General features: G+C 41.6%; 2 protein-coding genes and 2 long non-coding RNA genes across 6 annotated transcripts in view; 2 read left to right on the top strand and 2 right to left on the bottom strand.

Annotated features, from left to right (window-relative positions):
* cox4i1 (cytochrome c oxidase subunit 4I1) overlaps nucleotides 1–1858 on the bottom strand; it is a 9717-nt gene extending 7859 nt beyond the window's left edge. The window contains exon 1 of the mRNA XM_068049118.1: nucleotides 1758–1858. The gene's annotated coding sequence lies outside the window, so the exon portion shown is untranslated. The remainder of the gene's footprint in view (nucleotides 1–1757) is intronic.
* Nucleotides 1859–12883: 11025 nt separating this feature from the next.
* Nucleotides 12884–29841, top strand: emc8 (ER membrane protein complex subunit 8). The gene is made up of 5 exons (XM_068049117.1): nucleotides 12884–13523; nucleotides 18976–19052; nucleotides 22590–22659; nucleotides 23084–23178; nucleotides 24824–29841. The coding sequence occupies exons 1-5, from the start codon at nucleotides 13320–13322 to the stop codon at nucleotides 24981–24983; spliced, it is 606 nt and encodes a 201-aa protein (XP_067905218.1). The 5' UTR covers nucleotides 12884–13319; the 3' UTR covers nucleotides 24984–29841.
* A 13780-nt stretch (nucleotides 29842–43621) lies between these two features.
* On the bottom strand, nucleotides 43622–45780 carry LOC137378746 (uncharacterized). 2 transcript variants are annotated; one of them, XR_010976650.1, is made up of 3 exons: nucleotides 45523–45780; nucleotides 44863–45045; nucleotides 43622–43832 (listed from the first exon to the last, which is right to left on the bottom strand). It is a non-coding gene; the product is annotated as an uncharacterized lncRNA (long non-coding RNA). The 2 variants fall into 2 exon arrangements; XR_010976651.1 differs by lacking the exon at nucleotides 45523–45780 and adding an exon at nucleotides 45330–45513.
* LOC137378745 (uncharacterized) lies at nucleotides 44846–71653 on the top strand. 2 transcript variants are annotated; one of them, XR_010976648.1, is made up of 3 exons: nucleotides 44846–45117; nucleotides 57841–57956; nucleotides 58506–71653. It is a non-coding gene; the product is annotated as an uncharacterized lncRNA (long non-coding RNA). The 2 variants fall into 2 exon arrangements; XR_010976649.1 differs by lacking the exon at nucleotides 44846–45117 and adding an exon at nucleotides 45672–45832.
* The last annotated feature ends 436 nt before the right edge of the window (nucleotides 71654–72089 follow it).

The following is a 72089-nucleotide window of genomic DNA, read 5'->3' as shown; positions in this document are numbered from 1 at the left end:
GTTCAACTCATGATACATCAAAATAGTTTAAAAATGCTTAAAACATCATGATTCCTAATCATGCAATACTGGAGTATGTTATATTTCAAAATAGCTTGATAAATTCTTTAAACCTTGCTGTGAAACCTTGATATCAGAACCCGGAGTTATTGCCCTGATAAACTCCACCTTATTCCTTAGCCAAAACAGTTATACTAAAAGTGAAACAAAAACAGTGTGCTGGAAATACTCAGCAGGTCAGGCAACATCAGATGTTCTGATGAAAGGTCACAGACCTGAAGCGTTAACTCTACTTCTCTCGACAGATGCTGTCTGATCTGCTGTGTATTTCTAGCACTTTGTTTTTATTTGAGATTTTCAGTATCTGCAGTATTTTGCCTGTATACTAAGAGTGAAACCAGATGAGCAAAACACTAACTTCTAAATATTTACACTTTCAAATATCTGTGCACTGAAATGCTGTTGACATCACACTAGCCTAAGGGATACCACTTTTTTTTTTAAAATAAGATGTACATAATGTACAGCATAATTAATTTCAGATGGGTAGTGTATCTGAAAATTAAACAAACATCTCATCATAAAAACCCAAGTTGGAGATAGGAAAAGGACACTTGGTTCAGTGTCTTCTTTCAAAGAAACCAATTTGCACAGTAAAATGTTCATCCTGTTTTAACCATGGAGGAAAAGAATGACAATGGAATTACAATCTCCACATAATTTAATTGTGTGTAGTTGCACTCCAGACAACATTCCCACTTTTCAGGTGCACTTCCATTTAAATTAAAGATTGGGCAGTTGTGCCAGTTTACAAACATTAATTTTAAACTCACAACCATTTTATACAATCCAAACATCAGATCAATAAATCAGTTATTTGTAGATAGCTTGGCATACTAGAATTCTGTGCACTCATATTTTTCACGGTGCAACTACCAAAGTAACTCAATTTTTTCTTCTAGTTTTCTAAAAAGTACTACAGCAGATTTACACAACCCGAATCAAAGGCATGCAGTGATGTTACGGAATCCCATCGCATTCCTTCTATTCACAATATTAAAAAATGCAATAAACTGCGTGCATTAAAAGCAGTGGAAATAAAGATTAAGATTGAAGAATGGGCCCCAAGGTTGAAGACAGCTGGCCTCTATAGGGACTGTATCTACATAAAAATTTATTACAGGACTAAGTGATGCCCTTCCCAGTGTTTAATTCCAGCGAATTAGGTGAACATGATGGTGCCGCTAAAACGGAAACATTACTTCCTGGTTTGGCAGGCCTTGCGAAATGGGCAAAGTCACCGAGCAGACCCAAAGGTGAGGAACCCAAGGCCTCAGGCAGGTAGGTGACCTTCCCCCGACCTCAACTCCTTCTCGCCCACAACTCAGCAGCTACAAACCCCCCGAGTTTCCCGTTCAGAGGCCGGGCCGCTGCAGCCCCTCCAATCCCAGTCACACCGCCAAGGTCAGGCCGTCCTGGGCGCGGCCTCTGGCGCAGGGGGAGCCGGCGGCGGAAGCAGGGAGGAGGGGAGAAGAGTCGGGTGATGGGGGACGGATGGGGACACCGAGTGTCGGAAAGGCGCCCGGACGGCACGGTCAGAGCGACCCCGACGGCGACACAGGCCTCGGAGAATCACCCCGGCTCAATGTGGCCGGAGACCACTCCCCTGCCACGGTACTGGGGGCGGCCAAGCAGGAGCATCACCCGGGGCCTCGCCAAGCGGCTCGAAACGCGGCCAAGGAACGAATATCACTCACTCGCTCGGCAACGCAACACCAACTACCGAACCGTTACCGACTGCAACCTGCAAGAGAGCGCGGAACTGACGCAACTCCGCCGGAACCCAGCGTCACATCCGGCCCCGCGCAAAGTACCCCGGGAAGTAGTGACTAAAGCAAAGCAGCAGGAGCAGCAAGTTCTCCCCATCAGACATTGTGTATATGAACTGAGTATAGAATATCATACAGGCTGTATATGAACTGAGTATAGAATATCATGCAGATTGTATATGAACTGAGTATAGAATATCATACAGGCTGTATATGAACTGAGTATAGAATATCATACAGGCTGTATATGAACTGAGTATAGAATATCATGCAGATTGTATATGAACTGAGTATAGAATATCATACAGGCTGTATATGAACTGAGTATAGAATATCATACAGGCTGTATATGAACTGAGTATAGAATATCATGCAGATTGTATATGAACTGAGTATAGAATATCATACAGGCTGTATATGAACTGAGTATAGAATATCATGCAGATTGTATATGAACTGAGTATAGAATATCATACAGGCTGTATATGAACTGAGTATAGAATATCAGACTGTATATGGACCGAGTATAGAATATCCAGGAAAAAAGACAGAAGCGCAAGGGCCAACTGTGAAACAGCCCCGACAACCAATTTTATCTGTAGCACCTGTGAAGAGTCTGTCACTCTAGAATTGGCATTTATAGCCACTCCAGGCGCTGCTTCACTAACCTCCAGGCACTTACCCATTATCTCGCGAGACAAGGAGGCCAAAGAAGAAGAATAGAATATCATACAGGCTGTATATGGTACTGAGCATAGAATATCATAGAGGCTGTATGTAGACTGAGTATAGAATATCATACAGACGATATGGACTGAATATAGAATATCATCATAGAGGCTATATATAGAGTTAATATAGAATATCATACAAGCTGTATATGGACTGAGAGTAGTATATCATCATACAGGCTGTATATGGACTGAGTACAGAATCATCCTACAGACTATGGATTGAGTGTAGCATATCATACAGACTGTATATGGACTGCGTGTAGAATATCATCATAAGGCTGCATATGGATTGAGGGTAGTATATCATCATACAAACGTTTATGGTCAGAGTGTAGAATATCATTATTCATATATAAGGAGCAAGAGTGTAACTAGAGAAAGGATTGGCCCACTCAAGGACGAAGGAGGAAAGTTATGCGTGGAGTCAGAAAATGGGTGAGATTCTAAACGAGTACTTTGCATCGGTATTCACCGAGGAGAGGGACATGACGGATGTTGAGGTTGGGGACAGATGTTTGATTACTCTAGGTCAAGTCGGCATAAGGATGGAGGAAGTGTTGGGTATTCTAAAAGGCATTAAGGTGGACAAGTCCCCAGGTCCGGATGGGATCTATCCCAGGTTACTGAGGGAAGCGAGAGAGGAAATAGCTGGGGCCTTAACAGATATCTTTGCAGCATCCTTAAACACGGGTGAGGTCCCGGAGGACTGGAGAATTGCTAATGTTGTCCCCTTGTTTAAGAAGGATAGCAGGGAAAATCCAGGTAATTATAGACCGGTGAGCCTGACGTCAGTGGTAGGGAAGCTGCTGGAGAAGATACTGAGGGATAGGATCTATTCCCATTTGGAAGAAAATGGGCTTATCAGTGATGGGCAACATGGTTTTGTGCAGGGAAGGTCATGTCTTGCCAACTTAATAGAATTCTTTGAGGAAGTGACAAAGTTGATTGATGAGGGAAGGGCTGTAGATGTCATATACATGGACTTCAGTAAGGCGTTTGATAAGGTTCCCCATGGTAGGCTGATGGAGAAAGTGAAGTCGCATGGGGTCCAGGGTGTACTAGCTAGATGGATAAAGAACTGGCTGGGCAACAGGAGACAGAGAGTAGTAGTGGAAGGGAGTTTCTCAAAATGGAGATGTGTGATCAGTGGTGTTCCACAGGGATCCGTGCTGGGACCACCGTTGTTTGTGATATACATAAATGATTTGGAGGAAAATATAGGTAGTCTGATCAGCAAGTTTGCAGACGACACTAAGATTGGTGGAGTAGCAGATAGTGAAGGGGACTGTCAGAGAATACAGCAGAATATAGATAGATTGGAGAGTTGGGCAGAGAGATGGCAGATGGAGTTCAATCAGAGCAAATGCGAGGTGATGCATTTTGGAAGATCCAATTCAAGAGTGAACTATACAGTAAGTGGAAAAGTCCTGGGGAAAATTGATGTACAGAGAGATTTGGGTGTTCAGGTCCATTGTTCCCTGAAGGTGGCAACGCAGGTCAATAGAGTGGTCAAGAAGGCATACGGCATGCTTTCCTTCATCGGACGGGGTATTGAGTACAAGAGTTGGCAGGTCATGTTACAGTTGTATAAGACTTTGGTTCGGCAACATTTGGAATAATGCGTGCAGTTCTGGTCGCCACATTACCAAAAGGATGTGGATGCTTTGGAGAGGGTGCAGAGGAGGTTCACCAGGATGTTGCCTGGTATGGAGGGCGCTAGCTATGAAGAGAGGTTGAGTAGATTAGGATTATTTTCATTAGAAAGACAGAGGTTGAGGGGGGACCTGATTGAGGTGTACAAAATCATGAGAGGTATAGACAGGGTGGATAGCAAGAAGCTTTTTCCCCAGAGTGGGGGATTCAATTACTGGGGGTCACGAGTTCAAAGTGAGAGGGGAAAAGTTTAGGGGGGATATGCGTGGAAAGTTCTTTACGCAGAGGGTGGTAGGTGCCTGGAACGCGTTGCCAGCGGAGGTGGTAGACGCGGGCACGATAGCGTCTTTTAAGATGTATCTAGACAGATACATGAATGGGCAGGAAGCAAAGAGATACAGACCCTTAGAAAATAGGCGACAGGTTTAGATAGAGGATCTGGATCGGCGCAGGCTTGGAGGGCCGAAGGGCCTGTTCCTGTGCTGTAATTTTCTTTGTTCTTTGTATGCAGGCTGTATATGGACTGGGTTGGCATCCTTTCATCTATGAAAGATGATGGACACGCAGCAAACAATCCATTTAAGTGGGTGTCTTTTCTTGGTGTACCTTTGTTGCTGGCTGGGAAAGCCAATCCTTGAGAGGCAGGTTCTGCCACATATGCTGCACGTGAAGCTGCCAAGTGACGCTGTGAGTTGTTGTTTTTGATGTTGGACCCAGCAACTGGTCATCGTGGTAGTGCACACCAGTCCACAGGATGTGTCGCCATTTCCCTCTTTCGCCAGCTAGTGACTCTCAAGTGTGATAGTCGCCATTTAGGGCCTTCATGACACACTTGCAAGCGTCCTTGAAGCGGAGCTTTGGGTGCCCTACTGGTCATCTGGTCCCGGCTGCCTCACCATACAGAAGGTCCTTGGGTATGCAACCATCTTCCATCCTGCGGACGTGTCCAACCCGCTGAAGCCACCTCTTTGATTAGTGCCAACACACTTGGGAGCTCTGCCCTTGAGAAGATTGCTATATTTGTGGTTTTGTCCTACCAGGATATACCCATAATGTACAGCATTATGAAGTGAAGATGGAAATTCTTGAGCTTCTATTCCTGGTAGCTATAAGTTGCCCGTGTTTCACTGCCATACAGCAAGGTGCTGAGAACACAGGCCTTATAAACCATCAGCTTGGTCCGAAGGATCAGCTTGGTGTTATCCGATGCGCGTTTCGCAAGTCGGCCATAGGTGGTAGCTGCTTTCCCTATGTGTGTATCGAGCTCTGCATCAAGGAACAGATTGTTTGTCACCGTGGATCCAAGGTAGCAGAATTTGCTAATCAGTTCCAGTGGGTGTTATTTGGTGTGATCAGGGGCGGAGTTGCAACTCCTTGTCCCACGACCATGGTTTTCTTGATGCTTATAGTCAAGGAGAACAAGTTACGTGGGAGAGACAGTCCATGAGTCTTTGTAGCTGTTTCAGTGTGAGCAACTAGCGCAGCATCATCAGTGTAGAGTTCTCCGCAGGACATTATGTGCTTTTGTCTTCGCTTTCAGCCTTGATAGAGCTTGCATCTGATCTAGTGTGCAAGTAGACTCCTTCCATATCTGCAGGGAGGGTGAAGGTCAGGAGCATGGAGAAGAAGATGCCAAACAGAGTTGGGGCGAGGACACAACACTTCTTCAGTCCATTCTTCACTCTGAAACTGTTGGAAATGGAGTCATCAAACTGTAGAGTTGTCATGGAAGGAGCAGATGAGACTGAGGAGCTTCAGTGGACAGCCAATTTTTCCCAAAGTATCATCGGGCTCTGCTCTGCTGACGATGTCGAATGCCATAGTGAGATCTACAAAAGTAAATTAAAGGGGTATACTCTGTTCCCTATACTTCTGTTGTCGCTGGCAAATAGAGAAGATCATATCCACAGTATCCTGGTACACTTGGTCTGCAAGTAAATGGAATCTTTTCAGTATGACCCTAGCAAAGGTCTTCCCCTTGATGCTAAGGAGTGAGATGCCCTGTAGTTGTTGCAGTCTCCTCTGTCACCTTTGTTTTTGTATAGTGTGATGATTTTGGCATCACACATCTCCTGTGGAACAGAGTCTACTTTCCAGCAGAGAAGAAGAAGGTCATAAAGGTGTGACAATACATGGGACTTTCCATGCTTGAGACATTCGGCTAGGATTCTGTCCTTGCCCTGTTCCCTTCTGTTCACTAGGTGGTCTATGGCCTTCTTGAGATCCAGTGATGAGGGTTCTTCATCTAACTCATCCATGACATCATAGAGGCTGTATATGAACTGAGTGCAGAATATGGACTAAGTATAGAATATCATCATCCAGGCTGTATATGGACAGAGGCTATAATATCATCATAGAAGCTGTATATGGATTGATTGTAGAATATCATCGTACAGACTGTAGATGGATTGAGCGAAGAATATTATATAGGCTGCATATGGACTGAGAGTATTATATTGTCACACAGGTTGTAGACGGACTGGTGTAGTATATTATCAAGCTATATATGGACTGAGTGTAGAATATCATCTTACATGCTGTACATGCACTCAGTTTAAAGTATCAGGCTGTATATGGACTGAGTGTAGTGTATCATACAGGCTGTATATGGGACTGATTGGTAAAATAATCAGAGGCAACATGAAAAACTTTTTTTTATGCAATGAATTTTATGCACTTCCTGAGAGTGTGGTGGAAGCAGATTCAGTAGTAGCCTCTGAAAGAGAATTGGATAAATACTTGAAGAAATAGTTACAGGGATGTGGGGAAAGAGCAGGAGAGTGGGACTAACTGGATTGCTGTTTGATAGAGCTGGTGCAGACTCAATGGGCCAAATAGGCCTCTTCTGTGTTGTACAATTCTATGAATCGATGATATTCTGTAACTCAGTGCCATATACCACCTGTATGAGTCAATATTCTATATCAATCCCATGTACAGCTTATATGAGTAGGTATTCTACCTGAGTCTGAGATACAGCTTGTACCAGAGATGTCAAGTATTGAAATTAATAAGATAGTCTCTCCAGGTGTAAGTGAAGCAGCAATTCTGCCAAAGCCAGAATGTGAAGAGGAGGCAGGCTATTGATGCTTTGCGCCATATTGTAAATATCATTGGGCTACACTGCATTAATTGGGCTGCTTAGATGGATATCTGTGCTTTACTATGTGCCTAGGTTAGTGAGAGCAAACCAATTACTAAAACTTCTGTAGGATGCCTATGGGTTACAATAGCTGGCTGAGTTCTCCAGACCATCTGTTTTTGTGAGGGATATCAGTTCTGGAATCCTTTATCTAGTTCCAAGGATTGTTTGCTACATTTCAGAAAATACTTGGCAGAAACTTAGAGAATCTGGCTGCAATGAGTCTGTAATTAAGCGGTGATAAAAAGCAGATGTTCTCCCAGGGAACTGTGTCTATTTCACAGCTTAACAGCTAAACAAAAGTTATGCTTAACATTGAAGCCTTGTAAATGGGAATAGTTCAATCAATTGGTTCCCAAGCCTGGATTCATTTTGTGATAATTACTTATTGAGTATTACTGAAAAAAGAGGCATGGTGACGAAGCTTTTCGTCTTGCACTCATCGACTGCATATCTCCTTTTTTCAGCAATACTCATGTTCTGTACTACCAAGCAACAACTTATTTTTTGTAGGATTTGCTCCACAGTCTGAACTCCACTTTGAAATAATTCTAAAAGATGCAGAGTTTCAGTTATGAATAAAAATAGAAAATGCTGAAAATATACAGAAGATTTGGTGAAAGATTGAGTTTTAAGAAAAGTCCGCCTGTTGGCAGAAGGTTCGAGAACCAGAGGGCACCAATTTAAGGTGATTAGCAAAAGAAGCAACACCAACAAGAGGAAAAATGTTTTACACAGCGAGTGGTTAGGATCTGGAATGCACTGCCTGAGAGTGTGTTGGAGGCAGATTAAATTGTGGCTTTCAAAAGAGAATTGGATAATTATCTGAAGAGGAAAAATTTGCAGGGCTACAGGGAAAAGGCGGGTAAGTGGGACTTGCAGAACTGGCAGACATGACGGGCCAAATGGCCTCCTTCTGTGCTGTAACCATTCTATGATTCTTGGAGATGGAAGTGAAGAGGCAGAGGGAATTTCAGAATGTGATGCCTAGCTGGCTGAAGGCACAGTTGCCAAAGGTGGTGGGGCGAAAGGAGGGGGCAACGCACAAGAGATCACAGTGGCGGGAGGGGTAGTTGTAGGGCTGGAGAAGGTTACAGAGATAGGGAGGGGTATGAAGGAAGTTAAGCTCAAAGACGAGAATTTTAAATTGCAGGTGTTGAGACTGGAAGCCAACGTAGGTCAAGCAATGTCTGAATTAAAAATTCTCATCCTTGTTTTCAAATCCCTCCATGGCCTCGCCCCTCCCTACTTTTGTAATCTCCTCCAGCCCCACAACCCTTCAAGATATCTGTGCTCATCTAATTCAGGTCTCTTGAGCATCCCGGATTTTAATTGCTCGACCAGTTGCCGTGCCTTCAGTTGCCTAGGCTCAAAGCTCTGGAGTTCCCTCATTACACTTCTGCGCCTCTCTACCCCACCTACTTCCTTTAAGGCACTCTTTAAAACCTACCTACATATTTTATAATGTTCCTGTGAAGCACTGGGATGTTTTATTACATTAAAGGTGCTATATAACTATAAATTGTTGTTGTAGGTTAGTGAGCACAGGGGTGATGGGTGAGCGGGACTTTATACAGGTTAGGATATGGGTAGCAGAGTTTTGGATGAGCAGATGGACAGAGGCAGGGGCAGAAACAGGTTATGTTGTGAGAATAGGCATCCTCCACCTCCAATATGTATGAGCTGCCCTGCTTGCCATAATGTTGGGAGCAGCATATAGGGAAGAAGTGACCTGTTCTAGAGCATTAGTTATCTAACCTGGGTAGGAAAAGGTGGGGATAAATAAATGCCAGTGAAAGGGGAGAGAATGGAATGCGATGGGAATGAACGGAAGAGACACAAGGCAAAGCTGGGAGTGGCATTTGGAATTAAAAGGGGAGAACCTGGGAACAGCATTTTTGATGGGGGTGGGGGAGAAGAAATGTTGGGCTGCCCTTTATGGTGGGAAGGAATGGGCATGCCAGCATTGAATAACGAAGAATAACTATGAGTTGGAGCTGGTGAAAAAGTGCCAGCACTAGATATTAAAGATATCAAGGGATATGGGGATAGTGCAGGAAAATGGCGTTGAGGTAGAAGATCAGCCATCATCTAGTTGAATGGTAGAGCAAGCTTGAAGGGCCGAATGGCCTACACCTGCTCCTATTTCCTATGAGCTCCGAGAAGTGGGTGATGGGTTACAAGTCAACAGAGTTGGTGGAGAAAAGTGGCAAATTGAGTTAATAGAGGAGAGGGAGAAAAGAGCCAGGATGAACTACAAGGGTTGGACGAGAAGAGAATATCTCTATGGGAGGGTGGAGAGATGGGGGAGACACAGATGTTAATCTGTTAATTGTGTATCAATGGTTTAATTATATGTAGGTGAAGGGTGTTTATTGGGATCTTAGTTGAGCCCTTGAGCAGACACTCACTGAGACTGGTGGAGGGTTTGAGTGAGGAGCTACATGTTTGTAATCCTTTTACTCTGCACAATAAATGTGAAACTAAGTAACGATAGGCTCCAGCATTATCCTTCCACAACCAGCCTAATACAGTTCAACAACAGAGGGTAGAATACCTTTGTGAACTGCAGTAGAGGGTGGATTTGGGAGAGTGACTATTCCAACACATTCCTAGCTGGCCGCTCACATTTGACCCTCTGTAAACTTGAGATAATCTAAAAATCTGCTGCCCATGTCCTAACTTGCACCAAGTCCTGTTCACCCAACCCCCCCCCCCCCACCCCACCCCGTGCTTGTTCACTTGTGTTAGCTCCTAGTTACACAACACTTTGACGTTAACATTTTCATCCTTATTTTGAAATTCCTTGTGGCTTCACCCCTCCCTCTCACTGTAATCTCCTCCAACCCCACAACTCTCTGAAATGTCTATGCACCTCCAAATCTGGTTCTTCAGCATCCCTGATTTTAATCACTCCACCATTGGTGGCTGTACCTTATGCTGCCTGGGCCCTAAGATCTGGAATTCCTTCCCTAAACCTCTCTATTCCTCCTATAAGACGCTCCTTAAAGCCTACCTATTTGACAAAGCTTTTAGTCATCTGCCGTAATAATTCCTTATGTGGCTTGGTGTCAAATTTTGTTCAGTAATGTTCCTGTGAAGTGCCTTGGGGCATTTTATCACATTAAAGGCGCTTTATAGATACAAGTTGTTGTTAACTATTGAGATAACTTTGCAGAAGTGATGGTCTGATTATTTCTCAACGTTAGATTATAAATGTATTAATTGTGAAGTATACATATGCTTAAAATGAACCAAAATACATTATTTTACAGTAACACTTCAAAATTTTCTAAGGGAGCATACCCCGAGGCTTCCCCCCACCCTTTGGAAATATACTATAAACCTTATGCCTTCAACATTTGGATTTCCCCTTCAGGATTTTGTATGCTTATTTACTTTATAAATAAAGAATTAACATAAGGAAAAACTGCAAATGTTGGTAATGTGAAATTTAAGAAAGGAAATGTTGGAAATACACAGCATGTCTCCCATCTTCCCAAAAAAAGAGAGAAAATACAAATTACAACATTTCAGGTGTGTACCTTTATCAGATTTTAATCAGCTTGAAAAATTAAAAAGGGAGAATGGATGACAACCAACAGATTCACAAATCACGGAGGGAAAATTAATGTGTTAAATAAGCAAAATAATGTTGAGTAAAGTTACAGATTTAGCTACATCTTTTCGTATCAGGACTATTTTTTTTTGTAGTGGAGGTGAGTTTGGGGGTGATAGGGAAGAGTACAAGTGTTTTTGAAATTGTTGGTCAGCTTTTGCTATATTTCCAGGTTCCTGCATGCATGTACCTTGTATGAGGTCAATGAATGTTTTTAACATTCCAATTTGGCACAACCCTGCGAATTCAGCTTCATAGAGTTCATATCATTTAATGTAGATTGATCCGCACCCTACTACTCCCCCCTGGTCATGTCCCCTATAAACCTTGTTATAAACATCCATGGCAGGATCCCCAAAGACACATTGTACAGCGAGCTCGCCACTGGTATCAGACCCACCGGCCGTCCATGTCTCCGTTATAAAGACGTCTGCAAACGCGACATGAAATCGTGTGACATTGATCACAAGTCGTGGGAGTCAGTTGCCAGCATTCGCCAGAGCTGGCGGGCAGCCATAAAGACAGGGCTAAATTGTGGCGAGTCGAAGAGACTTAGTAGTTGGCAGGAAAAAAGACAGAGGCGCAAGGGGAGAGCCAACTGTGCAACAGCCCCAACAAACAAATTTCTCTGCAGCACCTGTGGAAGAGCCTGTCACTCCAGAATTGGCCTTTATAGCCACTCCATGCCCTGCTTCACAAACCACTGACCACCTCCAGGCGCGTATCCATTGTCTCTCGAGATAAGGAGGCCCAAAAGAAAAAAGAAAAGAAACATCCATACAACCTTTTTTTAAAAAAAAAGTTGCCTCTGCCTCAAATTTGCATGTTTGGTGGGCTCCATCCATAGGGTGACACTAATAACATTGGGACAGATTTTTCTCCCACACTAATGGCAAAGTGAATGGAACTCACCATTGTTGATGCACAAATGGTACAGCAATTTCAGGCGTGGAACAGATGTGCGATTAAACTCAAATATCCAAAAATTGCTAAGGCAGAAGTAAAATACTGCAGATGCTGGAAATCTGAAGTAAAAACAGAAAATGCTGGAAATACTCAGCAGGTCTGGCAGCATCTGTAGAGAAAGAAACAGAGTTAACGTGTCATTTCACTAAACTTTCATCAGTAGCCAATTTTATAATCGACCTGACAGGTTTACTCTGACTTTCTTATATTATTGGTGGTCTAATTTTTATTTTGGTGATCCTGGGGCAACCCAATTTCCCCTTACTGGGTCATCAAAATAGTTGCTTTTAGGGGCTCCCCGTTAATGGTGTATCAGAATAGATCCTCCACTCTATTATTCCATCAAAATAGGCCCTCCAAGCTTACTAGTCCAACAAGTAGACTCGCCATCAAAATGGGCCCTCCACTCTTATTGGTCCAACAATATAAGTCCTCCAAACTTATTCGTCCATCAAAATGCAGTTTTCAAGTTTATTGGTCTATCAAAATAGGCCCTCTCCACTTATCGGTCCATGAAACTCGGCCCTCCAATCTTGTTCGTCCATCAATATAAGCCTTCTAATCTTATTGGTTCATCAAAATAGGCCGTTACCTCCTATTGGTTTATCAAAATATACCTTCCAATCGCGTTCGTCTATCAAAATAGGCCTTCAAATCTTATTGGCTCATGAAAATATGCTTCCAATCTTATTGGTTCATCACAATATGCTCTCCAATCTTATTGGTTCCTTAAAATATGCCTTCCAATCATATTAGTTAATCAAAATAGGCCCTCCAATCATATTGGTTCGTCAAAATAGGCCTTTCAATCTTATTGGTTGATCAAAATAGGCCCTCCAATCTTAATGGTTCATTAAAATAAGCCCTCCAATCATATTGCTGTATTCAAATAGGCCCTCCCCCAATCCGAAAAAGCAGAGGAATGTAGATTGTGCATTTTGCAGCAGTTTACGACAGTACTTCGGTGACCGGCATTGCCGGTTAATGAGTGAAGGGGCCTGGTGAAGGGAAGTGAAGCCTCCTTAGTGCGGATTGTCGAGCGGAGCAGGCGTTGGCTGCGAATCATAGGTGGTCCTGGTGTTAAATTGACCCCAGCCCAGCGTCCCTGGAGAGGCCGGGATATCGGTGCCCCGAGTGTGCCGGAGCGGGGATGTGAGGCCACCGGAGAGCGGAGCCTGGGAGCAGACTGGGGAATGAGTGACAGCTAACGGTGGCAGAGAGAGGGGGGGAAGGTCAGGGCGGCGGGGAGACTCGGGAGACGGGCGGGCGAGGGCCGCTCGGCGGCTACTGCTCTTGGGCTGGGCCTGAAGGAAGGGATATTGTGGGATTCTACACGGCGAGCTTGTTGGCCATCTTGGTCTCTGCTGGCGGCCATGACTCTGTTTAGACTGACCACCCAGGCTTACTGTAAGATGCTGCTACATGCCGCCAAGTACCCGCACTGCGCCGTCAATGGCATCCTGGTGGCTGAGAAACACAAGAGGAAGGATGGCCAGCTCGTACTCTTCGTGGACTGTGTCCCGCTCTTCCACGGCACCCTGGCTCTGGCACCCATGCTAGAAGTGGCTTTGACTCTGGTAAGAGAGAAAAAACTAAAATCTATTGCCACCTACATCCAGTTTATCATCTGCAGTTCGAGCTCCAAAAGTGTGTTGGGGGGGGGGGGGGGGGGGGTGGGGGGTTGGGAGAAGGTGAACCTTTCATGTATAAACCAGGAGGTCTCCACCCAAAAGGGTAACCCATCTTTGACTTGCTCTAGATTTCTAACGCTTTTCATAAACCTGCAATTGACCCGAAATCATCTACGTGCCAGTGTTGCCACTAACATTTCAATCAAGTGAGTGTGATAGTTTCCAACAATTTGTCTTGCTGAACTCCAGAGTAATTCATTGTGCGTGAGACATGCTGTGGTGTTTGAGTGATGGGGATTGCATAAGGTACTATATAAATGCAGGTCTTAATTTTATATTCTGGTTCTAGATTCTTGGGTTGTGCTGAGTATTTTGAGTTCTTTGCTATCCTCTGCAACAGTAACCATGGTGTATTATCCCTTCTGGATTTTTTTTTTGCATAGTTTAATAGTTAACCATTCTACCCTCTTCACTGGCTCTTTATGCCCTAGCTGTTTGGAGCTGCTCTTGTGTGGACCAATTCTTTCTGCAGCAATGGCTTCTCTTTTATTTACAGGCTGCAGACATGGAGTTTGCTTCCTTTGCTGATGACACCCAGCTCTAATGTGTTCCTGATTCCATGGCCACTTAAATTCAGTCATTAAATGCAGCAAGACCGAGACTTGGCTTGGGCTGACAAGTGGCAAGTAACATTACCTGGCACTTGTGTGATGCAAATTACCATCTCCAACAAGAGAGAATCTAACCATCTCCCCTTGACATTCAATGGCATTATGGTTGCTGAATCCCTCACTATCAACATCCTGGGGGTTACCATTGACCAGAAACTGAATTGGAGTAGCCACATAAATACCGTGGTTACAAGAGCAGGTCAGAGGCTTGGAATCCTGTGGTGAGTAACTCACCACCTGCTCCCCAAAGCCTGTCCACCATCTACAAGGCACAAGTCAGGAGGAGTGTGATGGAATACTCTTCACTTGTCTGGATGGGCAGAACTCCAACAACACTCAAGAAGCTCGACACCATCCAGGACAAAGTAGCCTGCTTGATTGGACCCCATCCACAGATGTTCACTCTCTCCATCACCGGTGCATAGTGGCAGCAGTGTACACCATCTACAAGATGCACTGCAGCAATGTACCAAGGCTCCTGAGACAGCACCTTCCAAACCCGTGACCTCTACCAACTAGAAGGACAAGGGCAGCAGATGCATGGGAACACCACCGCCTGCAAGTTCCCCTCCAAGTCTCACACCATCCTGACTTGGAACTATATCGCCATTCCTTCACTGTCGCTGGGTAAAAATCCTGGAACTCCTTTCCTAACTGCACTGTGGGTGTACCTGCCTCACATGGACTGCAGCGGTTCAGGAAGGCAGCTCCCCACCACCTTCTCGAGGGCAATTGGGGCTGGGCAATAAGTGCTGGATGAGTCACAAGCTCTGTTAGGGGAACATCAAGATGACTAAAGTGATTGGCTCATGTTTTATGGTAACAATAAAGGTGTGGCCATCAAGACTCACTGTTTGAATTGAGCGGCAACTTCTGGCATTCGGACATGCGCAATTAAGCACAAGTCTGGAGGTTGTTGAGTTTCCCCCCTCCACAATCTTTGCACCAGTACCTTGCCATTCTTGGCATTCAAATACATGAAGGGCATGAAGTTGAGCTATGTACCCAATTAACATGTCAGCAAAAGTTAGGACTTGTCCATTCAAGGGCAAGTGAATTTTTCCTTTTAACAGCGTGATGTGTCTTAATTACTGCTGAGTAACCTCTGGCACTGGGAATTTACTTCTGAAAGTGTGGAGTCTCATTCCTCCAATTATCAGAGGTTTTTTTTTTTTCTTGCTGTCATATTTTCTTCCCCTCTCTTGGTTTTTGTACATGATTTGGCATTGAATTAAATATTCTGACTCTCTCTTCCTGGTTGAGACATTGCATGTCTCAGTAAGGTTTCTTCAATCTGATTTTGTTAAGGGGACACTGTTACTTGACCAGCTGTCAGATTCCTGTAGAGGGCACTGGGCTGTTTTGAATTTCTAATTGCTGCATGTCACAGTACAAAAGCACACATTATTTCTGGGTGGGTGTAATGAACAGCAAGTACTGTTCATTTGCCATTGACTACAAAATCCAGGTCTTTTTATGATGCCTACCATAAATGCCATGTCATGCTTTACTCAGACCATATGTCCCCTCCAGGTTTATTAACTTCTACAGGCACCATATTGCCCATCTCCAGTCTTGCTTCAGGCTCCCCATCCCACTACCAAAATATATATTGTCAATTGTCACATTTAGTATAACTCTGACTGGACTTTCTTCCTCCCCAAATTTGTTAACCAGGTTCTGTTGCTTTCATACTATCCCACAAAGTCCCCCCTCGCCTACCACTTGCTGATCTATATTGGCGCCCATTGCTCAATGTATTGTTCTCTTATATTTTCATAACCTTGCACCACCATATCTCTGCGTTGCTCTATAGCTATACATCTTCTCCCGCATCCTTTGGTTCCTCTGACTGTGTCCTGTGTGTCCCACTTCCATCCCTTCATCCTGCTTTGGAGCAGACCTTTGCTTTTGTCCAGCTCTTCATTCATACCTTATGCAACTTCCTCTTTAAACAATTTTGCTTTCCATTTCACTGTATTCAAAAATGTGAGTATTCAGATTTTTAACCTAGGCTTAGTCACCTCGCCATTCTGTCCTGTAGCTTTGTCAGTTCTCTATTTTGTAAAATGCTTTGGAACATTTTGCATGTTAAGTGTTATAAATACATTCTGTAAAATGTACTAAAATATCACTGCTAACAGTTGATTCTTATCCCATTTAAGCGGGACTGACGAAAGAACTTGCATTTATATAGCATCTTGCATATACAGGACATTCAAAAACACTTCACGGTTATGTAGGAAAAATCTGATCAAGGTAGTGGAGCTGGAAGATTAAATTTTTTCCCCATCTTCTGTAAGGGTCTTGATTACTCTTGTGATTTAATTGATAAATTATGTTGCCAACCGTGGTCTGCAACCAATAAAACTTGCTCTTATTAGTGGTAGGAGGAACTTGAATTTATAATTTTGTAATTTATAGATTAAGGGTCCCCTGCATCAGGAAAGTTGGGTGTTTTTCAAAACCTGGTAACCCCCCCTGCCCCCCCTGTGTCTTTCAGTAGAAGGCATCTGGATATAAAGTCTGTTAAATATTTCAAATCTTAGTGTTTCTCTGTAATTATATAGATTCCCTAATGATACCTGGGCTAAAAGGTCTTAGCTGGATATACTTGGGTTGACAGGCTAGATGGACTCGTTTTGAGTCTGCCTCTTCCTCGTTCCCCACACCCCCATTAGGAAAATCTGAAAATAAGTTTAAAATTTAGCCAACTAAAAGTGAATTAAAGTGCACACAGCAGTGAGAATGTTGTCTGCTATAAACTGACCATGGTCATTACAAGGAGAATCTGTACAGCAGTACTATTAAAAGAGCTTAAGTATACAAATTTAGAAATTTAAGGCCAATGACAAGGGGAAAATGAGCATGAGGTTACTGTCAGAACAGGCATGAAGATGTGGACATAACTGAAAAGTTAAGTTCTTTGGTTTTTAAAAGAAAAAAAGGACAGCATTGGAATAAAAGATAATCTGATGTTTGGTGTAATAAAATGAACAGAACCATTGAGCTAGTAGCTAGATATTTGAATGAGATCCAATTAAATTCTAGAAGATAGGATTCACCCAACAGCACTTAGTAGCTCTTCACTGCAACTTTCCCAATTCCGCTACATCCTTCCTGGAGTGGGTACCAGAACTGCACAGAATACCTGGGACTTAGTGAATGTTCTAGCCAGGATGACATCCTTTAGATTGCAATGAAAAGAATGTAAATCAAGTATTCAATTAATATTTTGACAACTGCCAGATAATGGCTTGATGAGATATTTATACTAAGACACATCTGATTTGTCAAGTCAGTAATTTCCCTGTTCAGCCTATATTTCTGACTTCAAGTATGTAAACGTTAGTTATCTGTATTAAACTGTATCTGCCAACCTCCCTGCACAATTTAAATTCTTCTGTAGCTGGTTCAATCTACCATATTAGCCCACCTTGCTATTTTACTGTCATCCACAAACTTCAAGGTGATACTGGTATCCCCTTATAGATAGTCATAGTTATACAGCACAGAAACAGGCCCTTTGGCCCATCGTGTCTGTGCCGGATCATTTAGAAAATTTTGGAATGTCCATCTCAGTTATATGGGACTTTACCCATCACATCCTTGACAGAATAATTCCTATTTACACAGACCATCTGCTTCCCATCATCCAACCGCATCCTCAGGTACCTATCTTCATTTAAATCTCCTCCCTATTGTCCAATCTCAGCCTCTGCAATAAATGACTTGTGCTTGATCACTTTAATCCTTGCCAGAACTCGCACTCTCTTCTCCCCATTCCCTGTTTCTTTCTTAACTCCTCTCCCACCCCAGTATGCTACCACTGACAATTTCCTGCTCAGGTTCCCTTAAACTCTCCTTTTGCTCAACTCCTGCATGTACACACATGGTTGCCTCTTTTACATTGCCATCACAAATTGTCTTGAGACCTTCAAGGTTTCTGTTATTGAGTTGACTCTCTGACCACTTTCTTGCCTGCATTCTTTTGCAAACTCCTTCTGCCTTGGAAGTAATGGGGAGGATGAGGTAACTATCCCCTCCCACAACACTGTCAGCTGTCTGCATAATTCTGACCTCTCCACCTCCCAAACTCTCTGATCTGCCATCCATAATACAAAAGCAGAAGTAGGTTATTCAGTCCCTTGAGCCTGTTTGCCATTCGGTTAGATCATGGCTGATCTGTATCTTAACTGCATCTACCTGCCTTGGTTCTGTAACTCTTGATATCCTTGTCTATTGCTGCCCTATCTCTGACCATTTTCTTTCCAACGTCCCAGTGTGCATAGTGGTCTCAACAGCACTACTGTCCCTCCTACCGTTTCACATTTAGTGTCCTTCCATCTGATTTCTGACTTGTTCATAGTACTAAGTTTGCAATATTATCCTGTGCAGCTGTGACACTCCCTTTCTGTCTCTTCTCAGCTAACTTGATTTTGTTTTTGACACTGTAGATCACCCCATCCTCTTTCAACATCCCTCCATTGCAACACTCTTGCCTGGTTTTACTTACAACTGTTTCAAGTAGAGAAGCATTGCCGCCTTGTATGCTCACTCTAGCTCATTCCTCACATTAAAAAAAATCTCCAGATTTCATTGAGTACCTAAGATTTGGCAAGTGTAACAGATGAAATAAAAACCAAATTTTTGCTCTTCTGTGTAACAGACAGTGCCATATAGACTTGTTTTCTAAATGTCATTATTTTTATTCATTTCTCTCTCAGGTTGACTCTTGGTGCAAAGAAAATAACTACGTAATAGCTGGATACTACCAAGCAAACGAGCGTATGAAGGACACCAGGTGTGTAAATATTTTGATGGTGTGGGATGGGTCATGTTTACTAACAAACTTGGAAGATGCCACTTTTTAAGCTTGAATTTTACCTAAAATGATCTGGGTTCCTTATTATTCCTTGCACCCATCATCTTCCTTGACTGGGGAAGGTATTAGATCAGCTCCTGTGAGTGAGATTCTTCAATCTGTGCATTTGAGGTGTACAAAAACAACATGCTTGGCTTCCTGTTTTGTGTGAGCAGCTGTACTCCTAAGGGGGAAATGAATCACGAGCTCAATCTTTTTTTTAAAAAAAAGCTGTTTCCCATGGGTGCAGCACCCAAAGATCCATGAACATACTACTGAAGTCACTGTTTTGCCATCCTATTATTTTGCAAATTGCATAAAACTACTTTTTTTTTAATGAGATTTACATGTGCTTGGGCCAGGGATGTGCAACAGTACACATTTCACACAACTTACTGGTAGTTGTAATGAGGATCATGTATAGTTCTACAGTTCTATACATTAGATTGAGTGGAAGCTGGAATCAGTGCTAGGACCTTGTGGGAAGCAGTGAAATGGAGAGGTTACAACAGTAACTGAGACCAGTTGGTATTTTCTCGATACGACCAGGTGAGAGAGGTCCAGGGTTCCCTTTCAGCCTTCACCTGATCTTACTGTAACAGGGTTTTATTTTTAAACAGTATTTCGCTCCCCCTCGGTGAATCCTTATTCACCACTTTCCAATGATAAGGTAAAGGAGCCAGCGCAAATAGGCTTTCTTAGGGTTGAAGAAAGGTGCAATTTTATTAAACTTAAAACTCTAATTCGGTTAACGTCTACAGATACATGCTGCACCCCACGCTAGCATGCATGCGTGATACGCACTTGCAAATAGAGACAGAAAAGAGCAGAAGAAAAATAAAGTGGAAAGGTCCGAGGCACTATCTGAAGAGTTTTCGTTATGGGTCTTAGCTCACTGTAGAGTCCTTGTTTGTAGGTGGATCTTGCTTCTCGTTGGGGCCCAGTATTCTTAAACCTTGTTCACTGTAAGAGACTTTTCTCTCTTGGGGTTCATGTGTCTTCAGTCAGTTTTTGGCGTTCTGTGAGAAAGAGATGGGAGCAGACAGGACAGGAAAGGAGGTCTGCTTCAGTCCAGGAGCATTCAGCTTTCTGCCAGTTCAAGCACTCTCTCTACAATTTAAAACTCCCCAAGTTGACCAGCAGGGTAGTCATGTGACTGGCATAACCACTTCTGGCTTTGTGGATTGAATTGGAGCAGGGAATAGCTCCTTTGTCTACAAGCACTGTCTGCTAATGTGAAAAAATGTCTTTCTAGTCAGGCGTCTGACATCTCCTTGTAACAGGCCTTCTCTTCCCAGCAACAATTTGAAATTTAATGTCCATGTGGTGAAATTAATGTGCCTCATTCTTGGCAGGTGGGGGCCTGGATGACAGTCTTAATAGGCAGTCCTCAAGCTGGCCTGCTGATGGGGACTTGAGATGGCTCCATAGGGTCCCAGATCTGCTGTTCATTCTGTAGTTCAATGCAGAGTCTTTACATTACTTGCTTTGACTGGCAGATGTCCAGCATGTGTTTACACCACATATTTGTTATGGGGAATCTCAGTTGAGATTATGCCACACTAAATAAAGAGCAAGATCTGAGTGGTAGAAGTTCCTTGTGTTGGTCAACTGAGTCCAGAGGTATGGTTATGCTGTTCATTGCTTTGCATCTTAAAAGGCTAAATACAGGACAGGACCAGAATGTGTGCTGGAGTGGGCTCTCATAACCACAGTTCAGTAAGCACTAAATTGACCTTCCAGGGTTTGCTCAGAGTTGGTGTCAAAGGCCTGAGACCAGCTGACTTTAACTATACCTGTGCTGGACATTTTTTTACTAGCAAAGAAATTGAGTAAATGCAAAAACAATCTAATGAAGTTCTGATAAATTCATTTTTGTTAATCTTTTTTTTTTCATTTTAGTACAAACATTTCAGCAGGATTCCCTGCACCAAACTGCTTTCAAAATATTTTCTATCATGTATTCCTGATTTAGCACAAGAATTATTTAAGGATTATTTTTCACCTGGAAGTCTTTGCATGTGAAATCACAATTGCAACTCTCCCAGGACTCAAGACTATAATTTTTCTCAATGTCAGACACTAGTAATTATTCTGCATGTCAGAGAAATGAGCCTGCATAGGAAGTGAGAACTACCTAAACAGATCCACACCTCATACCCCCCCCCCCCCCCCCCCCCACCCACTGCAGCTTGTACTAAATGTTTTGGTTATATTCCAAAAGAATGAAACCATGGCTCCATCTCCTTAAGGAGGTTATGCTTCAGCTATACAGGGCATTGGTGAGACTACATTTGGAGTACTGTGTACAGTATTGGTCTCATTAAATGAAGGATGTAAATGCATTGGAGGCGGTTCAGAGAAGGTTTTCTAGACTAATACCTGGAATGGGTGGGCTGTCTAATGAGGAAAGGTTGGACAGGCTAGGCTTGTATCAGCTGGAATTTAAGAGTAAGAGGCAACTTAATTGAAATATAAGATCCTGAGGGGTCTTGACAGGTTGGATGTGGAAAGGATGTTGCCCCTTGTGAGGGAATCTAGAACTAGGGGTCACTGTTTAAAAATAAGGGGTCGCCCATTTAAGACAGACGAGGATAAATTTTTTTGAGAGTAGTGAGTCTTTGGAATTCTCTTCCTCAAAAGGCAGTGGAAGCAGTCTTTGAATATTTTTAAGGCAAGAGATAGATAGATTCTTGATGAGCAAAGGGGTGGAAGGTTATCAAGGGTAGTGGAAATGTGGAGTAATCAGTTCTGCCATGAACTTATTGAATGGCGGAGCAGGCTCGTGGGGCCAAGTGGCCTGCTCCTCCTAATTCGTATGTTCGTACACTCAACAGCATTACTCCAAGTACTCTTTTATGACTTCATTATTCACTTAAGTATTTGAATCTTTCACCTGTGCTCAGGTACAAGGTTCAGTATCGTGTCTGTTCCTGTATAGATTTAACTTGTAATCCTAGTCCCTCATGTTCTTATCCTCCGTGCAGGCTGCCTATCAGTAGTGACACTGTTTATATTTCATTGTGGAGGAGAGGGAGGGAAAAGTTGCAATGGTTTTGAATCCCCAACTCCTAGATTTTTAGTTGTTTGTATTGATATGGGAAGATGGTCGGTGTCAGTGGCCTAGCAGTTTATTCCCTCATTCCCATCGATGCTGCTCAGATCCATTGCCTGCTGAGACGTCTCGTGAAGTAGGTTCCTAATGGGCAACAATCATGATCACTGGCCTGGTTACATCTTTGGCAATGTACTCTGGTTAAATCTGTGTGAGAGAAACCAGAATAACCACACTGGTACCATACCATTGAGTACTCAAGCCAAATTATTCCAAAATTCAATTGTGCACGAATCAGTGACCAGTGTTTCTTGCCCTAGCACTGATGCCTTACACCTTGCTGACCATGGTATTTATATTGAAGTTTGGAGTAATTGACAGGCTAACACTGTTTTGAGTTATGTTTTCCTTTTATTTTTCAGCCCAAACCAGGTTGCTGAAAAAGTTGCCTCTCGGATTGCAGAAAACTTCAGTGATGCTGCCCTAATCATGGTATGCTTTATTGTGCTAATTACAGTATCTCAGCGCCTAAATTGTCGAGCAAGAAGAGGCTGTTTGGCAAGTTGCATTTCAGGGCAATTGCTCAAATTTTTGACTTGGGAGACTTGTCAATTAGAAAATTCTCCAAATTTGGATTGGAATTCTGCTTTTAAACTTAATCATATTTAAAAGGGAACTTGTGGATTTCATTTCCACTGTAGTGTTGGCAGGCCTCAGTGGGTGAGATTAGGAATGCCCACTGGGCCAAGGTATTGGATGGCAACTGACACCTGTGGAACCGGAGTTCAGAAAGTCTGAGCACCTTCAGGATAGAGGAAAAAAGCTGGTAGTAGAGGAGGGAGAAACAAGATTCAGTTTCAGATGTGATTCTGCAGTGCTGTTTGTAATACTTTACCTCCAGTTCTAATTTTTTTAGGTGGACAATCTCAAATTTACTATGGAGTGTGAAGAACAATCGATTGTAGTATATGAGCACCATGAAAATAAATGGCGATGCAAAGACCCAAATACGTGAGTGCAGATGTTTTTCCCCAGTGAATCAAGACTGGAGAGTTGAACTGATTTTCCACAATTCAGTGTTCTATGTCACCTATTTAATTTGTCAACAATAGTTCAGTGGTAGCACTCTGCTCTGAATCAGTGTTGGTTCAAGTTCCACTCCAGAGCCTTGAGCAGAAAATCTGAGGGAGCGCTGTGCTGTCAGATAACGAGTAAAGCCCAGGTCCCAGCTGCCCTCTTGTAGATATGCAAGATCCCCGGCACAGTTTAAAGAGCACGGGAGTTCACTCAATGTCCTGGCCATCATTTACCCCTCAACCAAATCACTTTTATTAAAAAAAAAAAAAAATTGATCACTTATTTTGATTGCTGTTTGTGGGACCTTGCTCTGTGCACATTGGCTGCCAGGTTTTCCTACATGACAACAGCACTGCACTTCAAAATGTACTTTATGGCTGTGAAATGCTTTCGAATGGAGGTTGTGAAAGGCATTTATATAAATGCAAGCTCGCTCTTTCTTTGGGCTCCTTAGCAGTGAGAGATAATATGGTCTAATGCTAGTAAATATGCAAATAGTTAACAGCAAATTAGCAGTTGCAAGAATGGGCACATTTAAACTGTAGTATATTAAGCACTTTGCAAAAGAGGTTCCTCTAGAAATTAGGGAAATGGTCTGTCTTTTTAAAAAAAAACAGTAGAAATTGATATTTGAATAATTGTATAAAATTATCTAGGATTCACCTAACTAGAAGGTTTGCTTTTCTTTTAACTTGTTGAGATGCAGGCACTGACCTGTTCAATTGAGCCCCTCAGATGAATTTACTCTCCTGAGCTTCATTTTTGTTCAAGTTATTAAAAAGCAGAGATGATGAGTTTAAAATTACATTTTGTAGTGTAATTTTTGCACAGGTTTCTAGCAAGTCCTAATCTTCAATTTGCCTCATACTAAATTACATTTTTAGTATATAGTGGTTACATAAAAGCAGTTGCAGAGTGTTTGAATAAACTTTTTTTCCTTCAGCCCAGGAATTTCTGCAAAAGACTTGTTTGATTATGGCTTCTGTAGTAAATAAAATTTTGTAAGTTAATTGGATGCAATACTTGAAGTGAAAAGAAGCATCCTTCAGCACAGTGCCCTCTGGCAGAGGATGGGAGGAGAAGTTATGTTTGGCATTTATTTCTTCAAATGTAAAATAGTTGAAGGTAAACCAGGTGAATTATTCCATGGAAAGTGCTGAAAATATTTTTCAACTCTTGAAAACAGAAAAAACAGTAACATTTTGGTTGATCAAAACTGACAACTGGGCTACCCTGAAAATGCTAACCATCTCTTGTAACCATCTCTTCCAACACTTGTATTAAAAAAAAAATCGAGCATTTATTAATTAGGGTTTGAATTTATTTTGGGGACACTAAATAAAAGGAACTTCTTACTTCAGTATTTGAAAGAATTTCTTTGTTCTGTTAATCTCACACATTTAATCTGAGTCTTGACTTTCTGTAAGAACCTGAGAGGAGCACCTTTTTGGGGATTCCAGAATTGTGCTCCCCTAGAGAAAATAGTGAATAGATATTTTCCAGCTCCCGGTGCTTGATTTTCTCTTGGAATGAGCCCTTGTCATGTTTGAACGTATTTGATGTGATTTTCTTTTTGCAGTGATTTCTGTGAAGATTGGTCGGAGGTGCAGCGAATCACCAGCTGCCTCCTGGATGGTAAATCCTATGACTCCTTGGTGGATTTTGATAACCACATGGATGATATCCGGAATGACTGGACAAACCCAGAAATCAACAAAGCTGTTCTTCACCTCTGCTGAGACATCTTTTCTATGAATGTTTTGGGGGCATTCTCTGGTAGATGAGGACCTGCAACCTCCTTTGGTTGCAATGAGCAACCCTTATGAATGTGAAACCTGATGAGTGGTAAAATGAAAGAATGGAAACATTAAGCACACCAGTTTAGTGTGCTGAGATAGTGAAATGTTTCAAACCTCTTGATGATTGAGCCATAGGTCTCTTGGTTTTCACAACAGAATAGTAGGTTTGAGATTAAATCACATTTTTAGTTAGTTTCACTGTAATAAATCAAACTTTGGGTATTTCAAAAGGAGGCAAGTGAATTATGTGTGACCTCTAAAATTTACACCCTGAAAATAACTGTTTTAAATGAGATACTATTAGAATATTTGAAATAAGAGTTTAAGCATCTCTTGGCTGAATATCCTGTAGCACATTTGGTTAATATTATTTGAGTTGCTAATACAGTTCACCTCTAATTTATGAAAGGGTAGACTTGGGCTAATTTTCAAATAAATGGCGGGGGGGTGGGGGGGGGTGGAGGAATGGGGAGAGAGACTTATTTTTCTCACTAAGTTAACTGCAGATTTTTTTCAGTAACACCAGTGGATACTAATGGCATTTTCTACACTGGTACAATGGTGTATGCTGTGGGAAAATTAACTGTAAAATTGACGTTGGGACTTTACACATTACATTACAGCAGTGACTACACTTCAGAAGTACTTCATTGGCTATAAAGCAATTTGGCAAGTCCTGAAGTTGTGAAAGGTGCTATAATAAATGCAAGTCTTAAACCTTTAATAGCCACAAAATATTTAATACAGTTACATCTTTTAATTTGAAACTGAAGTCCTAGGTATAACAGCATTCAAGTTTTAAAATGAAAAGTTTCATTTTAACATTCAAGACACTGTTTAGTTCCATGGCTTGATAACCTTGAGCACATCCTGTGAATAATCTTTATCCTTGATGTCCTTGTAATCTAATGAAAATGTTAACTTTTATTTAAAGCTCCATAAATGAAACCAACTACAATAAAATGTTCATACAAGCTTTTAGTTTCAAAATTATATACTGCAAGAAGTTCCATCCAATTTGAGAAATCATTTACATGTTGTAATATCTGAGCTTTGTATTTACCCAACCAGCCTACTGCAGGTTGCAGTATTTGTATGTAACTTGTGTGATAAGCAACTGACTTGTTCATAAATTTTTTTTCCCATGGTACAGGATTGATTGAACATATTCTGTTTAAGTTTATTCAAGTAAGGCTGATTTAATCTTTAAATTTGGTGGCATATTTTTTTGATAGCTTGCATCTGTTTTATCTGTTTGCAACACTGAGGTTACGCTTTCAAAATAATTATCCTTTTTCACTCCTCATCTCCAATGTTATTAGTAAGCAAGATGCGAAACAGTACAATAAATTGTTTTGGAAGAAACCTAAACTAAAATTCAGTGACTAAATGCTCCTGCAGTTCTTGAGGTTAACTCAGTCACATAATCCATTGTATAAACCTTAGAATGTTTTTGGTTATAACTGCTCGATTAGTTCTGAAGATCACTTGTTAAGGATGTCTTTTATAATTCTGGACCATATCAGATTCCAACACTGTTCTTTTACAGAATGTAGCATTTTCTGAATAGTATGAAAAGAGAAACACCACCAAATGCAAACATGATTGTATTCTTACAAATGCAATTTATTTCACAATTGAGCTAATGTTTTTCTATCTTTCAAACTTTTGTTCTGCTGAAGTTTTTAATATGTGCTTTCGTGTTTGTGTATCTGTTAACCTGCCGCAATGGGGACAGACTCAACTCTCATTTATGATGACTTAAAATTAGTAACAGGCATTTTTGCATGAATTAACATTTTTATTTTTGAAACCAGTCACCCAATCTTAATAGATATATTTCCTCAAGCAGAGCTGCCTGCAGTTGAGCTTACCTTAGCTTTGTGACTGACTTTTTCAAGCACTTAATTGTAGGTGGCAAGAATAACCCAGTGTCATTCTCTCCTTTTTCTCTTTTTTTTTTTTTTTTCCCCCCCCCACCCCCCATTCACTATATGGGGAACACCAAGTACAAAGTTGTCGTCCTACTAGTGCAGAACAGTGCTTTATGAGCTAGGCAGTATTTAACTCCATTGTGCATTTGTAAACTGATTTTTGAAAATTGCTATGCTTCCATGGTATTAGTGAAAGTTGATTTAAAAGACGCTACCTTGAAACTCAGAACCTGTCTGACAGGAATGGGTTGGGAGATTTTTGTATTTCCACATGGAGGATGGGAAGCTACCCATTTCATAGAATGGCAATTTACTGGCAAGTCAAATTTGCTTTTGCTGTTGTGGAAAATTTTGGGTTATGACATTGCATCCTTCATGTTCCTTGCTGAACTGTGTTCAGGATTGAATTGCATCACTGGTCTGTCTTTGCTCTTCAATGCTACTGTCTGTTTTTACAGAGCATAACCTAGATACTCTGGTTGTCATTTCTGCTGAAGAAGCAGCAGTTGTATCTTTCTTTCTCACGTCATTTTACTTTTGAAGTTGGGTCACAGAACAGTAATCTCATTGGCAAAACTTGAGTGGTTATGTGGGCTGATGCTGTTCCTAATGAAGTCAACTTGATGGCATTTCCTGCTTTGGACTTTATTCCAACAAATTATTTGAAAATTTGCTTACAAAATGTATATTGAATATGTAAATCTTTCATTTTCAGAAACCTAAAGGAATAGCTTAATGTCTTAAGCTTTAAACTACTTCTCTTCCATATCCCCCCCACCCCCAAAACCTGCCTCACAATGGGGGAACATACTGTCTTATGAAAGTTTTGAGACATTTTCGAACCATTCCAACCTTCAATTTTTTCATTGTATTGTTTTAAAAGCAACACGCCCACCCTGGTGACCACAGGAACCTGTAAGGCAAAGCAGAAGCTCATTAAATAAAGTGGCAGTGAGAAGTGGTAGCAGGAAGGGCAAAAATCAGTGTGGTGACAATGAAGTGGATGAGGGGGAAGTGGTTAAAGTGGTCATGGAGTGCCAGCATGGAAATATAATTAGAATACATTTAAGTTGGGCACAAAGGAAAGTTAGTAAAATCAATTTGGTGGAGCAAGCTTGAAGGGCTGAATCGCCTATTCCTGCTCCACTCAAAGTATTTGACTTGCCTCTTCCTTTTCAGGTGTTGACTGACCTGTTTCTGGCATTTTTGTTTTCATTTCACATTTCCAGCAGTTGCTGGGTATTTCTTACTCCTACTGATTTTTCTTATCAATATCTTTCCAAAGTAGTGCCTTTCTTAAAGTCATTTAATTGCAGCACAAGCAAGTTTTTCACCTGATCTTAGGAACCACCAAATATAGTCCTACTTGTCAATGAGAGTATCTGGCTCTACTGTCAACCTCTGGCAGGACAGTGGACATGAGAGAAATGTGAGCTGCCTTCTACAGTAACATTTGAAACCTTTATTTGTCTGTTTTAGCACAGTTCACGCCACTGACTTTAGTGCACAATCTTGGCTCACAGTTCCATGCAATATTGAGGGAACGCTGCATTGTTGGAGGAGTCGTCTTTTTAGATGTGATTTTAGAGCCCGCGGGTTGGTGTTTTTAAATAAATATTTTCTCACAAGAAATCAAAGTTCTGTTCTGGCTAACATGTCCATGTTTCTAAAGTTCTGCTGAAAGTAATGGTCATACAAACACTCCACTTCCACTGGGAAGCCTGAATTTGAACCTCAGTCTTGGCTGTCATTTGTTACGTGTATCAGCCAGGGAAGGATCCTTTTTCTCTCTCGCATTTGTACTTGAATACAACATCCTCTTCAATTTACTTAGTGTTTCAGTATCTGCATATGTTGATTTCTATGGTTGGACCAGCATTTGCTGCCGACCTGAGTAGGTTAACTATTAAAATAGAAACATAGAAAATAGGAGCAGGAGTAGGCCATTTGGCCCTTTGAGGCTGCTCCGCCATTCATTATGATCATGGTTGATCATCCAACTCCGTAACCTATTCCCGCTTTCTCCCCATATCCTTTGATCCCTTTCGCCCCCAAGAGCTCTATCTAACTCCTTCTTGAAAATATACAATGTTTTGGCCTCAACTGCTTTCTGTGGTAGTGAATTCCACAGACTCACCACTCGCTGGGTGAAGTAATTTCTCCTCATCTCAGTCCTGAAAGGTTTACCCTGTAACCTTAGACTATGACCCCTGGTTCTGGACTCCCCCCACCAGTGGGAACATCCTTCCTACATCTGCCTTGTCAAGTCCTGTTAGAATTTTATAGGTTTCTATGTGATATCCCTTTCCTCTTCTGAACTCCAGTGAATATAATCCTAACCAACTCAATCTTTCCTCATACGTCAGTCCTGCCATCCCAGGAATCAGTCTGGTAAGCCTTTGCTGGACTCCCTCTATAGCAAGAACATCCTTCCTCAGACCAAAACTGCACACAATATTCCAGGTGTGGCCTCACCAAGGCCCTGTATAATTGCAGCAAGACAGCCCTGCTCCTGTACTCGAATGCTTTCGCTGTGAAGGCCAACATACCATTAGCCTTTTTTTACCGCCTGTTGCACCTGCATGCTTACCTTCAGCGACTGGTATACAAGAACACCCAGGTCTCGTTGCATATTCCCCTCTCTCAATTTATAGCCGTTCAAATAATAATCTGCCTTCCTGTTTTTGCTACCAAAGTGGATAACCTCACATTTGTAACTAAAGTTTTTCTAATGTGATAGTTTGAAGATGTTTCATTGTACATCCCTAACATTTGAGATTATATTGATATATAGACATATTTGTAAAACACTGATACCAATGCTCTCACTAAGACTATTGTAATAAAACCTCAACTACTTGAAATGGGAATTTGACATTATTTACTAAATGTGATACACAAAGATTTGAAAACTTGAAGTTCAATTATTCAACATTGAAAGAAGTTAATTTTTATAAATTTGAGGAGCATAGACTGAATATCGAACCACAAAAACCACATTGTCTAAGTGCAAAAATGCAGTAGTTAAACAGAATGACTGTCAGAGTAATAAGATAAAAGAAAAATGCAGCAGAACTGGAAATCTCAAAATACAAACAAAAATTGCTGGAAATACTCAACATGTCGGGAAGCATATGTGGAGAGTTAACATTTCAGGTTGATCTTTTGTCAGAATTGGAAACAGTTAAGATGTAACAGGTTTTAAGCAAGCACTTATCCTCCCCTTTTTCTTGCCCACCCCAAGCTGTTCCCTGCTTCTGCTTGCTTAAACATTAACTTTTTTTCTCTCACTGCCTGACCTGAGTATTTCCAACATTTTTGTTATAAATAATACATAGACATCTGTTTCTAATAGTGTTTTTTTTTTTACTCCTCTGATAGTTTCTGTCTGCTGACTATCACTATCTTGAAGTACAGTGTACAGATATAAAGGATAGTGAGGTACAGGAGAGGGTGAAAAAACACATTTTGAGGGTGATACCAGAACTCAGGAAAGGATGAACAGGCCTGGAAGGCTGAGGGGTGACCTAATAGAGATCTTTAAAATTATGTGTCCACTATATGAAAACCTTTCAATGTGTTTCCACTTGTGGGGAAGAGCAAAATTAGAGGCCTTTATCAAAGATGGTTATGAAGAAATCAAATTGGGAATTCAGAAGAAACTTCTTTAGCTGGAGAGTGGTGAGATGGTGGAACTTACTACCACAGCATAGTTGAGGCAGATAGATGCATTTAGGGGGACCCTAGATAAGCATGAGGGCAAAGGCAATAGAGCGTTATTCCGATAGATGAGGGTGGGAGGAGGCTCGAGTGCAGCATAAATGCTGGCATAGACTGGTCAGGTGGAATGGCCTGTTTCTATGTTCTATATTCCAATGTAATCTAGCTTCCACATTAAGATTCCCCACTGGGCCTAGAGGATGGATGGTACTCTTGGAACTATCAGGGTGAGGAAGGGTAATATTGTTCGTTCTGATGAAATGTCACTGACCTGAAACATTAACTCTGCTTCTCTCTCCACAGATGCTGCCAGACCTGCTGAGTATTTCCAGCATTTCTTGTTTTTATTTCAGATTTCCAGCATCTGCAGTATTTTGCTTTTATAATATTGTTTGTGTTTGGGTAGGGAGATACAATCAAAAAAAATCTACACATGTACTGTAATAGGGAAGTGGTGCAATGGAATGCTCATATTTTGAAATGGTTTGTCTTGGTTTCTTTGTTTTAAATATCACTGGTTCAGGCTTCCATTGACATCCATCTATTACTGCTGCGCAGAAAGTAAGAAAGACTTGCATTTATATAATGCCTTTCACAACCTCAAGATGTCCCAAAGCACTTTACAGCCAATTAAGTTTTTTTTTTGAAGTATCACTTGTAATGCAAGAAACACAGCCTCAATTCGCACACAGAAAACTCCCACAAGCAGTAGTGTGATAATGACCAGATCATCTCTTTTGGTAGTGGTGTTAGATGGAAAAACATTGGCCAGGCAGGACACGGATTTTTACTCCACTGCTGCTCTTTGAAATCATGCCGTGGAATTTTTACATCTATCAGAGCAGACACAGCCTCAGTTTAACACCTCACAGCACTCCCAACAGTGCAGCTCCCCCTCATACCATACTGGAGTGTCAATGTAGATTTTTGTGCTCGAGTCACTGAGTGGGACTTGAATCTACAACCTTTTGACTCAGAGACAAATGTATTACCAACTGAGTCATGGTTGATATGGCGTATGGGGTATGAAGTTTAGCTGTAACCTAACAAATAATAGTTGTAACATCAGGAAAGGTAAAAGAGGATTTTCCACTCACTGGATACCTTTTGTAGAGCCCATGATTCATGAGAACTAGGATCTATATGTGTCAACTGTGCCTAAGTGGGTCACACTCTTGCCTCTGAGTCAGATGTTCAAGTCCCACTCTAGACACCTGGGTGCGAAATCTAGACTGTCACTCCACTGAGCAAGTACTGCAGTGTGGGAGGTGCCAGCTTTCAGATGAGACAGTAAACTGTCTGCCCTCAATGCTATGGGATCTTTTACATCCACCTATTTTAAAGAACAGCAGGAAGTTCTCCCCACTCTCATGGCTAATATTTATCCCTCAAACAACATCACTTAAAAAATAAGATCTGGTCATTTAATTGGTTGCTATTTGTGGGACCTTGCTGTGTGCAAATTGCCTGCCACATTTCCTGCATTACAACAGTAACTGCACTTGTAAAAAGCAGTTTGGGATGAGTTTGAAGTGAAAGGTGCTATACAAATGCAAGTCTCTCTTGCATGCTTATCAAAATATTGTTAATCCTGCCATTTCTTTGAATAGTGCAACATTTGAAATTGTATGAGATTCATACTTGGAGTACAGGAACAATAGATGTGGGGCCACCATTTTTTTTGTAAACATTACTTTTTGGTCTGATAAGTTTTGTTAAATAGGAAGATCTCAGATTCAATAGCTAGTCTGTGCTATTAGCTGGTTTCACTATAGTAGGATGCTACGTTTGGGCTCTGTAGTAACAGGTTTGGGAGGAGAAATACAGATTGGTCAATATTCCTACACCAAATCACTACCTGACAGACATAATTAGTAAGGGTGCATATTGAGCTCAGGTGAGAAAAAGATGAGGATTAGCTATGATGCTTGAACTGTGAATTTTACACCCCTTGTCTGGGCTTGCACATGAAAAACGTTGGCTTGGGCAGAGGACTGCCACCACCCAGCATGAGTCATTGCTTTCCGGAAAGGATATGTCAGAAAATTGAGGGAAGGGGAGTAAAACAAAATAGGTGGTTGATTTCCCCTGGCATCATTACTCAACTCTTGGGCACCAAGTAGTTTGTTTGTTAGAAAAGTTGTGCTTCAGTAAATATCCTGCAACAGGCAAAACATCATGGTACAATAACCTGATAACAAGAAGCTTTATATTACAGGTAGGCATATTTTTCAATAGTACTGTGTAATAGATTTGCATGATGAGACATGCTAGTATATAATGGTTAAGAACATAAGAAAAAGTCAAGGATCAGCAAAAGTTGTTCAGCCCATTGAGCTCATCCCTGTTGTATTTGAACTCATCAAATCTGTGTCCTTAATTTCATTACCTAGCAACTGTTGAACACATTTATTTGCTTTTTGCTTATTTAAATGTCCTCTTCTATTTTTCTGGTAAGTCTGACTGTATACCTCTTGTGCGTACTATGTTTACTATTTTTAACCCAGATTCTAATCCAATCCCATATTTTACTGAATACTTTCATTGAGTTTTGTTAACTACCATGTAGAATTTTATCAAAAGCCTTCAGGAAGTTTAAATTAGCAAAAGTGTAAAGGCATTCACTATCCAAAAATCCTGTCTCAAAAGAAGTCAGGAAGGTTTCCCTCCTAACTCGCTAGTGATTAATTTGGCTGCCATTTCTTAAGCTATTTCATGACAGTTACTTCTCCAACCTGCTCTGGAGTATAGTTCCATTATTTTAAGACTAATGAGTCAACATTTACCTGTATTCTCCTTTTTTTAAAAAAAGACTCTATATTTGCTATTTTCCAATCCTGTGGAACCTCTGCAGTACCCAATGAATCCTTCATTCATCCACAGACTCTATCAGATCCTTACAGCTGAGGTTTCCAAAATACATGCTGAATCTGCCCCATAAGCTCTTTTTACCTGGCCATAACATTCCCTTCTTGGTGTGCAACACTGAGTCATTAAAACTGGGCACCTGATAAGGATGGCTCAGGGCTCGTTATCCTTTTCAGATATTCTTGAATTTATAGCAGTCTATTGAGGGGGCATTTGGTTGATTTCGCAGCCACCAGTACAGCTAATCTTCAGATGAGACTAACTTTCTGGCTCAGTTCCTCGGCCTGGAATATTAACTAAGGCTGCTCCTTGATCAGTAGATTTAGACCAATGGAAGAGCAGCCTTTACGAGTTCACCAGGGCTAGGAAGTTTATATTAAAGTTGCGACTGAAGCTTCCAAATACGTAGACTTCATTCTTTATTGGTGGAGGCAACAGATACAAGCAGCAAATATACGAACATGCGAACATACGAATTAGGTGCAGGTGTAGGCCACTCGGCCCTTCGAGCCTGCTCCACCATTCAATAAGTTCATGGCTGAACTGATTACTCCACATTTCCACCTACCCCCAATAACCTTCCGCCTTGCTTATTAAGAATCTATCTACCTCTGCCTTAAAAATATTCAGACTGCTACAAGAGCAGGTCAGAGGTTAGGAATTCTGCAGCGAGTAACTCACCTCCTGACTCCCCAAAGCCTGTCCACCATCTACAAGGCACAAGTCAGGAGTGTGATGAAGTACTCTCCACTTGCCTGGATGGGTGCAACTCCAACAACACTCAAGAAGCTCAATATCATCCAGGGCAAAGCAGCCTGCTTGATTGGTACCCCATCCACCAACTTAAGCATTCACTCCCTTCACCACCGACGCCCAGTGGCTGCAGTGTGTACCATCTACAAGATGCACTGCAGCAACTCACCAAGGCTCCTTAGACAGCACCTTCTAAACCCACGACCTCTACCACCTAGAAGAACAAGGGCAGCAGATGCATGTTCCCCTCCAACCACACACCATCCTGACTTGGAACTATATCGCCGTTCCTTCACTGTCACTGGACCAAAATCCTACAACTCCCTCTCTAATAACACTGTGGGTGTACCTACCTCATATGGACTGCAGCGGTTCAAGAATGCAGCTCACCACCACCTTCTCAAGGGCAATTAGGGATGGGCAATAAATGCTGGCCTGGCCAACGACGCCCACATCCCACAATCAAATAAAAAAAACACAGATCCTATTTTTAATCAAGAAAATGCCTAGAAGTTAGAATGTGGAAACAGGCCACTCAGCCCAACCAGTCCATGTTGGTGTTTACTCTCCACATGAGCAAATAGTCCTAATAATATGTACCTACGTTGTTCCCAGATCCCTTCATCCCCCTATCCAGTCTATTCTTTATTAGATTGCCTCAACCACTAAACTTGAATTACATTTCACAATTCTTCCTGGAGTCCATTCTTTTCTAGAACAAAAGAAAGTTCTCTCAGCCTATCATGATAACGAAGAGTTTATGAACTATGGATCATTCTAGTAGCCGTCCTTTGAAACATTTCCAGGGCCTCCATATTGCCCACCATGTGAAGGAACCAGAACTGGACCCAGTACTCTAGATGAGGCCTAACCAAGATCCTGTACAACGACACCATAGTTGTTTTAGATTTATACTGAAGTGGCCTTCCTTAATACAGTCCTCCATTTCTTTATACATCGTGAGATGGATGTCATCAGAGCAAGCAGCCCTGTCAGATTTACATACAACTATATTTCAGAAATATGTGCTGGCGGTTTGGACTTAGCATGTTGATGTGAAATTGCATTGCTTGAAATATATTCTCAGTTTAAAAGGATATTTGGACCTTCATTTGAGAATCTGCCACTGAGGGTAAACATCAGCAGCGTAACCTTATCATTACTAGAGATGGTTCCACAGAACACATTTCACCCTCAAGCAGAAGAGTGCTTGGTCTGAAGCCACAAGACGTTTGAAGGATTCTTACATAAGGGTTCATCAATAGACCTTCTGAGGTCCAGGTGCCTTTTTCCAAAGCCCCATCAAGAGGAGGAATCCAAAAGTCTGTGTACCTGCCGCAAGAAACAGGATGTGTCCAAAACTGCTGGGATCCCAACTGGGAACAGTCTGCTTTATGTATCAGTTCATATGAGAAATATCTGACTCTTGGGTCAAGTTGACAGTGGAGTAAGTTTCAAGCTGGAGATTTGTCTGTTCAAAACAGCCATGGGACCCTGCATTGGAAACTAAATGCTCAGTCTGTTAGCGAAGGGAGGGTAGGGAAAGCAATTGATGTTCATTTGTTTTGTGGCTGCTTCAAAAATGAGGCTTCTTCTGTATTCTACATCTGCAACTGTTTAACCTGATCCTCCAAAAAGAATGCAAGGCACATTATCTGACCCAGAAATTGACTGGATATGATAGTTGTTACAACTGTGGCGGGAGCAACACACTGTCAATTCAGTCCCATCACTCCACAGGTCGCAGCGTATTATTAAAGTTTTCCCACCCAACTGGAAAACAGCCAAATTAAACACTCTTGTAATCTCCAGAATAAAACACATCAAACCAAGTACCTTTACACAACAACAAATTAACTATTTATGAAAACTAAATACGAACATATGAATTCGGAACAGGAGTAGGACACTCAGCCCTCCGAGCCTGCTCCGCCATTCAATTAGTTCATGGCTAAACTGATTACTCCACATTTCCACCTACCCCCAATAACCTTCCACCCCCTTGCTTATCAAGAAACTATCTACCTCTGCCTTAAAAATATTCAAAGACTCTGCTTCCACCATCTTTTGAAGAAGAGAATTCCAAAGACTCACGACCCTTGACAGAAAAAATTTCTCCTCATCTCTGTCTTAAGTGGGCGACCCCTTATTTTTAAACAGTGACCCCTAGTTCTAGATTCTCCCACCAGGGGAAACATCCTTTCCACATCCACCCTGTCACGACCCCTCAGGATCTTATATGTTTCAATAAGGTCGCCTCTTACTCTTCTAAATTCCAGCGGATACAAGCCTCGCCTGTCCAACCTTTCCTCATAAGACAGCCCGCCCATTCCAGGTATTAGTCTAATAAACCTTCTCTGTACTGCCTCCAACGCATTTACATCCTTCCTTAAATAAGGAGACCAGTACTGTACACAATACACCAGATGTGGTCTCACCAAAGTCCTGTATAGCTGAAGCATAACCTCCTTACTTTTGTATTCAATTCCCCTCACAATAAACAATAATATTCTATTAGCTTTCCTAATTACGTGCTGTACCTGCATACTAACCTTTTGCAATTTATGCTCTAGGACACCCAGATCCCTCTGCATCTCAGAGCTCTGCAATCTCTCACCATTTAGATAATGTGCTTCTTTTTTATTCTTCCTGCCAAAGTGGAGAATTTCACACTTTCCCACATTATACTCCATTAGCCAAGTCATTGCCCACTCATTTAACCTATCTATATCCCTTTGTAGCATCCTTATGTCCTCTTCACAACTTACTTTCCTACCTATCTTTGTGTAATCAGCAGATTTAGCAACCATACCTTTGGTCCATTCATCTAAGTCGTTTATATAAATTGTAAAAAGTTGAGGGCACAGCACAGATCCCTGTGACACACCACTCGTTACATCTTGCCAATGAGAAAATGACCCATTTATGCCTACTCTGTTTCCTGTTAGCTAGCCAGTCCTCTATCCATGCCAATATGTTACCCCCCAACACCATAAGCTTTTATTTTCTGCAATAACCTTTGTTGTGGCACCTTATCAAATGCCTTCTGGAAATCTACATACAATACATCTACCGGTTCCCCTTTATCCACAGCAGATGCAACTCCCTCAAAGAACTCCAATAAACACTATTAAGATAAACCTATGTCTAAAGACCTTGCAACTGTTTTTTTCATTGAACTCTCCCATTCACACACATACACTCAAAAATCATGCTCAACTGGTTTCTTCTAAAATAAAAGGATGTTTTAAAACTTAGCTATTTCTTAAGAATAAATAAATAAGTAAGTCTTTGTGGGTTACATTCCTAATGGGTGAGGTATTCTAATATGAAAATAATCAAATGCTACTCGAAGTCTCTACGCAGATTTGATGAAATAGTCTCTTCAGTAGATAGGCATTCAAAACACTTCGGCTGCAGGGGGCAACAAGACAGGCGGCAAATTCCAGAAAATACAATCAGTCAAGAGAGATTCAATCTTGAAGCAAATACTTCCTGGCTTTGAAGTAAAGAAAAGGAGTTTTGCTACCTTCAGCAATACAAATGATCCCTTCAAAAAAAAGGCTTTTTTTTCCCTTAGGCAATTAACTCAGTGGAGTGCTGCAGGAGTTGCCACATGTGCTAGGTTGAGGTTAAACGCCCAACCTACAGTGAAACCTGCACCCCTAAGTCCTGTACCGGTGTTAGGAGGACACTCCAGCAGAGGGCTGGTGAACTGTAAGGGACCCCCACCAAGAACAAAAGGCAGGCACAAGGCTGGCAAAAGGTTAGAAAGGGAAGGGGAAAAAGTGACCGAGAGGGCAGGTTAAAGGAAGTCCAGGAGGAATCCGGGATGAAAACCCCTACTGTCCGGTCAGCCACCCTGAAAAATTTAAAAAGTTAGACCCCACATCCTCCTATGTAAATGCAGACACTAGAAGCACCCCACCTGAGTTGCTAACAGCATTTACAGGAACCTGCAGAGAAAAAGAAAGACCTCTAGGGGGCAGAGAAACCGTGAGCGTGATGTCTCACCTAGTCAAAGTGCCACAGGGGAGTGCTATAGAGTCTTCACAAGTAACTGCAGGCAGGAGTGTCCAGGAGGACAAAGGGGAGATTAGCAAAGAATCTTCCCCCACAGTCAGAAAAAAAAGAGAACCACCCATGACTCAGCAAAACACTGAGAGTTCAGGATAGACCTGTCCATTACTGATTCTCCTGAGCAAAAAAATTCCAACTTAGTGCTAATTAAATCCACCCCCCCCCCCCCCCCCCCCACCTTTTTGCAGACTTCAACAGGAACAAAGAGCCTAGGCAGTCATGGAAATGGGAAAACTGAAGAAAGACTTCCTCTAAGAACCACATGTTTATTGGGATGCCAAGAAGGGAAGTTAAAACAGCAATGCCACCAAGAAAAGACAGGCTGTAATAAGTTTTAGGATTTATGAATGAATGTGAATGACTGAGGGAGAGGCGCATGCTTTTTCCTGTATCTTATATTTTCTCTCTCGATCCTTTTTAATGAAATGCGTTTTTATCAAATCACATTTCATTCCGCTGGGTGTGGAGGTGTCCTGCAGGCCCCCACCTGCTAAGAATGAGGCATATTAATTTTGTCATATGAACGTTGATTTTAAACTTGCTGGGAAGAAGAGAAGGCCTGTTATAAGGGTTGCCAGACACTTAGCTGAAAAACATTTGCATACTAACAGACAGTGCTTGTGGAGACAAAAGGACCATTCCCTGACACATTCAACTCACAATGGATTTTGATCACCAGACATTGAAGGTGTAAGGAAGAGCATTCCAAAGACTGCTAAGGTGATACGATCCACAAAGGCCAGGACTGGCTAAACCAGCTGGTCATTTGACTGGTCCAGGGTTTTTTGAACTAGCCACAGAGTTTTTGAACTCAGAAAGACTGTCTGCTCCTGGAGTGAAAAGACCTCTCTGTCTGCTCCCATCTCTTTCTCACAAGCCTCTGGACCCACTGAGGACACATAAACTTGAAGAGAGAAAATTCTCCTACATTGAACATGGTTTATGAAGAATACTGGGCCCCAACGAAAAACAACACCTACCTACAATCAAGGACTCTACAGCGAGTTCGAAGAACAATAACCAAAACCATTCTTCAGATATTGCCTCAAACTTTTCCACTTTATTTCTCCTGCTCTTTTCTGTCTCTACCCACATGTGTATATTGCATATGCATGCTAATGTGGGCGCATCATGTATCCGTAAGCCGAATTGGAGTTTAAGTTTAATAAAGTTCAACCTTTTTCTTTAAACCTAAGAAAACCTGTTTGGCTAGTTTCTTTTCCTTCATATTGGAAATTAGGGAACAAGCATTCACTCAATGGGGAGCTAAAAAAACAGTGTGTTTAAAATTAAACCCTGTCACGGGTAAGACCAGATAAAGGCTGAGAGGGAACCCTAGACCCCTTCCTCAACTGGTCGTTATACTCAGCCTGTAGCTCCTTGTAGAATTTCTGCAGAGAGAGAATAGACAGCTCTTTTCTTCTGTAGCACGCCTCGCTGAGGAGTGTCTCAAAACTGGTTTCAGCCATTTTTTATTAGTTTTACACACAGTCAAATCAAAACATTATACCATCTCTCTCCTGCTGTGGCCTAGGACAGGTGCAGTTGGCACCCTGTGCTCAGTCTTAAAGGGACACACTGTTTTTTAATCTGAGGAGAAAATAATTACAGCCTGTGACATAGTTAACAATGTGGCCTTTTCATACTTCTGAGGCTCCTTATTTACCACACAGCTTGTATTTATATAGCGCTTTTAACATAATAAAACATCCCAAGGTGCATTATGAAGCAAAATCTGAACACCAAGCCACATAAGGCGATATTAGGGTAGATGACCAAAAACTTGGACAATGAGGTAGATTTTAGAACCATAGAAATTTATGACATACATAAAACCATAGAAAAAATATGGCATAGAAGGAGGCCATTCAGCCCATCGTGTCTGCACCTGCTGAAAAAAACTAGCCACCCAATCTAATCACACCTTCCAGCACCTGGTCCATAGCCTTGTAGGTTACAGCAGATCCAAGTGTTTTTTAAATGTGATGAGGATTTCTGCCTCTACCACACTTTCCAGCCATGAGTTTCATATAGTTCACTATGCAATTCTATCAGAATGTTTGTTGAAAGGTCATTGATCTGAAACATTAACTGTTTCTCTCTCCACCAATGCTGCCTGACCTGATGAGTATTTCCAACATTTTCGGTTTTTATTTTCAGACTTCTAGCATCTGCAGTATTTTGCTTTTGTATTAGTGTGAAAGGATGATGTCGCCAAGGGCAACGTGTGGATGAAAAATAGGAGGGGACCAAGGATAGATCCTTGGGGAACACAGGAGCTAACAGTGCAGGAGTGGGAAGACAAGCCATTGCAAGTAATACTCTGGCTACAATTAGATAGATATGAATGGAACCAGGCACATGCACCCCATCCAGCTGGACAACAGTGGAGAGGTGTTGGAGGAGGATGTTCTGGTCAACTGTGTAAAAGGCTGCAGACAGATCGAAAGGATGAGAGGGATAGTTTACCTTTGTCACACTCACATTGGATGTCATTTGTGACTTTGATAAGAGCCATTTTGGTACAGTTGCGGGCTGAAAATCTGATTAGAGGGAGTTTCTGGACAGATGAGCACGGATTTGAGAGGGAACAACACTTTCAAGTACTTTGGAGAGCAAAAGGAGGTTGTAGTTTGGAAGGACAGTGGGGTCAAGGGTTGGATTTGAAGGAGAGGGGTCCGTTAATAACATCAGCCAACATGGGGACTAGGGAAGCTGGGTGATCAGCAGTTTAGTGGGAATAGGATCGAGGGAGCAGAAGGTAGATCTCATGGACAAGATGAGCTCGGAGAGGGCAGGAGGGGAGATAGGAGGGAAGGAAAGAAACTCCAATATAATTTTCTGTTTTTATTCAAATACAAAGTATTTCCTTTTGGCCTTCTTTCCATATATTGTTTACACAATGTCTGAAAACATAGAGTAAGTATTAAAATATGCAACAGGTCCATCACCAACAGAAAAGAGAAAAAAATGGTTCATATTTTAGGTTTAGATGGTCAAAACTGTACCTTTCTTTATCATCAACAACCTTTTCACCTCTTCTGCTTTTATAAAAGCCCTATTTGGTAGGCCATCAAATTAATTAACTAGCTCTTAACTTGTAACTGTTGTTTCCCCTCACCTCCTCATTTTGGTTAGCCCTCTAAAGGGGTTTACTTATTCTCTAGTCCTAAAGAGTCCACACCCAAGGCATTAGCTCATTTTTTGTCTTATAACATACCAATAGTCCTGCTGCCTATTTCTTGCATGTTCTGTTTTAGTTCAGATTTGCAGTTATGTCGACAGTTGCAGCTCTTTGCCTAACAACTAAGTGATCCCTCATCTTTCAAGCTCATGGGTTACCCACATACAATTCTTGCTTGTCTATGCAAATAGCTATCAACCTCCAAGCAGCAGAGACTGGTTCAGCTAGAACCTCGATGGTTTGAAGGCTTCATGTAGACATAAGTAGCACTGCAAAGTCCTTTGCTTTCTTCAAATTAACGCATGCTTCAATAGATGAAAATAGACAGTAAAATGGTAAGCCCCCCCCTCACCATGAAAATTTGGGTTTCCCTAGACCTTTGCATTGAACAGTTACAATCCAGTCTTATTGCCACACAGAAAGGATGTCCTACTCTAGGGTTATCTTTTAAATCCAAACTAAAGAGGCTTCTTCTATATTTGATGGTCCAGCTATTTGGAACAGTTGCTAGCGAAAGATCTATTACACTCTGTAATTGAAACATTAATGGCTTCAAAGAAATCTTCCACCAATTAAATCAATCATGTCACATGAGAGAAATCATTTTCTGGTGGTCATCCAGACATCTGGGCAATTATTGTGTGAGCTGTGATTGAGTACCTCCAACATGTTCCAATTTTGAACTTGGAAAGACTGACTGACCAGAATGCATATTGTTACTATTGTCATGTTTTATATTAACAAAGTATTCCTTCTTTATATACAAAAGGAGAGTGCCAGTATAAAATAAATAATTTTTCTGCTTTCGGATGAGATGTTAAACCAAGGCCCCATCTGACTACTCAGGTGGATGTAAAAGATACTATTTCGAAGGAGAGCAGGGGAGTTACCCCAGTGTCCTGGCCAATATTTATCTCTCAATCAACATTACAAAAACAGATTATCTGTCAGTATCACATTGCTATTTGTGGGAGCTTGCTGTGTGCAAATTGGCTGCTGAGTTTCCTACATTGCAACAGTGACTACACTTCCAAAAGTACTTAATTGGCAGTAAAGTGCTTTGAGATGACCGATGGCCATGAAAAGCAAGATGGAACAATTTTCTTCCTTCATTTTTCAGAAACTAATGTACACTTTTTTCAAATTGTGCATTCTTAGGAATAAAAATTCCAAAGCTTCACTCTGTGGATCAGTGTACCTTACATGGTATGATAAGCAAGTGGTCCTCAGAGCTTATCCTAATTTCTTTTCATCCTGGAGGAACTGTGACTTGTCAATTTGCACGTCTGTTATCCATAACCCAAGATAAAAGATCAAAGAGCAGCAATAATCTTAATCATGTGTATTTTACCACTAGTTACCTCCTCCATTGGAGCCCAATAATTCTGAGAGGATATGGAAGAGCAGTGGGTATTTTTTTCCATATATGGTAACTATATGCATGAGCAACTCATCTGGGAGAGAATCTTGACTGAAATGTGTAAAACTTTGCAGATTATATTGTGAACTGCATTTTCTGTTTGCCATACTGTTACATGTTGATCAGATTCCTGACAAAGTCTGCAACCTGGATTCAGTCACTTCTAAGAACAGGTAAGTACACTCCATGAGGATTAGACAAAATTTCCAGCCGGCTATTCTCCATTCTGAACCATTCTGTATAGAACTAATTTGAGACATGACATATAGTAAGTCTTTAGGTGACTTTGGACCTAAAGCTCTCCACCACTGCTGTTTTCTTCATGTCATATCTGGGTCTGTTGCATACTAATTGATAGAGATTGATTGCAATGATTCGTCAAGTTAGATGAGGCATTAAACCAAAGCCCCATCTCCCCTCTCAGGTAGTTGTAAAAAATCCCTAGCACTCTTTCGAAGAGGAGCAGGGGCGTTATCTTCAGTATCCTGACCAATATTTATCCCTCATTCAACATCATAAAAACAGATTATCTGCTCATTATCACATTGTTGTTTGCGGGAGCTTGCTGTGCACAAATTGGTTGTCATTTTTCCTACATTACAGCAGTGATTACCGTTCAAAAGTACTTTATTGGCTATACAATGTTTTGAGACATCTAGTGATTGTGAAAAGCGTGATATAAATACAAGTCATTTTTCTTTATTGTTCTATCATCTAATTACTAGGATGGTAGAAGGTGAACTAGATAGACTTTGGTCTTTTTTCATCTAGCAATTCCTTTGCTCCTCTGGTCAGAAGGATAGGTTGGGAGTAATACCCTGAGTGGTGAGCTGGAGAATAGCAAGAAGATTTCAGAGAAAATCAATTGTAAAAATAAATTTAAACCCAGAAATACAAGTTTGAAACAAATGCAACAAAAAAAGGAACATTTATTCATTATAGTTATAACTGTATATTTTCTATGCAATGATACCTTGCTTTACACTTAATGCCTTTAGTCTTTCCTATAAATATATAACATACCAGTTTGTAACTTCAACATTGAAATATGTTAAAAGGAGAATTCAACCTTCTGATTGCCAGGTTGACAACTGAGTTTACTCTTGATACATGGAGAGTGTTTCCATCAGAAAGAAAAGGTTCTACAAGGTAGTTCCAACTTCTCATCAGCCCCTATGAGATGCAACTAAAATAGTTGCCCATCTGTATGCTTCTTGCAATTAAGTTAATGTAACCCTTCTGATTCCATGCAAAATTTATATTTGTCTGCTGCTCAAGGTGGCAGTTGTCAGTACCGGAGAATGGAGCATCTTAGTTGACTTTATCAAGGAGCCCAGACCAAAAACGACGAAGGCAGAAATGCCTTTAACCTGCCCCAGCGCAGAAGGGCACGCCCTCCTGAACCAGAATGCTCCTTCAATTTCCTACGTCAGCAGAGTGAGGAAGCCAATTATGAGGGGTAGTTTCGTTTTATTTCCATGCCGCGATTCAAAGACCATTTATTTGGTCAGTTCCATGGTTGTGGATCTTTCTTTGCTCACACTGGCTGCCGACTTTCCTCACATAACAATAGGGAAAAGTAATTTATTGACTGCACAATTTCACATCGCATTCAACAAGTGAAGGGATAAAATGCTAAAAGTGTCACAAATATCTTATTTAATAAACCTCAGATTGCAATCTATTTTAACTTCCAATATCTTTTTTAAAAATGTCCTTACTGGATAATCAGCCCAACCTGCGGAAATTCACCTGATTCCGGGTTGGGAGTATGGCGAATCCAAGTTCACTTCGCAAAAAAACTTTTTTTTTTAGACAATGCAATAGACACTCCTTCATTACAGTCGGGGTAAACATTACCTGGAGCTACATGGTAACGCTCAGCAAATCATTCATCACTCGCCATCACTTTGCATGCATTGCCGATCTTGTTTTGACCGGACGGCAACTTTTTTTTTTGAGTTGCAGAAGAATGTAGAGACGAAGGAAGGAAACTTCGTGAAGAAAACGGAAACATCTCTTTGAATGCGACAGAAGATTTCCCTTCCAAGAAAATAAGAGAATGTTTTAAGAGTGTGTGGCGGTCGCGGGGGAGCACCATGGTAAAACATACTGGTAATTTCTTCTCTAATCCCTTAAGCAAAAAGTGACTCTGAAATGAAAGCGCCCTGTGCCTATCCTATCAGTACAGAGTAGCAGAAACATAGGGGTCCGAATGGCAGTCCATCTGTGGACGCCACTCACTTTCTGAATGTGGAACATTCAGTTTTAAAATTCCTCTGTTATATTACTTACATTAATCCAGGAGCATTCATATCATTACTTACATGTCAAATAATATCTTCGTCAATAGAACGTCCCCTAGAATGTCTACAATTGTTACTCGTTACATTGAAGACTGAAAAATAATTAACCCCCCCCCCCCTATTTTGGTAGGAATTTTCAAGAATCCTGGGAAAGAACTCTCAATTTTGTTTGACAGCAAATGTAGAGTTTTCATTTAATTCCTCGCGTACTTACATGAATACGTATATTTAAATTATTTATGTACAGGCGTTTTTTTTATGCTTCCTCCTGTTGACGCCTTTCTTAGTCGGTTAAACGTTCCGAAGAACCTGTTGGCTGAGGAGGGTGTGTGTGTGTGTGTGTGTGTGTGAGAGGTGGGGTGGGTGGGAGTGTGCAGTTCATACAAGTAGTCAGATATGCAGTTCGAGGAGTGCTTGATGGACATGCCCGGTGAAAGCTGCAACAAGGGTCTCTTAAACTCATTTTATCTTAACAAGCCACGGACTACAGGAAATCACCGAGGCTGGGTGCAACTGCCAGAGGGGTTTGTATCATTTCACTAAGCCACGTATACTCGGTTGTACAGTGCCTGGAGATTTCAGTGGAGTCTTCCAATACTCGCTAACGTATTAGATGAGCTGAAAGTAAACTCAAGTTACTATGTGAACTATTCTCCTGTGTTATAGCATTTGAAATGTTATCTGAAAGAAACCTAAAAAAAAAATCACCCTGGTGCAGACTCAGATCGTCCGAGACTAGGAACTGGCACGATTAGCAAATTACACAAGTTTAGTCTCTATACTCGCGCGAGGGTGGTGGAAGAGGAAATCATTAATTTCAAAAGGAAATTGGATGAGCGCTTGAGGGAAATAAACTTGCAGGTCGACGGGGACAGAGCTGGGGAAAGGGACTGAGTGGATTGCTCTACAAAGAGCTAACATGGACTTAATAGGCCGAATGGCCTCCTTCAGTGCAATAATGACTCTTTGTATAAGTTTGCATGTTTTAGTTTGCTCGGTAAACACAACTTCTTCCCCACTTTGGCTTTAATCCAAGGCCTTCCTTCGACAAAGAAAAAGTGTTCCCATTAACTAGGGGACACAGATTGAAGGTTTTGGGCAAGAGATGCGGTTAGCACAAGTTGTCAGATATGCAGTTTGAGGAAGAACTTTTTTATGCAGCAGGTGGTAATGACCTTGAACTCGCAGCCCACAAAGATGGTGGAAGCGGAGACAACAACTTCAAAAGGAAATTGGATGACCGCTTGAAGGAAATAAACTTGCAGGGCTATGGGGATCGAGCGGGGGGAGGTGGGGAGGGGATGAGACTGACTGGATAGCTCTGTTGAGAGGCAGCATGGACTCGATGGGCTGAATGGCCTCCTTCTGTACCATAGATGACTCTGACTCCCATAGACACCTCCATGGGAGCTTGACTGTTTTGAATTGCACTAGTAAAGTCAACTCTGCCTCTCTTAACCTGTTATTAAAAATGTTAACAAGAACAACTACACTTATAGAGTGCCTTTAATGTAGTAAACCATCCCAAGGTCTGTTGCCTAACAAAATTTGGCACTTAGCGCATATGGAGATATTAGGACAGATGGCCAAAAGTTTGGTCAGAGGTAGGTTTTAAAGGGGGAAAGAGAGGTAGAGAGTACAGAGAGGTTTAAGGAGGAAATTCCAGAACTTAGGGCCTCGGCAGCTGAAGGAGCACAAGCAGTCTGAGAGTTGTCGGGCTGAAGGAAGTTAGGAAGGGGCATGGCCAAAGAGGGATTTAAAAGCAAGGATGAGAATTTTAAATTTGAGATGTTGCTGGCTCAGATCAGTGAGCACAGGGGTGATGGGTGAATGGGACTTGGTCCGAGTTAGGATATGGGTAGAGAGCTTTGGATGAGCTCAAGTTTACGCAGGGTGCAAGGTGGGAGTCTGGCCAGGAAAGCATCCAAACAACAGCTTGTATTTATGGAGTGGCTTTCACATATCATTCCCAAGGTGCTTTACAGGTGGGAGATACTGAACAGGGATAGGAGAGAAGTTTGGGGAGGTGACGGAGGACACAGACCAAGAGCTAAGTCTGGAGGAGACTTTTGAAAGTGTGGGGGAAGGCATAGGTTAGGAAGAGAATTCCAGAGTGCTGGGCATACTGGAAGAAGGATGTGTAATCACTGGTGGGGTGCAGGGGAGGGAGGGAGGGTGCGAATTCTAAGTGTTAATGTGAACAGCACGAAAGGTTATTTTATAAATTGATCATTTATATTTGTTATATTTTGCTAAATTTATTTAGGTGTAAATCATAATTAACAATAAACGCCCTCTGGGTTAGCACACTTTCCTTCAACCTCTACACCCTAGATCCAAATCCAGCCCAGACTGATGACATGAAAACTTCTCCATTGTAAATGTTTGAAGTGAACAGACTTTATGATAGTCTCAGCTCAGTTCCTAATTGCCATGGCGCCACATCACAAAACAAACCATAAATCAGTACCTAACTGGCAACCTCAGTCATTCCTTGTTTAGAAGCACACAAAAGAACTGATTCCTGGTGTGTATTTTTTCTTTCCACCTCTCCTGATGGTGCTGTCTTTTGCTGATGTACAGTTATACCAGTGCCTAGTGGCCAATCTTCTTGTCTGAGTCTAGGTGATGGGTGTCAGCAAGCTATTTGACTGCAGCGAGCATCATAGCAGAGCTACATCTTGTTCTTGCCCAATGTTTATGCATGTACACTTTCTAGCAAGAGTCACTGAATAGAAATGATTAAGAATATAATTAGTTATCCCTTTGTTAACCTAAGATTTCTGAAGCCAACTAGGATACCCTAACTCCTGTTGGCATTGTCTATATTACAGGGCAATTTCACCAGCAGGAGGGATAAAAATATGATTGTTACAAACCTATCTGCTTTGTCCAACTGATGTTCTTTCCTGTCACAGAGATTTTAGTTATATCTAGATAGACAGATTATAATTTGTATCAATCTAAACTGGAGATGATAAAAGTGCCAAAAATGTTATTTCCCCCCCCTAAAATCATGTGAAATGCATTGTCAGTGTGCAAAGGAAAATGCTGTTAAAACCACTTGTGAATACATGAAGCTACTACAAATTCAATAGTGGAGCTCTTCGGCATTTATACTGACAGGAGATGTGTATTTAAAGAATAGGAATAAACAAAACCTACCAGAGAAGAACTGTTGTAAACAGTTTTATATACGCTACTGGGGATGGGGGAAGAGGGTACAGTTTGGTTAGCTCAGTTGGCTGAACAGCTAGTGTGTGATGCAGAAAGAAGCCCACAGCACAGGTTTAAATCCCAGTACTGGCTGTGGTAGTTCATGGAGGCCTGCCTCCTTGCCTTGCCCCACACTTGAAGTGGTGGTCCTCAAGCTATACATTCTAACTCTCGCTCTCATGGAGAAAATGCTTATGGTCCTTTGGGACTACAGCTAGAACAACAATTCAATATGGTTTCAGAGTCAAACTCCATCTTTTGTTTGCTGATTCATTTCAGATCTTGTCTCTACAAGATATCAGAAATGCCACAAGGCAGTCTGTTATCGAAATGACAATTTTAAACTCCTGAAACAGGAACTGTTTTTTGAGTTTAGGGTTAAGTCACATTATTGAGTCAGAATAAAGTCCAATCCTACACCCGAACTGTGAGTCATTGCTTCAGTACACCCGAAACGTAAATATATATTAAAAAAAGAAAAATGTTCCATTACCGTTAATCATTCTGATAAATACAAAGAAAGTTCCAGCCAAGGAGCTCACAAGAGGCTGCAGAATTACTCGCCATATTGCCCCAAAGTTATTTCATTATTTAATGCATATATAATGTGGAGCTGAAATCACCATGGAGACACAGCTAAGATTAGCCAGTAATTAGAACGGATGAAAAATCAAACCCATTGTCTACTAGTTTAGAGCTACATGTTATTGTTTCAGTATGCTTTACCACTACACTGCCTATTTAATAATCTACAGGCTTTTAATACCCAGGATTGGCATCACACAACTTCTAACTCCTGATTTACATAGTTTTCTCTCCGACTTTTGTCAACCTTCTAGTGTCCTTTCCAAGGGCTTACCTGGTTGCAGAAGTAAATGAATGCATACCTATCTTTCCTCATTTTGTGTTGTTTCTAGTGACACAGTCACACGCCTTAACCAGAAAGGGTCAACTGTTGCACCTGGTACAAACACATCTGAGGGGGGGGGGGGAGAAAGAAAACAAATCCAAGGTTTTTGTTTATGACACATCCCTTCTTAGTTCATTTCAAATACGTCATTTGTTACTTAGTAATACCATGATAAGGGAACAAATTGTACACCTGGGTGTTTTATGTGGACGCAACATCTTTCACAGAAGTCAGTCGATGATGGCATGTGTGATAGATTATAGAATTATTGAGCTATTTAAGCAGCCATTGCAAAATTATTTAAAAGATAACTAATCAGTCAAAAGGTCCGAGCAGTATTAACTTCTGATGTGAAGGTTGTTTGAGCAAATAATTAACAACAAGCAACTTTTAATCATCAAATTAATAATAAACTCTAGTGCTTATTTCACTGGTAGGTCAATTTGACACTTAGGCCTGGCTTTAGAAAGAGCTCTTACTCAGCAAATAACAACTAACTTTTTATTTTTAAATATATTAGTTCATCTCTTTATGCATTTGCACATAGGAAGTCAAGAACAACTGTAGTTTTCAGGTGAATGGGATTATAGGCTGGGGGATAATTGGACTAGGGGGTACAACCCTAATTTAAAGTCATACATTTGTCCTTATTTTAATATATTTCCATTATAAATCCCTACATCTACATTTGAAACTGCCTATGCAAACAATTCACGGTGTAATTACAATTTCTCAGAGCTCTACAGAGTGAGGTGGGAGGGGGTAATTTCAGGGTGACGAGTTTACATAGACGGTTTATTTATACATAGATATATATATATAATAGGAACATAATAAAAAAACAATGATGGGACGTGCACAGAGAGGTAAGGTTTTAATATATTAATAGACTTTATTGAGAAGCAAACTGCAAGGCACCTCCAAAGTTGAAAATTTACCTTGTCTTCTCCGAATTCTTAAGAAGTAGGTGATATCAAGCTTGGATTTAAAAAGTCGGGATGGAATACTGAGACATGTAAGCATTCAGGTTTTGGGCAAGAATGAGTTCGAGTAGGAAATTGTGTCTTGTGTTTGGATTTCAATGCAGTGAAGACAGGGGGAGGGAGAAGAGCACATAGCCTGAGCTTCTTGAAGGCATCTTCAACATGAAGGTGTGGGAGTTCTATTTTTGCACCAGAGCAGATAGTGAGCTAAAGAATGTCAATAGCTGAAAAAGACCAAGGGTGGATCTACCAAAGGTGCTAGCAGTTGGTTGGATTTGCAAGGTACATGTAGCTATTTGGAAGAAATTTATGAAAGTAGTTTTCATTGCTCCATTGAATGGAATGGTCCATTGTAATTCTGTGCATTTCTATAATGATATTGTAATGAAATTATTACTTCAGAATCACTTCCATATATCCAGTGTTTTCCATTTAGCACTTATGGTGTTGACAAGATAATTAACACAGAATAGCTTCCTGAAACATGAAACCAGTTTTTAATATGTCAAATTCTCTTTGCTTTTACAAATAGAGGGTGTCTGGTTTGTACATATCGACATACAAAGTTGATTCTGTCTCATTGAAGGAATAGGATTATTTACAATTAGGGACAGCCTGATGAAAGGTGTCTGGAGATTAAAATCTCCTGATTCAATTATTCTAAGCTAATTGGGAATGGATTAAAAATGCATAGCCAAGCTAACTTTATAAACATTAACTGAATTCAAAATGCATTTCTGCTCTTACTTTTCTCCCTTTCTTCTTCTGGAGTCACTGACTCATTCGTGGTTTGTTTTTCATTCATGGGTACATTTGCACACATGTCAAGTCCTTGCCCAAGTGCTCATCCTTCATCTTTTGAGATTAGAAAAGCGGGTGCTGGTAAGATATTTGGCCATGAAGGATATCAGAAGCGAGTATGACTCAATCCTTACCAATTAACCAAACAGACACACACCATCCATCAGACCGCCATGGGTCAGTGACCATCAGAGGGAACGCTGGCAGATTTTGCTCTTTCCCTGCATAAGTACACTGTGACCAACCATAGTCAACCCCAGTGCTGAGACCATCAAACTGGGTCAACTCGAGAAGGAACTTGGCTCATTTTGTATAAATCAGTACCACATCAAGCAATAAAGTTACTACTGAGCCATCAGAGGATCGAGCCCAACTTCTCTTTCAAAAAAACCCACTAGCTATCTCCACCCCGGATATTAATGAATCGAAATAGATTGTTACTCACATGAGTAAACTCTCTCCACTGTTGTTTAAATATGTGTCTTCGCCATGACTTATGACTGTTTAGACTGGTAGGGTTGTAAAATTTACAGCTCAAGTATATTTTTCCTTATTAGGTCACAGTAAGACTGATATTGGTTAGGAATTGGCAACCCAGCATTGGAACTGATTCCCCATCCCTGGTGTTTTTTCTGAAGGAATTGGATTGGATTCTTCAGTTTTGTCATCCATGTTCCTCTGTTTAAACATTCTGCACAGCTCTGCTTCAGTCATGGATCATTCCAGATTGCAATGCTGTTTAAAGCTATAGTGCAATATAAAGATATTGTCCATATATAAAATCAGCAACACAATTAATTTGCATTTTTATAGCAGTTAGCATAGAAAATGCCTCAAGCTTCTTCATCAATAGGACACCACACTGGGAGGGGTGATGATATGGGTAGCAGATTTAGGTGTTGGCTGTGGCGAATTGAGTAGCATTCTCGTCACCAAGTCAAAAGGTTGTAGGTTCAAGTCTCATTCCAGAGTCTTCAGTGAAGGGGTGCTGCATTGTTGGAAATGCCATCTTTCCAATGAGATGTTAAACCAAGACCCCATTCACCCTCTTGAGGAAGTAAAAGATCCCATGGCAATATTTTGATGAAGAACAGGGGAGTTCTCTCTGGCCTTAGCTAATATTTATCCCTCAACCTATATCGCTAAAACAATGGTCATTCTCATATTACTGTTTGTGGGAGCTTACTGGCTGCAGTGTTTTCTACATTACAACAGAGACTGTACTTCAAAAGGTACTTCATTAGCTGGAAAGTGCTTTGGGACATCCTGAGGTCATGAAAGTGCTATATAAATGAAAGAAGAAGAAATCGGTTTTGATAACGATTTTAAAAAGGACAAAAAAGGGGATGGAGTGGTTGGGGGGGGGGGAATTCCAGAGGGTTGGAATCTGGCGCCCATGGGGGGGCATAGGGAAAGGAAATATGCAAAAGATTGGAGTCAGAGGAACAGAATTTTCAAGGGGGGAATATAGGACTGGAGAATATTGCAGAAATAGGGTAGGGTGAGGACATGGAGTGATTTAAAGGTGAGTTAGAAAGTTTTAAATGTACTATGAAGCTAACATAAACTTATGAGAACAGGCTGATGGACAAGTGGTACTTACTGCGAGTCAGGATATTTACAGCAGAGTTTTGAATATCTTCCGGTATTCCCACCCCTAATTACTATCTAGTCATTATCACTGAAAATTACACATCAGATAAGAACAAAGAACAGTACAGCACAGGAACAGGCCATTCGGCCCTCCAAGCCTGCGCCGATCTTGATGCCTGCCTAAACTAACACCTTCTGCACTTCCGGGGCCCAAATCCCTCTATTCCCTTCCTATTCATGTACTTGTCAAGAAACGTCGCTATTGTATCTGCTTCCACCACCTCCCCCGGCAGCAAGTTCCAGGCACTCACCACCCTCTGTGTAAAGAACTTGCCTCGCACATCCCCTCTAAACTTTGCCCCTCGCACCTTAAACCTATGTCCCCTAGTAACTGACTCTTCCACCCTGGGAAAAAGCTTCTGACTATCCACTCTGTCCATGCCGCTCATAACTTTGTAAACCTCTATCATGTCGTCCCTCCACCTCCGTCGTTCCAGTGAAAACAATCCGAGTTTATCCAACCTCTCCTCATAGCTAATGCCCTCCAGACCAGGCAACATCCTGGTAAACCTCTTCTGTACCCTCTCCAAAGCCTTCACGTCCTTCTGGTAGTGTGGCGACCAGAATTGCATGCAATATTCTAAGTGTGGCCTAACTAAGGTTCTGTACAGCTGCAACATGACTTGCCAATTTTTATACTCTATGCCCCGATCGATGAAAGCAAGCATGCCGTATGCCTTCTTGACTACCTTATCCACCTGCATTGACACTTTCAGTGACCTGTGGACCTGTACGCCCAGATCTCTCTGCCTGTCAATACTCCTAAGGGTGCTGCCATTTACTGTATATCTCCCACCTGCATTAGACCTTCCAAAATGCATTACCTCACATTTGACGGATTAAACTCCATCTGCCATTTCTCTGCCCAAGTCTCCAACCGATCTATATCCTGCTGTATCCTCTGACAATCCTCATCATTATCCGCAACTCCACCAACCTTTGTGTCGTCCGCAAACTTACTAATCAGACCAGCTACATTTTCCTCCAAATCACCTCCAGGCGCTTACCCATTGTCTCTCGAGACAAGGAGGCCAAAGAAGAAGAAGATTTATATATACTACAAACAGCAAAGGTCTCAGCACTGATCCCTGTGGAACACCACTAGTCACATCCCTCCATTCAGAAAAGCACCCTTCCACTGCTACCCTCTGTCTTCTATGACCGAGCCAGTTCTGTATCCATCTTGCCAGCTCACCTCTGATCCCGTGTGACTTCACCTTTTGTGCCAGTCTGCCATGCGGGACCTTGTCAAAGGCTTTACTAAAGTCCATATAGATAACATCCACTGCCCTTCCTTCATCAATCATCTTCGTCCCTTCCTCAAAAAACTCAATCAAATTAGTAAGACACGACCTCCCCTTCACAAAACTATGCTGTCTCTCGCTAATAAGGCTCAGGTAGGACTCTGCTCTGAATGTATTCCCCAGGGATTTGTACTGAGGGCTCCGCTTTTCATGACTTTGGTGAAAGAACAGAGAGTTGTATATCCTAATTTGCAGGTGAGGTGAAGTTGTATCGATAGGAATGAGGAGTTACAAAGAGACATAGATGGTTTAAACCTGTGTGGGTAAAATGTGAACTCATTCACTTTTGATTTCATAAAGACAATTCAGAATCTTTCTTAATGGTGAGAGACTATGATGTGTGGAAGAGCGAAGGGATTTAGGTATCCATGAGCACAAACTGCTTTAAGCTAGTGCACAGGCATGAAAAGGAATCAAGGTTAATGGAAGATTTTTAAAAATATGTTAACAGGTATGAGGAGAAAGTTATGCTTCAGTTGTATAAAACCTTGGTCAGACTCCTTCTGAAGTGATCAGTTTTGGCCAATATCCCTCATGAAGGATATTTTAGTTTGTAAAGTGCAGGTTCACCAGAATAATGGCGCTGGTTCAGTTAAATTATGAGGACAGGTTACTTAAACTTGTCTTATATCCCCTTGAGTTTAGACAGTTCTGGGGATATCTAATGGACATATTTGAAATGATAAAGGCCTCCAATAGAGTGGATAGAGAAACTTTATTCCTGTGGTGGTGAAGCCTAACAAAAGGGTTTAATCTTAAAATTAGAAATGTGCCATTCAGGTGAAACCCAGAAGCACTTTTTTCCACACAGAAGGCAGTGGAAATCTGGAATTCCATCCCCCAAAGGCTGTGAATGATGGGTCAATGCTGATTTTCAAGACTGAATGTCAAGGAATGTGGAAGAAAGGCAGTAAATAGAGTTGAGATACAGTTCAGCCACGATTGAATTCAATTGGCATAACAACAGTTTGGAGGGGATGAATGGCCTACTCCAGTTCCCACGCGATCAAGCAGCTTGCTGAAACAGGAATGAGTGGTTCTTGGGTGAGATACAGGGTGGTACCCATCACCCACAGGATTGTAATGCAGCCAGAATCCTGCAACTTCACAAGGGCAGTAGGGAACATTGAGTGAGGAATGAAAATTCCCCTGATGACTCCATTTGCAAGTGCAATGGCCAATGTATAACTAAGCAATACAGACCAAGAAAATCATAGGTTCAGTGTGCACACTGTGTTGAGTTTGCTGATATACAACTTATGAGAAAGGGGTTGGGGTGTGTTTTACCATAAACATCAGTACCCTTGGGCTGGAGAAGGAGGATGGTATCGATTAGCATTGTCATTCCCAACTGCTAAATCAGTCCTCCTAAAAAGTGATTATGCACAAGTGCAAGGTACAAATAGGGCCATACTACATATCTGTCAAGTAACTTGCCAACACTCAGCATCTAAACTCCCACATGAACCAGCTAAGAGAGATATCGGGGGTAGATAGTGCCAGTGAAGAGATATAGACAAGTTAAGTGAGTGGGCAACAAGATGGCAAACGGAGTATAATGTAGGGAAGTGTGAAGTTGTTCACTTTAGTCGTAAAAACAGAAAAGCAGAATATTTTTTAAAAGGTGTGAAACTGCTGAGTGTTGATGTTCGGAGACACTTGAGGAACGCACAAAGTTAACATGCAGGTGCAGCAGGCTATTAGGAAGGCAAATGGCATGTTGGCCTTTATTGTAAGGGGACTGGAGTACAGGAAAAAAGAAGTCTTACTAAAATTGTACAGGGCTTTGGTGAGAGCGCACCTGGAATACTGTGTGCAGTTTTGGTCTCCACATTTAAGAAAGGATATACTTGCACTGGAGGCAGTGCAGCGAATATTTATTAAATTGGTACCTGGGATGAGGGGATTGGCCTATGATAAGAGGCTGAGTAAATTATATTCTCTGGAGTTTAGAAGAATGAGAGGCAATCTAATTGAGATTCTGAAAGGGCTTGATAGGACAGAAGCTGAGAGATTGTTCCCATTGGTCAGGAATCTAGGACACAGTCTCAGGATAAGGGGCCAATCATTCAGGACTGAGATGAGGAGAAATTACTACACGCAAAGGGTTGTGAATCTTTGGAATTCTCTACCCCAGAGGGTTGTGGATGCTCCATCATTGAATACATTTAAGGCTGGGATAGATAGATTTTTGTTCTCGCAGGGAATCAAGGAAGATGGGGAGCGGGCAGGAAAGTGGAATTGAAGCCTAAGATCAAAATGGCATAGCAGGTTCGAAGGGCCATATGGTCTACTTCTGCTCCTATTTCTTGTGTTCTTGTGTGAAATTGTCTCTCAACTCCTCAGGACCATCAGGGTGCAAGAGAAAGCTAGGACAGTGCTTAAGTTCAGGCAAAAGAATTGGGGCGCAGCTGAGGAGAAATATTTTTACATGGCGAGTTGTTATGATCTGGAATGTGCTGCCCGAAAAGCTGATGGAGTGGAAGCAGATTCAATAGTAACCCTCAAAAGGCAATTGGATGTATAGTTGAAAAGAAAAAAATTGCAGGGCTATGGGAAAGGAGCAAGGGAGTGGGACTAATTGGATAGCTCTTCCCAAAGAGCCAGCACATGCATGATGGGCCAAAGGAACACTTTCTGTGTTGTATCATTCTGTGGTTCTACATTGAAGTGATAATTAACATTGAATAATAATGGCCAACTCACTGGGTGGATTGAAACCTGCTCAATATATTAGACTCAGTCTGTTTCTCTAGGTCTGAGCTCATCTTTATTGTGCAGAAGCTGTTACACCAGCAGAATGACACTGGGTGATAAATGATGACTGGACATGTCTCCTTGGTCCAAAATCTACTTCTATTCTGCAAGTACCCAGAATCGGATTCAAATATTGTCAGAGGTACAATATTGCAAAACACAGGAGGATGTGTTAAAAACATGAGAGATAGTTACACAGTTAGAATGAGGTAATGAAGCCTCCCTGGACCCAAAAGGCATTGCCATAGGAAGGGGAAAACCCCCATTGTAAGGATCAGAGTGGATGTGTTCTTAGTACAGTGTGTATTTTGCTGGATTCCTCAAAAACGTGACTGTTTCCTTGTTACTAATTCATATAAACTCTATACTGCTGAAGAAAGTACTTATAAAAACAACAGGAGTTCAACAGATGTTGCCAAACTGAGAATCAGTAGTGTTACAGCTCAGTGCTTCTTAGTGCTAATTAGTATTTTCCTTTCTGTGTTCGTTTTAACCAATTCATGAACCCCCAGAGAAAAATATACTAGACTGTGGTTGAGGAAAGTGTGTATGCCAGGATGCTATTCAAAACTGTAATCCAGCAGAACCTTCTATCAGCCAACATTCGCTGCCCAGGTGTCTCGGTGGATTTCTTAAAGGTGGTTTGAATTTCATATATTAGCAAACTATTTATTTTAATCTTTTAAGGATGAAACAACAACATGTGTTTTCCCACCTTCAATGTACACAGAATTTAGACAATTAGGACGGGGATCATTCCCTGTCTAAATCATAATGTTGGTGTTTGTTGGCTTGTCTCCAGTTTCCACTCTTAACGCTTTCTTGGTCATCCAATAGCCATGAATTTAATTAAAACCCATGAGTGTATCCATGAATAACAAGGGTTGATAATTGTTTTTCTGATGCAGGAAATCAATGTTGGGTCGTTGATTTGGAACACATCCTGGATCAGAAAGTTCTCATGTCACAATTTGCAGCACTCTGAAGGATGAAACTATGGGTCTGGGGCAATCGTGCCTGGGTGGTAAGCTAAAATCCCCACACACAGCACCCCCCACCCCCCAAACCCCCAAAATAAAGCAGCTTCTTGCTCTGTCTTTGCCAGTGCTGACTTTAGCCCTGTTACCTGTGGCCAGGTAAAGGTTATCCCAGGTCACAACAACTCGTTCTGATGCTTAGCTTCTGGTTCCCACTTGCTTCTTGTAACCAATTATTTCAATATGGGCTTTCGTGATGCAAATTAAATATGAATACATTTATCATTTCAAATGTAACTATTTTTCCCTGCCTCCTGCTCATTTCAGCTTTTTGGGAAATATAAACAGAATGTATGACTTTGAACTTTCGCTCGAAAAATTTCATCTACAGCATTCATTGTTGGATAAATTCCTAATAGTCACCGTTCTTCCTAGTTGAAACATGTGTCAAGCAGGAAATGATTTATTTTCTTGGGTTACACACAAGATGTAGTGTGTTTCCGTGCAGCTGTCAGTCCCCTTTGTACTCATTTCTATCAGTTATGATTCGTGTTTTTTTTTATCTCCCTCTTTTCTCTATCTCTCTCTCTCTCTAGGCTGCAGATTATGTTTACAAGACGAATGCGGTGAAAGCAGCAGTTCAGTAGAGAGCCGTCTCCAAGTCCCTGATATCATAGTAACACCTCCGACACCCACTGTTCTCTCAACACCCGGGGCCTTGAAACAGGCTGACGGGGACTCGCTACTAGACGACACTCTCCCAAACAGATGTTAGCTACAAAAAAAACCCCGATATTTATGCAAAAGCCTGAGCAACGAGATCACATCAAGAATGCTTCTTGTTTGAAGAAGCGTTAAGAACAGATTGCACAGACACCATCTGCCTCATTTCACTTGGTGTGTGAATGATAAACTATACACAGATTTATCTACCGATCTGTTTTTTATTTTAAAAATTAATTCTGATGACAGTAGCAATATTGTGCTTGGATTTAAAACTTAAACATCCACAAAAATTATTGACTGCTATATTTAGCTGCTTGCTCTGTGCCTTGCACTGTCTCCCTTAAGTCGTCTTCCTTCCCCTGCTGGGTCTCCATGCCCCACAAGTAAAAGACCTTTGGAAAATATTATTTGAAAGGGAGAACAAGAAGTGCAAATTGTGGTCACCATTTTTGCAGTTGCCCTTTTAACTAAAGAGGAATTCTGCATCAAGCAACATACAAGTAGTCTGAATTCAAATTCCCAGTTTACCTCGATTCAACTTCATGGCACGAACTCCGGAGATAACCAAAGATGTTTTCCATAACGCAGTAAGATTATCAACATGCAAAGTTTATCAAGAATCTGTAAAGGAAGACCAGATGGAGTGTCATTTCATCCTGATACTGTTGATGCCTAAAGGAATTTTTAATGGAGAGGCAGACAGATGGAAATTTTTAATTCAGGATGACAGCCAACAGATGGCAAAATGCATAATCTACAAGCACATGATTCCAGAGACATTTTCGTTAAAAATGTCAGCAACTGAACAGAAAACAAGTGCCTTTCAATTCAGCTTGCCTCTCCCATCCATCAGAAACGGAAATCCGATCTCATTTTTAAGTGGCACTAGACTCGAGCTCCAGCTATTCACAGCAGTAAATGTGAAGGTCCATTGCAATCCAACCTGATTTGGGAGCACTACTGAGATCAGAGGAGAAATCTGTAGAGAATGCTATTGCTGAAGTTACAGCTCTCATTTTTAGGATCTCTGTATTTTTATGATTGGAACCAATGTTTTTCCTGTTGTGTTTCTAAAGGGTTGACAAAAATGTTCTTGTAAATGCTGAAGAATGCATCTAGATTTACTCTTACACAATGGCTCAGTTGGTAAATGCACTGACTGACTGGTATGGTGCTAAATCACATTGGCCAGACAGGTCCTGAGTTACTATCCCTGATCTCATCAGAAATAGTGGCGCAGTGAGTACATACAATCCCTGGTGGGCTACTACATCATACTGATCAACCATGACTCACTTGGTAGCACTCTTGCCTCTGAATCAGACATTTATGGGTTCAAGCCCCACTCCAGAACTTGACCTCAAAAGTCTAGGCTGATACTCCAGTGCAGTACTGAGGGAGTGCTGCCCTGTCAGAGATGCCGTCTTTAGGATGAAATGTTAAGCTGAGGCCCAGTCTACCCCCTTGGATGGATGTAAAATGCCCCTTGGTGCAGGGGAGCTATGCCTGCTGTCCTGACCAATATTTATCCCTCAATCAACATCACTAATGAAAAAATAGATTATCTGGTCATTATCGCATTGCTGTGCTGTGCATAACTTGATTGCCAGGTTTCCTACATTATAACAGTGACTACGTTTCAATAGTACTTCATTGGCTGTAAAGCACTTTGGATGTCCTGTGGTCTTGAAAGGCGCTATGTAAATGTGAGTCTTTTTTTTGCTACAATTGACATCAATGCCCCTCAACTAGGAAGAGAAAGAAAATCAACCAGATTTCCTGATTGGTATCCTGTGACTCGTGCTGGGAGTGGTCATTGAGTGAGGACAGGATCTGGTTTAGCTGAGATGCCCATCGTGACCGAATTGCCTGATGCCAGTCACTGTCCAGACTCGAGCATGATGAATGTCCATTTAGGTGAGGTGCTGTAAGGTGACATTGGCAATGGAGCGATACCTCAGCAAGCATCCTTCATAAATTTTACCCATTTATAATTAAAGCGTGGCTGAACCAGTGTTCACTCTCTTAAAAAGGACCGATTCCCTCTTTATTGCTGGAGTGCACACCTTACTTTGATTTGAAATTACTTCTGTGTAGTGTCAGAAAAAGATATGTGATATACCTTCAGTTTTTCCTCAGTGAGTGGTAATGCAATTTACTTTAGCATATTAAGAATACCCTAATGAACACCCTCATGCTCTGATATGTGTCGGCTATAGCAAAGCAATAACTGCCTCACGATGTACAGACTGCACCATGTAATGCCATGCCAGGTCCTTTTGCTCATGTGAACGTCTTTCAGGGAGGCATCATTGAACTACACTGAAATGGTGTGGTTGAATGGCATAACTCCACTCTGTCCATTCATGCTGCCATGAAACTGAAGCCAGCGTCAAATCAGTTCAGAGTTCCTTTCAGTGGCTCAGTGAGTACATACAATCCCTGGTGGCATACTACATCATACTGATCAACAAGGTCCCAATCAGCTACTCTCAACCAGGTGGAAGTGCTACCACTGGCTTCAATGCCATTGGGCCACGCCAGGAGGAGGGAAATCATCCAGAGTTTCAGCTGGATAGCACATGTGGGTGGACAGGGTTGAATTTAACTGTGATACCTTCTACAGTTAAATCAATTGTTTAAACTTACATAACCACTCAAATAGACACTCCCCAATGGAACCATAGGAAGGGCCAGCATTTACAGGAGAGAGAGGCACGAAATGAGATTTTGTTTTTTTTTAAACCCAGTACATGATCCAGTGCCATAAATGCAGCATGATATCCAGTAGGTATATATTTCCTTTCTAGGGCTTCACAAAAGTATGATATTCGTAAATTGTATAATTAAATGGGTGCACTTTTCTAAGTTTCTTGTAGGCATTTCATTTCCTGACTCCGTAGTCCTGACATTATAACATGTTTTCAGTGTTTGGAATGATGGATGCCACCAATGGTGTAACAAAGCAACAGCCCTATTTGTAAATGCTGCCTTAAATAACCCCAAGATTAGGGTTAGGGTTTGCAGTACTCTAGCTGTGGCCTAACTAGTGTTTCATACAGTTCTGGCATAACCTTCCTTTTCACATTCTGTGCCTTGGCTAATAAAGGAAAATAGCCCGTGTGCCTTCTTAACCACCTTATCTACTGTCCTGCTACCTTTAGGGATCTGTGGACCTTTTTTTATTTGTTCTTGGTATGTGAGTGTCGCAGGCAAGGTTAGCATTTATTGCTCATTCCTAATTTCCCTTGAGAAGGTGGTGGTGAGCTGCCTTCTTGGGATCTGCTGCAGTCCGTGTGGTGCAAGTACACCCACCTCACTTTTTTTCCCCGTAGTAGTTTGATGCAACTGAGTGTCTCCCTACACCTGTTAAGTCAACCACATTGCTGTGGATCTGGAGTCATGTGTAGGCCAGACCATGTAAAGACTGAAAGACATTAGTGAACCAGATGGGTTTTTACAACGATCTAGTAGTTGCATGATCATTATTAGTGAAACTAGCATTTTATTCTAGATTTATTAATTGCATTTAAATCCCCCCAACTGCGATGGTGTGATTTGAACTCATGCCTCCAAAGCATTAGTTCAGGCCTCTGGATTACTATTTCAGTAACATTACCACCATGCTACCATCCCCCTGCACCCCACCAGCATGCACTCCAAGGTCCCTCTGCTCCTCAACACTTCTCATTATCCTACCATTTACTGTGTATTCCCTTGCCTTGTTTGTCCTCCCCAAACATCTCTCCGGATTGAATTCCATGGACCACTTTTCTGCCCACTTGACCAGTCCATTGATATCTTCCTGCAGTCTACAGCTTTCTTCCTCACTATCAGCCACATGACCAATTTTTGTATCATCTACAAACTTCTCAATCGTGCCTCCTACATTTAAGTTTAAATCATTGTTTTATACCAATAAGATTTATTAAAATATTTATATCTTTCATGAACTCAGTGACTCAGTGTAACAAATGCCTTGGCGTTACTCATTGGTTATGTGAAGAGCATGCCTCCCAAACCACCTATAGTAATGTTAGATATAAATGAGAAAAGCTCATCCAGCCCTCTTCCTAACCTGTTGTTTACTCCTTTTGTTTGAAGATATTGGGTGGGAATTTCCTCAAAGCTGCTTCCACTCTGCTGCCATAACTTTGCAGAAGAGCAGTGGAAACTGTTCATGTGCATAAATGGGGTATCCCTTGCACTTCTAGTGAAGTTATCTGGGCAGAATTTCCAAGGAAGTTCCTGGCCATTCTCTTTGCATAACAGGCAAAGAGCAATTGGGTCCAGTCATGGAATTACTTGTATACAGGCTCAGCTGTGTTTAGAAGTACAGGTGCCTCAGATACTTCTAAAGTTAAGCTTAGCATTATTTAGGACAAATTTGTAATTGCCTTGTGAAAAAAAAAGTTTTATTTCCCTCAGCATTTTTTGCAACATTGTGCCCTCGGTATAGCACAGCCTTTGGGAGCCTTGCTTTTGGGCACAACTCTAATGCTTTTCCTATAACTTGGATAAAATATAACTCGAATGTTTTAATTCTATAATCGCGTGGGAATAGATTACTTCTGTTTGTTGTCCATACCAAAATTGCAAATACGAGCAGAAAGATGATTTTGGTATAATTAGCAGAGCAAATATTCTTTTAACACTTTTAATTGAGAGTCTAATAATGAAAGTGGAACTTGAAAGGTGAAGTCATGCTGCTACTTTTCTATCAAAGTGAACTGGTTTCAGTGCATGTTGATGAGAAAATAGCAGTATAACTAGCATCCATAATCTTAAACATGAGTGCAGTAGAGCTGAAGGCTGGGAGACATCTACCAACAGGCCATCTCACACGGGCCTGAGTTCACACCTGCCCTGTGCAAAGTGCTTGGATCTCCTGAGAACTTACATATGTCTTTTTAACAGGCTGCTGCTTCCTAATGTTGTAGGATAGTTGCCAGGAGACCGGAGCTATGCACCTGCATGGAAACATATAGCCACAGAGCTCCATTGTCACTGCAATTCTGTACCAGTCAGATTGAAATATGTTTACAACATAACAGGGAGCTACTGAATGTGTTTCATACAATGACAATTTGCTTTCATATCAAGCATTTAACATAGTAAAACATTCCAGGAGCTGTGATCAGGTTATCAGACAGAAAAAGTTGACACCGATCCAAAGAAGGAGACATTAGGAAAGCTGACCAAAAAGCCTGGGCAAATAAATAGGTCTTTAAGAGTGACTTAAAGGAGGAGGGGAGGCGGAGAGGTTTAGCAAGGGAATCCATCATCAAGGAAGTAGTAACCGGGCATTTAGAACATCATAATATGTTAAGGCAGAGTCAGGCTTTGTTGAAAGGGAAATTGTGTTTAACAAATCTATTAGCTTTTTGAGGATATAACTAGCAGAGTAGATAAAGGGAAACCCGTGGATGTAGCATATTTGGATTTGCAAAAGACATTCGATAAGCTGCCATATGAAGGGTTGTTGCACAAGAGGTTAATATATTAGCATGGAGAGAGGACTGGTTAAAGGATAAAAAACAGAGTAGGAATAAATAGGTCATTTTCAGTATAGCGGGCTATTATTAGTGGGGTGCATAAGGATCAGTGCTGGGGCCTCAACTATTTACAATCTATATTGACTTAGATGAAGGGACTGAGTGTAAGGTATCCATGTTTGCAGACGGTACAAAACCAGGTGGGAAAGTAAGCTGCGATGAGGACGCAAAGAGTCTGCAGTGGGATACAATTAGGTAACGTGAGTGGGCAAGAAAATGGTAGATAATGTGGGGAAGTATCAGGTTATTCATGTTGGTATGAAAAATAGAAAACAGAATATTTTTTAAATGGTGTTATGAGGGATTTGGGTGTCCTTGTACATAAAACACAAAGTCCACATGCAGGTATAACAAGCAAATGGCACGTTGGCCTTTATTTTAAGGGGTTTGGAGTACAAGAGTAAAGAAGTCTTGCTACAATTGTACAGGGCTTTGGTGAGACCACATCTGGAGTACTATGGACAGTTTTGGTCTTTGTACCTAAGGAAGGATATACTTGCCTTAGATGGGATGCAGCAAAGGTTCACTAGATTGATTCCTGGGATGAGAAGGTTATCCTATGAGGAGAGATTGAGTAGAATGGGCCTATACTCCCTGCAGTTTAGAAGAATAAGAGGTGATCTCACTGCAACAGACATGATTCTGAGAGGGTTTGATGCTGAGAGGCTGTTTCCCCTGGCTGGAGAGTTGAAAACTGGACGGGGAATGCAAAGACTCAGTTTAAGGGGTTGGCCATTTTGGACTGAGATGAGGAGAAATTTCTTCATTCAGACGGTTGTGAATCTTTGGAATTCTTTACCCCAGAGGGCTGCAGATAATCAGTGACTGAGTATATTCAAGGCTGAGATCGATAGATTTTTGGACTGTAAGGCACTCAAGGGATATGGGGATAGTACGAGAGGTTGCGGTAGAAGATCAACCATGATCTTATTGACTTGCGGAGCATGTTCAATGGGTTGTAAGGCCTACTTCTGCTGCTATTTCTTATGTTCTCTTATGAATTCCAAAGCTTAGGGCTGAGGCACTGAAGGCATGGCCACAAATGGTGGAGTGAGGAAAATCAGGGAAGCCAGCAGATACCAATCTCAGGTCATTCTATGTTCTGAACAAAGGGTTCATACTCTCACTGTTTTCCAGTCAACTGGAGGTGCCAGTTCCCACAGGTGGTTGGGCCAAGTTGCAGAGTTCTCAGCTCCTTTCATCAGCATAGCTCTGCCCTTCAGCTCACTGAAAGCCCAGTTCAAAAGGGACAAGTTGGGATCTGCCAGTTTATCACTACCTCACTTCTGCATTTTTCTTAACCCTTTCATGGGTTGTGGGCATCTCTGGCAAGGCCAATGTTTGTTGACCATCCCTAATTGACCTTGAGAAGCTTGTGGTGAGCCACTTTCTTGAACCACTGCAGTCCATCTGGTGCGAGTACTCTCACAGTGCTGTTAAGAAGGGAGTTCCAGCATTTTGTCTGATTTCCGGTGACAGTGAAGGAACAGCAATATAGTTCCAAGTCAGGATGGCGTGTGGCTTGGAGGGGAACTTACAGGTGGTGGTGTTCCCATGCATCTGCTGTCCTTGTCCTTCTAGGCGGTAAAGGTCGCTGATTTGGAAGGAGGCTTGGTGAGTTGTTGCAGTGCATCTTGTAGATGGTACACAGTGCTGCCACTGTGCGTCAGTGGCGGAGAGATTGAATGTTTAAGTTGGTGGATGGGGTGTCAATGAAGCAGGCTGCTTTGTCCTGGATGGTGTCAAGCTTCATGAGTGTTGTTGGAGCCACACTCATCTGGGCAAGTGGAAAGTATTCCATCACACTCCTGACTTGTGCCTTGTAGATGGTGGACAGGTTTTGGGGAGTCAGGAGGTGAGTTACTTGCCTCAGAATTCCCAGCCTCTGACCTGCTCTTGTAGCTACAGTGTTTATATGGCTGGTCCAGTTCATTTTCTAGTCAATGGTAACCCCCAGGATGTTGATAGTGGAGAATTCAGCGATGGTAATGCCATTGACTGTCATGGGGAGATGGTTAGATTCCCTCTGGTTGGAGATGGTCATTGCCTGGCACTTGTATGGCGTGAATATTACTTGCCATTTATCAACCCAAGCCTGAATATTGTCCAGGTCTTGCTGCATCTGGACACAGGCTGCTTCAATACCTGAGGAGTTGCAAATGGTGCTGAACATTGTGCAATCAGCAGCAAACATCCCCACTTGCGACCTTATGATTGAGGGAAGGTCATTGATGAAGCAGCTGAAGATGGTTGGGCCTAGGACACTACCCTGAAGAACTCCTGCAGCAATGTCCTGGGCTGAGATGATTGCGCTCCAACAATCACAACTGTCTTCCTTTGCGCTATTTATGACTCCAACCAGTGGAGAGTTTTACCCCTGATTCCCATTGACTCCAGTTTTGCTAGGGCTCCTTGATGCCATACTCAGTCAAATCCTGCTTTGATGTCAAGGGCAGTCACTCTCACCTCACCCCACCAGTGAATGGCTTGGATGAAAGATGATGGTTTACCTAAATTAACAAACAAGCAAGTATGAATGAACGAACGGCTCTGTTGTTCAAAACTGTAATGTTCTTCTTGGGAGGAGATTGGTCATGAGCATAAGCTACCAAACTGCTTTCCCTGTAGCACTCCTATTCCCAGACTTGCTGCACGTGTATGTACCTTAGTGTGAAGCCACTACATTGAAACAACATACAGCGCTCTGGACTGACAGGATGTGATTCAACCCTTCCCCCACCCCCACCACCCTTCTGAGTTGTTAATCTAAACTGAATTGCCATGGAGAGATACAGAGTAGCAGGGAAACAGTTCCCCACTGTGGGATGGTGGTCCGGGAATCAGTGAGAAACAGTAAGTTCACTCTTTTGCATCTCCTGGTGAAAGATCAATCACTTGCTATCCTGTCAGTGGGAGGTATGTGCTTTGGATAAAAGGAAGGGGGAAAATTAACAGAAAGGTTATTACAGAGAATTTACAGCACAGTAAGAGGCCATTTGGCCCAACTGGTCCATACTGATGCTTATGATGCCACATGAGCCTCCTCCCACTCTGCTTCATATCTGCATATCCTTCTATTCCTTCAATGCATCTATGTTATCCGCTTCAACTACTCCATGTGGTTGCAAGTTCCACATTCTAACTACTCTCTGGATCCCTTTAAGCTCTCTCCTGCTACAGATCATGTATAGAATTTGCCTTCTTGACCCTAACCCACCTATTTGATCTTCTGAGGAAACATTCTGTATCAATACTCTGATTCCCAAAGGATGCCAAGCAAAACACTGGAATATTCATTGATTCCTCCCTCTCTTGGCCTCCTCTTCTCCACAACAGCAACAAATTCTATTTATAAAGCGCCTTTAATGTAGGAAAACAACCCAAGGTGCAGGAGAGTTATCAAACACAACTTGACAGTGAGCCATATAAAAAGAAAGACTTGTATTTAGATAGCACCTCTACAGCCAATAAAGTACTTTTTTGAAGTATAGTCACTGTTGTAATGTAGGAAACGCCGCAACGCGTTTGCATACAGCAAACTCCCACAAACAGCATTGCAATAATGACCAGATAATCTGTTTTTTGTGATGTTGGTTGAGGGATAAATATTATCCAGGACACTGGGAATAACTTCCCTGCCCTTCTTTGAAATAGTGCCATGGGATCTTTTGCATCCATCTGAGGGGGCAGACGGGGCCTCGGTTTAACATCGCACCTTGAAAGATGGCACCTCCGACAGTACAGCACTCCTCCAGTACTGCACCTGAGGGTCAACCTAGATTGTTGTACTCAAGTGCTGGAGTGGGACTTGAACCCACAACCTTCTTAGGCAGCAACTGAGCCACAGCTGACATATATGGAGATACTAGGACAGTTTGGTCACAGAGGTAGGTTTGAAGAAGGCAAAGAGATTTAGGGTGTGGGGGGCGGGGGGAGGTGGTGGAATTCCAGAGTTTAGGGCCTAGGCAGCTGAATGCTCAGCTATCAATGGTGGAGCAAAGAATCTCAAGGATGCACAAGAGGCCAGATATGGAGGAGTGCAGAGATCTTGGAGGAGTGTAGGGCTAGAGGAGGTTACAGAGATAAGGAGAGGAATGGCAATGGAAGCATTTGAAAACAAAAGATGAGAATTTTTAAATTAAGGCATTTCATGACTGAGAGCCATTGTAGGTCAGCAAGCATAAGTAATGGGTCAATGGGACTTAGTCCGAGATAGGATATTGCCAGCAGAGTTTTGAATGAGCTCAAGTTTACGAAGGGTGTGAGGCAGGAGGCTGAGCAGGAGAGCATTGGAATAATCAATATTTGCTTTCCTGCACCAGAACACCACTTCAGTCCAAATCTATCCTTTTAACTTCCAAATGTGTTTACCCACCAGCTATTAGAACTCATAAAAACTGGTGTAGTACTGATCCCTGTATGTATTCCATAGTTTCTTAAAAGTCTTTGCTGGGCAGTAAGAGGGCTCCAAAGCTCACCTCCTTTGATATGCTAGCAACCTACAAGCAGTGTCCATTCAAAATATAAGTTGTGAGGAGGATAAAAGGAGGCTCCAAGAGGTTATGGACAGGCTAAGTGAATGGGCAAGAACATGGCAGATGGAATATAAATGTGAAGTGATCCACTTTGGTTAAAAAAAAACAGAAAGGCAGAGTATTCCTTAAATGGTGAGAGGTTGGGAAGTGTTGACGTCCAAAGGGACCTGGCTGTCCTTGTTCGTGAGTCACTAAAAGCTAGCATGCAGGTGCAGCAAGCAATTAGGAAGGCAAATGGCATGTTGGCCTTCAGCGCAAGGGGTTTTGAGTACAAGAGTAAAGAATTGCTGCAATTGTATAGAGCCTTGGTGAGACCGCACCTGGAGTATTGTGTACAGTTTTGGTCTCATCTAAGGAAGGAAATACTTGCTATAGAGGGAGTGCAATGGAGGTTAAGCAGACTAATCCCTGGGATGGCGGGATTGTATTATGAGGAGAGATTGAAGAAACTGGGCTTCTTGGGAGTTTTGAAGAATAAGAGGTGATCTCATTGAAACTTACAAAATTCTTGCAGGGCGTGTCAGGGTGGATGTATGTAGGATGTTTCCCCTGGCTGGTGAGTCTAGAACCAGGGGACAGAATAAGGGGCAAGCCATTTAAGACTGAGATGAGGAGGAATTTCTTCACTCAGGGGTGGTGAATCTTTGGAATTCTCTATCCCAGAGGGCTGTGGAAGCTCAATCATTCCGCATGTTCAAGACAGAAATTGATGGATATCTGGATACTAATGACATCAAGGGATGAGTGGGAAAGTGGCATTGAGGTAGATGTTCAGCCATGATCTAACTGAATGGCAGAGCAGGCTTGATGGGCTGAATAGCCTACTCCTGCTTCTATGTTCCTAAAATGGTAGAATTGTGCACATGCATATTAAAAGATACTTGACATAATTTCCCAGAATGAGAGAAAATTCCAGAGATTTGCCTGCAGCTTACTAAATATCTGACATCACTACCAAGCTGTACAGTCAACTGGCCAAGGCAACATTTCACCAAAAATGCCAGCAGATCAATAGCATTAACACTTTCAAGACTTAAACAGAATGCGAATTGCAACCCACTACATTTCAAAAGTACATGTAATCAGCTTGTCACCTGACCATTCCAAGCTGTTGTGCCTTTGGTGCTCAGTGGTTTACTGTCCTCATTGAATATTCATAGTGGTATTGGAAGCAGTTTGACCTTTAGTACAAAGGGGCCATTAATATTTCACTGCCTGTTGGCACCCATCTTCATTTTTATTATTGGTGCTAAGCTGGAAGTAGCTTTTGTAGTAGAACATTTTAATTCAGGTTTTTAAATGTCATGCTAAAATATACAAAAGTGTGCTTGGTTGCCGAATGAAACCTACTGTCCTCGTAAGTGAACCAAGCACTGCTCCAGCTTTCATTCAGATCTGTTGAGCATTTGAGTTGTGCCAGGTAAATAATGATATTCCATCTTCATTCATTTTGAACCATGATGCGATAGACATCTGATGCTATGATTTCCTTTTGCCTGCAGTTTTACCTGGCTGAATTTTATTAGCGCACTTCAAAGATGGCGGTGCACACACATGGACCGCCCGTCGTGGAGCCACCGTGATATCTTGTGCAGCGGCTCATTAACATGGAGGGGGCGGAATGACCGCCCCCGTGACGCAGTCGCAGGTGCCATTTTTAAAGGGCTTCAAGCCCTGACGGGGTAATTAGAATTTTTAAAGTGAAATGGAGGGAACATTTACATTTATAAAATTAATAAAAGATTGAAGCCCCTCTCCCACTCCCTCAATGGCCTGTACAAGTGAAATTTATTTTAGGTGTAAGAAGGAGGGCTGGTGAGCTTACTAGTAAGACATATGATTTTTTTTTTTAGCAATTGTTTAAAATCTAATGTATTTACAATGTTAGGTATTTTAGGGTAGAGTTTGGCAAAGTTCACACACAAACACTTAATGTGCTAATATGACATGAGTGTCTAAAATAAAGGTTACTACCTGTGTAAAAATAGTACTCATTGGAATATAGTATAAGCATATTAAGTCTTTGTATATGAATCCTTTTATTTTTGGGCTATAGAGAATGTGGTTTAACGAATGGGAAAAATGCATCAAAAAGGGCAGGGTTAAATCATTGAGATGTTTTATGCAAATACTAGAAACATTTGGAATAAGCTGTTGGATTTGGAGGTTTTCACAAACATTGCATTAACAATAGACCAAAATATATCTGTATAATGTGCTAAAAAAAATTACATCTGTACAGTTTCTGCATCAACTTTTTCCAGTATAAATTCTGATCACATTTATAATGGAAACTACTAATGTAAACTTGCAACACCCTCCTTCCAGTGGAGACACTGTAATAACGGTTTGTCATCTCTCATCATTTTAGACAGCACTGCACAGAAACATTGACAGTGCAACCAACTCTACTTCTTCCCAAGTTGCCATCAGTTTTGCTATTTAACTAGATAAATATCATATAAAATATACAAAATAATTATGATACAATATAAGGACAGAAAGTATGGTTTTAAAATGAGCCGTGGTCCAATTATCCCCTCCGCTCTAACTCTGCTTCATCTGAACACTATAATTGGTCTTGACTTTGTGTGCAATGTCACAGGAGATAAGTATTTATTATCGGGGCTTTCAGTTATCCATCTATTAGGCGGTTTGAAATTAGATAGCAAAGTGAGGAGGGAAGTAATTTAGAGAAATTTATTGAGATAATTGACACTTGACTGAGCATGTTAAGGATGCTTCCAAAGGAAGATATTTATTGGATTTAATATTCAGTAGTGAGCCTGAGATGACATCTGATTTCGATACAAGTGAACATCTGGACAATAGTCATTGTGTACCTTTAGAGTTAAACAAATAAGGTGCTGTAAAAAAGGGATGACTAGTATATCAACTTACTAGATCAACATTAAAAGATATTCGATCTCCCCCACAATGTTCCACGTATTCCAATTGCTTTATTGATTATTTTGTGATTTCTGCTCAGTGACGCTCAGTCTGCGTTCCACCAGGGCCACTCAGCTCCTGACCTCATTACAGCCTTGGTTCAAACATGGACAAAAGAGCTGAACTCAAGAGGTGAGGTGAGAGTGACTGCCCTTGACATCAAGGCAGGGTTCGACAGAGTATGGCATCAAGGAGCCCAAGCAAAACTGGAGTCAATGGGAATCAGGGAGAAAATTCTCCACTGGTTGGAGTCATACATAGCGCAAAGGTTGTGGTTGTTGGAGGGCAATCATCTGAGCTCCAGGACATCACTGCAGGTGTTCCTCGGGGTAGTATCCTCGGCCCAACCATCTTCAGCTGCTTCATCAATGGCCTTCCTTCAATCATAAGGTCAGAAGTTGGGATGTTCGCTGAT

This window comes from Heterodontus francisci, chromosome 17, assembly GCF_036365525.1.
Source record: "Heterodontus francisci isolate sHetFra1 chromosome 17, sHetFra1.hap1, whole genome shotgun sequence".
In the NCBI taxonomy this organism is placed as follows: domain Eukaryota; kingdom Metazoa; phylum Chordata; class Chondrichthyes; order Heterodontiformes; family Heterodontidae; genus Heterodontus; species Heterodontus francisci.
Note: the sequence above shows the minus strand (reverse complement) of the source record. Positions and strands in the feature narration are given on the sequence as shown.

Coding starts and splice junctions, on each gene's coding strand:
- emc8 (XM_068049117.1), top strand. CDS start 13,320: ATGACTCTGTTTAGACTGACCACCCAGGCTTACTGTAAGATGCTGCTA. Junction 19,053..22,589: donor GAGCGTATGAAGGACACCAG/GTGTGTAAATAT, acceptor TTTATTTTTCAG/CCCAAACCAGGTTGCTGAAA. Junction 23,179..24,823: donor CGATGCAAAGACCCAAATAC/GTGAGTGCAGAT, acceptor TTCTTTTTGCAG/TGATTTCTGTGAAGATTGGT.